Below are 72,089 nucleotides of genomic sequence, written 5' to 3'. Positions count from 1 at the left end.
TTCTTATTGTCCTACAGCCTGGATTTGCTGCAGAATTATTTCTCTATCTGGATCCAATTCACAGTGGGCAGATCTTCATGTCACTAAGTGAATGGGCTGGAGAAGTGCAGAATATGTTGTCTCCTGAACTAAGAACTTCTTACCAAGCATCAGATTTCTTTCTTGGTGGCAGAAGTGTTGCAATGCAAAAATGTGTCCTTTATTAGGAGATGATGTTCCATCATACTTCAGCCCACTGGACCCAAGCATACTTAACTTATATGATAGGTCTTAAATCTTGGTAGGATTTACTTCTCACCTTCTCAGATGTCTTCACCGTGGCTTCCTGTACACTGGTCATGTCTTGCTCATCTGGGGCAATTCACATGATGACAGCAATAGAGTGGATCCATGTGTTGTTCTGCAGAATATCCAGATGGTTCAGGTGCCTTTGAACTATGATATGATAGAGGAAGGGAAAGTAGTATAGCCTATAGCCCATGTCAATTCAGAGCCAGTGTTCAGCAGTCCTTGAAAAGTTTTTCCCCAATGCAATTACATGACTAAAAGGTGATGGATCCCTTGAGGGTGTGACTGGGAGAATCACTCCATAGTACCTTTGCTGTCACGTTGCAGGGTCCTTTCTCATAGACTTTCAGTCTATCCTTCAATAAGTGGGTGAGCTCTGAGTGTGAAAACTTATATAGAACCATATATGAAATGATGATTTTTGGTTTGATTGTATACATTACATGTAAATGGAGTGTCTTCTGGATCTGCTCTTGGAACAGGGTCAGCTGGTAAGTTTTCTAGCCATGCATAAGATATACACTCTGGCATGCCCATTTTTGACCTATTTCTCTACTATATGGCACTTATACCTAGTGTGAGCAGTTGCTTTTACTCAATTTCAAAGAGTCATCCTAGCAGCCTATTAGTAACATGTATGGCTGAACCATACTGACTTCATTTTGTCAGCTCCATCTAAGGCCCATAGTCCTACCCACTCCCGTCTCTGCATGACTGAGCTTTATCTTACTAACAAAGAATGCATCCAAGTCAGATAAGTTCCCTATCAACTTTAACCCTTGCCTTCATTGGATATGAAACATGGAAGAGTACCTTTTGTTGATGCAGGTGGTTAATAGTCATGAGACCCTGAGGGAGGAAAAAGTCCCAATTCCATTCTGTGTGGACATGTTTCTCACTTGGTAGTCAGATTCTATTTTTAACTTTGGCCCCTTTAAATTTCCCTTGTACCCCTTTCAGTGATGCAAGTGCAGCTGTGAATGCTTCTGGATCATCCACCTGCCCAATCCTTCCTGCCTGTATGTAAGTTACTCACAATAAACTTCATAATTGCATTTGATAGAGTTGCCCACTTCATTTCTTGGTCTTGAGGTTCTTTGTCAGTTTGGAGGATATTATACAATTTCTCTGCCACCCAACATAATATCATCAGGGTCCTTGCCAAGGTGTTATTGTATTGCAGGACTACCCCAATGTCTAACTCTCTCTTATCTAACTCAATATCCTGCATCCCTTTGAAAATACCTCAGGATTTCTTCCCATGTCCTCTTCCCCAGATCTTGCTGACACATATTAGAAACTCTGCAGCCCCTTCCATGTATAATCCTTCCATTCCCTTAGAAAGCTCAGCATCAATAATAGTGGTGAGCATGGACAACCTTGTCTTGTTCTTGATCTTAATGGAAATGGTTTCACTTTTTCATCATTGAGAAAGATGTTGGCTGCGTGTTTTTCATATATGGACTATATATTATGTTGAGGTAAGTTCCCTCCATGCCTATTTTATGGAGAGTTTTTATCATAAATGGGTGTTGAATTTTGTCAAAAGCTGTTTCTGCATCTATTGAGATTATCGTATGGTGTTTTTCCTTCAATTTGTTAATATGGTGTATCACATTGATTGATTTGCATATATTGAAGAATCCTTGCATTCCTGGGATAAACCCCACTTGATCATGGTGTATGATCCGTTTAATGTGCTGCTGGTTTCTGTTTGCTAGTATTTTGTTGAGGATTTTTGCATCTATGCTTATCAGTGATATTGGCCTGTAGTTTTCTTTTTTTGTGACATCTTTGTCTGGTTTTGGTATCAGGGTGATGGTGACCTTGTGGAATGAGTTTGGAAGTGTTCTTCTTTCTCCTATATTTTGGAAGAGTTTGAGAATGATAGGTGTTAGCTCTTCTCTAAATATTTGATAGACTTCGCCTGTGAAGCCATCTGGTCCTGGGCTTTTGTTTGTTGGAAGTTTTTAAATCACAGTTTCAAATGCAGTGCTTGCGATTGGGCTGTTCATATTTTCTATTTCTTCCTGATTCAGTCTCATTAGGTTGTACTTTTCTAAGAATTTGTCCATTTCTTCCAGGTTGTCTATTTTTTTTGTCATATAGTTGCTTGTAGTATTTCCTCATGATTCTTTGTATTTATGCAGGGTAAGTTCTTACTTCTCCTTTTTAATTTCTAATTCTGTTGATTGAGTCTTCTCCCTTTTCTTCTTGATGAGTCTGGCTAACCGTTTATCTTTTTTTTTTTTAATCTTCTCAAAGAACAAGCTTTTATTTTTATTCATCTTTGTTATTGTTTCCTTCATTTCTTTTTCATTTATTTCTGAACTTTCTTTCTTTCCTTCTTCTGACTTTGGGGATATTTTGTTCTTCTTTCTCTAATTGCTTAAGTTATAAGTTTAGGTTGCTTGAGATATTTCTTGTTTCTTGAGGTAGGATAATATTGCTATAAACTTCCCTCTTATAACTGCTTTTGCTGCAGTCCATAGGTTTGGGGTCATCATGTTTTCATTGTCATTCATTTCTAGGTAGTTTTTTATTTCCTCTTTGATTTCTTCAGTGATCTCCTGGTTATTTAGTAGTTTATTGTTTAGCCTCTATTGTTTTTATTTTTTTGCAGTTTTTTTTTTTTTTACTCTAATTGATATCTAGTCTCATAACATTGTGGTCAGAAAAGATACATGATACGATTTCAATTTTCTTAAATTTACAAGGGCTTGATTTGTGATCCATGATACGATCTATCCTGGAGAATGTTCCATAAGCACTTGAGAATAAACTGTATTCTGTTGTTTTTGGATGGAATGTCCTCAATTAAGTCCATATTATTTAATGTGTCATTTAAAGCTTGTGTTTCCTTATTTACTTTCTTTTTGGTTGATCTGTCCGTTAGTGAAAGTGGGGTGTTACTGTCCCCTACTATGACTGTGTTACTGTTGATTTCCCCTTTTATGGCTGTTAGCATTTGCCTATTGAGGTGTTCCTATGTTGGGTGCATAAATATTTACAATTGTTATATGTTCTTCTTGGATTGATCCCTTGATTATTATGTAGTGTCCTTCTTTGTCTCTTGTTATAGTCTTTATTTTAAAGTCTGTTTTGTCTGGTATGAGAATTGCTACTCAAGCTTTATTTTGGTTTCCATTTGCATGGAATATCTTCTTCCTTCCCTTCACTTTCAGTCTGTATGTGTCCCTAGGTCTGAAGTAGACCTCTTGTAGACAGCATATATATGGGTCTTGCTTTTGTATGCATTCAGCCAGTGTACGTCTTTTGGTTGGAGCATTTAATCCATTTACATTTAAGGTAATTATCAATATGTATGTTCCTATTACCATTTTCTTAATTGTTTTGGGTTTCTTATTGTAGGTCTTTTCCTTCTCTTGTGTTTCCTGCGTAGAGGAGTTCCTTTAGCATTTGTTGTAAAGCTGGTTTGATGGTGTTGAATTCTCTTAGCTTTTGCTTGTCTGTAAAGGTTTTAATTTCTCTATTGAATCTGAATGAGATCCTTGCTGGGTAGAGCAATCTTGGCTGTAGGTTTTTCCCTTTCATCACTTTAAATATGTCCTGCCACTCCCTTCTGGTTTGCAAAGTTTCTGTTGAAAGGTCAGCTGTTAACCTTATGGGGATTCCCTTGTATAATATTTGTTGCTTTTCCCTTGCTGCTTTTAATATTTTTCTTCATATTTAATTTTTGATAGTTTGATAAATATGTGTCTTGGTGTATTTATCCTTGGATTTATCCTGTATGGGACTCTCTGCCCTTCCTGGATTTGACTGACTATTTCCTTTCCCATATTAAGGAATTTTGAACTATAATCTCTTCAAATATTTTCTCCATTCCTTTCTTTTACTCTTCTTCTTCTGGGACCTCTATAATTCAAATGTTGGTGCATTTAATGTTGTCCCAGAGGTCTCTGAGACTGTCCTCATTTCTTTTCATTCTTTTTTTTTTTTAATTCTGCTTTATGGTAGTTATTTCCACTATTTTATCTCCCCAGTCACTTATCCGTTCTTCTGCCTCAGTTATTCTGCTATTGATTCCTTCTAGAGAATTTTTAATTTCATTTATTGAGTTGTTTATCATTGTTTGCTCTTTAGTTCTTCTAGGTCCTTGTTAAATGTTTCTTGTATTTTGTCCATTCTATTTCTGAGATTTTGGGTCATCTTTACTATCATTACTCTGTATTCTTTTCCAGGTAGACTGCCTATCTCCTCTTCTTTTGTTTGGTCCAGTAGCTTTTTACCTTGCTCCTGCATCTGCTGTATATTTCTCTGTCTTCTCATTTTGCTTAACTTACTCTGTTTGGGGTCTCCATTTTGTAGGCTGCAGGTTCATGGTTCCAGTTGTTTTTGGTGTATGCCCCCAGTGGGTAATGTTGGCTCAGTGGTTTGTTTAGGCTTCCTGTTGGAGGAGACTGGTGTTTGTATTCTGGTGGATGAAGTTGGGTCTTGTTTTTCTGGTGAGCAGGACTGTGTCTGGTGGTGTGTTTTGCAGTGTCTGTGAACTTATTATGATTTTAGGCAGCCTCTCTGCTAATGAATGAGGTTGTGTTCCTGTCTTGCTAGTTGTTTGACATGGGGTGTCCAGCACTGAAACTTGCTAGTCGTTGAGTTGAACTGGGTCTTACCTTTGAGATGGAGATCTCTCACCAATTGTTATTATGTGGGGCTGGGAGGTCTCTGGAAGTCCAATATCCTGAACTCGGCTCTCTCATATCAGAGGCTTAGGTCTGACACTCAGCCTGAGGACCAAGACCCTGTCAGCCACATGCCATCTCCTCGTAAACTAGAAGGGAAGATCCTTGAGGACACAGAATATCCTTGTTTTTCTAGTGCCTATTACAGTGCCTGGTCCATTGAAGAAATTCAATGTGTAATCAGGAAGAACAAATCTGACTCCTTACCGGATCAGTTTATTTTACTTTAACCTTTGTATTCAATTGTTTTTGTTTTGTCCTAGCTCAAACAGGCCTGAAACTGAGTAGGACCCTCTGGGGCCCTCCCAAGTACAAATCCTTCCTGTGTCCCTTATTTCCATAAATATATTCTTGACTCAGAATTGTAAGCTAGAAAATTCCATAGTTTATTGAAAAAGGTGTCAGTATATTTGAATAGACATATTAGAATAAAACTATGAATCATAGTGTGAATTAGAATAAAATTGAATAATTTCAAGTAATAAAATATTTATTTCAAGCTCTCTTTAAAAAATCAAATATTTCATAATAAAAATAACTTGGAAGCTGCTTTACAGATGTAGTTAAGTGAGTTTTAGCCAAATTTGCAGTGGGACATAAGAAGGAAAAGATATCAACAAATACCATACGTAAAAAAGCATACATTCCTCTTGGGGAGGTCAGGATTTCAATGTGGATTTTGGGAGACAAGTTAGAAGAAGTATGTTAACTACTGAAGCAGAAAGACTCAAATTTACTGCCCAACATGAAAGAGAAGGTAAATTGTGACTGTTAACTTGAACCTAACTCAGGATATCCATCTTCTAAAAATTTTTCATTTGCAACTCTGTAGACAGTTGGTTCTTTATTTATTAAACATTAGTTTACTAAATTAGAATTCCAAATGTAAAATGTAGCCATGAAACAGGAACTTTCATTCATTGCTGGTAGGAATTCAAAATGGTACAGCCACTTAGGAAGACAGTTGGTTACTTTCTTACAAAGCTAAACATATTTTTACCATACTCTCCAGCAATCTCACTCCCAGGTATTTATCCAAATAAGTTGAAAACTTATGTCTACACAAAAACCTGCACATGAATGTTTATAGCAGCTTTATTCATAATTGCCCAAAACTGAAATCAACCAAGACGTCCTTTGGTAGGTGAATGGATAAGCAAACTGTGGTAAATGCTTACAGTGGAACATTATTCAGCTATAAAAAGAAATGGGGTATCAACACATGAAAAGACATGGAAGAACCTTAAATACATATTGCCAAATGAAAGAAGTCAATCTGTAAAGGTGATGTACTGTATGATGTACTGTATCATTCTAAGTATATGACATTCTGGAATAGGCAAAAACTATATATTTGGTAAAAATATCAGTGGTTTCCAGAGGAAGAAAAGAAGAGATAAATAGGGGAGCATGAGATTTTTAAGGCAATGAAACTATTCTGTATGATACTGTAATAATGGATACATGTCATTTTATGTTTGACAAAACCCATGGAATGCACAGCACAAAGAGTGGACCCTAAACTTTGGACTTTAGTTAATAATAAAATATCAATATTGACTTATCCATTGTAACAATTGTAGCATTAGTGCTACACTAATGGAGGATGTTAGTAATAGAAAAAAGTGTGTGTGGTAAAGAGAGGGTTTATGGGAAGTCTCTTTACTATCTGCCCATTTTATTTCCTGTAAACCTACAACCACTCTAAAGAATAAAGTCTGTTAAAAAAATATATAGTAGCTGTGAACATATTCCATGACTGTTTGTTATTTTCCTTGATCAAAGAATCAGGGATAACCTTTCACATCTTTTAGAGATATTATCTTGTTCAAACATTATTGCTGTTTATTAAATTCAAGGTGTGATCATTTCTTGCTTTCACATTTATAAGTATAAATGAAAAAAGTATAGTAAGGTGTACAATTAGAAAATAATCTATTATTTGTCTCCAGCCAAAAGCTGTTAGCCACTCTCTGTAAAGATAAAGGAGGTTTCTAGAGCTGTTCTTGAGTAACTCTTCCACTTAGCAGATAAAATATGCATAATGGTCAGTCAGGAAGTTCAGCACAGTTGGGTTATGAAGAGCTTTGGGGAGGGCATGGATCAGTTTACATATGGGGGCAGTGAGTGTAGTAGACATCAAGATTCCCAACGCTTTTTCTCAGAGATTCACAACTGTTAAAATCAAAGTGAAGAGAATGTGATCGCTTTCCCTAAGGCAAGTGAAAAGAAGTGCAAAGAGGCCTCTGAAAGAACATCCACATCATGATCCAAAAGTATGGCGGTCTGGAATGAATCCTGGCATTCAACAAGAAAGGAGGAAGGGAGGCAGTGATCCTAATTCTTGATGTGCTTGATGCTGGAACTGGTCCTTTTAGAACCTTGGAATTGGTTCTATGTGAGACTTGAAAAACCTAATTAGTAAAGCTGTCATATCTGGTGCTCAAGTCAACTATGGTATTGATTCCCATTAACTAAAAATTGCATGGGGATTGTTCTCACTTGATTGACTCCAGCAGCCAGAAGAGAGTGTAGCTAAACAGTGGTCTTTCTATAGAGTAGCCGATTCCCTGCCACCAACACATGCTGTCGTGATCTGGTACTAATTGTGGTTGACTGAGATATAGGCATTGACCTTGAGGGCATCCACCAATTTAGCATGAAGTTCATTTTTCGTTGGGACACGAAACTGAAAAATTAATGCCTGTGGAAAAGTACTGCAAACATGGCAATATTTTTCATAGATATCATGGCATTGTCCAGAAAATGAAATTCATCTAAAACTTCAAATCGAGGTTCATTGAGAGCTACTACTTAGCAAATAATATCCGTCAGCTGTCATGGGAGTAGGACCACACGGACTGGACTCCACCTCTCTCCAGATGCTAAGAAGACAGAGATCTGAGCATTTAAGAGGAGGAAATTTGGGGCCTTGAAAGTGTCCTAAATGGACTGTTGAGTCCTGCAGCTGGTGAAAACTCAAGGATTGATCTGGATTGGACTGGAGCACGTTATTTATCCCCAAAAATACACTAAAAAAAAAGATGACCCATTCATGTGCATGAACGGAAATAGGTTCAGGGTGAAAAAGATGACCCATTCATGTGCATGAACAGAAATAGGTTCAGGGTGTATTTTTGGCACAAATTTAAGACAAAAATCCATGTATCAAACAGCTTTTCTATTTATGGTCACTAAATATGCAGAATACTAAATCAAGGACACTGTTTTAAGAAGGTTTTAGTTTAAAATTTCCTATTGTCTATTATTGCTTCTTTCTGTCAATCCATATAAAAGAAAAATATATCCTGATAGATCAAATAAGTTAAATATCTCTCCAAAATATAGACCCAGGTTAAAATAAAATAGGTCTGTAAGGAAGAAAAAAGATCAAAACCTCCTGTGTGACCTAAAGGCACCAAGGTAGAAATTAGGATGTGGAGATACATGCCTGTGAATGAAGCCTAGTACAGACACCTGTGCTGAGAAGTGCTCAGAAGAAATAAAGTTGATTAATGCAAATGTTCAATATGTCACTCTCATTCTAAGGACAGTTAATTACATTTATCCACAATTATTCACAGGACTCCCAAAAATTTTAAATCCTCAACCTATCAGGCTCTCGTTAGCATGCTATTTAGAATAATCTAAATAGACACAGGATGGTACTGTAAAGGGTGAAAAATAAACATAAAACATATAACATAAAACATAACACATAAACATAAACATATAAAACTAATTTCTCACTTGTGACCACTCACTTTCTCACCTCTGACCTGAGGCTGTCAGCAACGTCACACTATGTACTAATGCTGCAGGTCTTCTTGGACTTTAAACCAGGACAGTGATAGATTGGGGTGTTTGGGAAAACAGGGATACTTACAAATCTATTTGAGTCCTGCAGATAGGATAAAACAGATCTGTGCTTGGCTAACTGGGAATCCTTAAGCATGGTTTTAATTCTCTCTGGGTTTCAGGTTCCTTATGTATTAAATGAAAGGATTGGGTTGGATAATGATTTGTAAGATAACTTCTGGTTTTAGCGTTCTATGATATTTTGAATATAATCCAGGCCTTTGATTCTGCCAGGAGCCAATTTGTTTTTTAAAACTTTGAGATGCATTCCTCTCTTTCCCACTCTGCTCCCACATCATTTTGTTTTCTTTGCGGGCTGAGCTTCTGAGGAGATACAGCATATGTACAATTTGCTTTTGGAGACAATTACTCACATTTTCCAATAGAAATCTCATATTTCAATATTTTAAGAGTATTGAGTAGCAACATTCCAGGTACTAATGGAAATCTGACAGACTGTGGATACAGAAATTAAAAGGATTGCAAAGAAAAAGTTATTTAACCTATCCATAAGAAAAAAACAATTTTGTTATGTATTTAGATTCAAAGATGTCATATACTACCACAAAATGTGAATCAGTGAGTCATGATTATTATTTAATGAACATAAATAAAGCACAAATTATGTTGAAGTCCAGTGCTTACTCAAATATAAAGGACAAAAAGCTATAACTAAAAAAAAAATTCAGATTGTGAAATTATTAACTACACATGAATTATCTTTGGGATATTCAGTCCCAAATTATGTTTATCTAATTTTGAACAATTGATTTTTAAAGAATTAGAGTAGGGTATTCCTTCTGATAGATTCAGTGATTAACAGAACTAAAACTCCTCTGAGGTAGATTCAGGCAATGCAAAAGATTATTCTAATCCTCAATAAGAAATTGCTATTGCTTTTGGCCTAGTTTCCATAGAGAACATGATGCAATTTTCATTAAACTCCTTCCTCAAAATACCCAGATCATCTTTTCTTCTTCCAGTTTTAGGTATGTGTGTTTTACCTTGGTTTGTAAAGATTTCAAACCTTGGGCCAAGTTCTGTGGCTCATGATTTAGAGATGAAGTTAATTAAAGTTTCATATTGCTGTTTATAAAACAATTTATAAAAAGCCATGAACTTATTAAACAGTATACCTATGTACTGGATTGAATAGTATCCCTTCAAAATTCACATGACCCAGAAACTCAGAACATGACCTTATGTATTTGGAAATAACCTCTTTGCAGGTGTAATAAATTAAGATGAAGTCATACTAGGTTAGAAGGCACCCTAAAACTAATACGACTGCTGTTCTTATAAGAAGATGAGACTTTGGACTCAGAAAGAGACATAGAAGGAAGACAACAGTGTGAAGACGCAGGCAGTGATGCAGCTGTAAGCCACGGAATACCAAGGATTGCTGGCAACCACCAGAAGCTAGGAAAAGGCAAGAAAAGATTCTCCCCTAGAGCCTTCAGGAAGAGCATGCACCTGCCAACACCTTGATTTTGAATCTGTAACCTTCAGAATTGTAAGTGGAAAATTTTCTGTTGTTTTAACCACCACAGTTTTTGGTACTTTCTAAAAGTAGCCCCAGGAAACCAATACCCCTCCCCAACCAGTAAATTAGTAAATTTCCAAATATCCAATTAAGAAGAATTTTCTTTATTTAAAAAATGTGAACTATTCACAAAGAGAGCATATATAAAACAAAGCAAATACAAAACATATATGAAGAAAAACTGTTATGGACAAGAAATATAAAGAATACGAGAGAAATCACCTCCAAGATTTAAAAGAAAATAGAATATTGCCTGCATGTGGAAATTTCTCAAAAGTTTCTCCTCAGCCACACCTCTTTCCCTCCAGATATAACCACTTTCCTGAGTTTGATATCAATAATTTCTGTGGTATTCTTTGGTTGAGTACCTTAGTATGTGTTGCTATGCAGTATGCCTTTGTTTTGACTTCTTTTTGATATCATATAATTGAAATTCTGATATATATGCACATATATAAATATGATTTTTTTGCATAGTTATAATATTAGTTTACATGAATGCACCCTAATTTTCTTATCTACTGTATTGTTGATGAACACTTGGTTTGTTTCCAGATTGAAGCTACTTTGAGTAATACTTATGTTGAACATTCTTGTAATTATATCCTCATATATGTAGTAGCAATATATTACTCTATACTATTATACCTAAAGTTGAACTGCTCAGAGGGTGTTTGAAACTTTAAATTATTTATCAATACTCTTGTACCAATTTCATTCCTATAGCAGTAGATGAGTTTGCATTGCTGCACAACCTTTCGGACACTTCATATTCCAAGTTAATTAATCCTAGAGGGAATGTAATGATATTTTCTATGATTTAATGATAATGGTTTTCATTTTTATTACTCCAATTGTTAATGATAGCAAGCATATATATAATTTTATTGGCCTTTAATATTTTTTTCCTTTATGATATGCCTTTGCAAGATTTTTGCTCATGTTTTTCTATTGCACTTTCTGTGTTGCCCTTAATAACACTGGAGTTGTCTCCATGGTCTAAGTGTCCATTCTTTGTTGGCTATATGTACAGTAACTATCCTCTCCCACCATATGAATATCACCTCATATATATTGTGATACCAAGCATCAGGGCATGAGCCCAAGGAGGTAAATGGCAGCTGAAACACACCTTGTGTCTCATTCACAGAATCATGTTTTTATGTGGCTATAGCATCCAGGGAAGCTGTTTTTTCTAATATAGAGTCCCGTTACCTTACGGCTTGTCCTTTCTCCCTTAGGTATTTTAAGAACAAAAGTTCTTAATACTAACATAGTAAATTTTAACAGCATTTTTCTCTATGTTTAGAACTGTTTATAGATAGTTGAAGATGTTCTTTCATAACTTAAGCACTCACATGACTTGTAGATTATCTAATTTTTTTAAATTTTACTTTTAGGTCTTTAATAATCTGAAACTTTATTTTAATTGGATACTCAATTTTCCCAGAGCCATTTAACAGAAAAAAGTTAAAAACCAAAACTTTAGTTTCTTTATTACTCATGATGACATATTTGCTGTAGTCAAATATATGATACTTTCTATTCCCATCCATTGGTCTGTTTGCTTCTGTACCAATTCCAAACCAGCTTTATTACTATTGCTTTACAATATGTTTTGATCTTTCACAAAAAGTTCTCCCAAAAGTGTTATGATCACATTTGAACCTATGTGTATATATATATATATATATATATATATATATATATATATGATTGATACGTTATACAAACACACATGGACACACATTCACAAACCAAATTGAATTTTGATTGGTATGGTATTAAATCCAAACATCAATTTGGAGAAAATTGAGATAATTCAAATTCCACTTTTTCCACTCTATGAACTTAGTATATTTTTTCACTTATGTGATTGATTTTATGACCCTCTTCTTCAGAACCATGAGCTTGGAGAAATAGGAGGAGACGAGGGTTTACTTCTGGTTCGTGCTTACTCTGAAGAGATCTATGATTTTAAAATAAGTGTGGGGAGGATTTCTTACAAGGTTCCCCACCTTGATAGTCCTGGGCCTAGATTAGCCTCTAGCTCTTAATTAGCTAAAACCAATTACAACGTATCAGACAACGGTTTAAGACAAAAGCAGTTGTGGTGCTCTGGTATTCTTTTCACCTCTCTGAGTTCATAACTTTCTACTAAAATTATCATGGCTGCTCCCCACTCTTTTCAAACTCTTCAATTCAATTAAGGAAATTAAATAAAATATATTGAGCATTTATAAAAGAGAATTGATTCTAAAAAATTAGCTCACTATTACAGGAAATAGAAGTCAAGTATGCATTTTATAAAGGCCTATAGAAAGCATTTATTTCAAAATGATAGGGCTTCCCTGGTGGTGCAGTGGTTGAGAGTCCGCCTGCCGATGCAGGGGACGCGGGCTCGTGCCCCGGTCCAGGATGATCCCACATGCCACGGAGCAGCTGGGCCCGTGAGCCATGGCCGCTGAGCCTGCACGTCCGGAGCCTGTGTTCCACAACAGTAGAGGCCACAACAATGAGAGGCCCACATACCGCAAAAAAAAAAAAAAAAAAGATAGCCTATGGAGGGCATGTGACATAACTGGAGGATTCATAAGTTTAAATTAACTATATTAATATTTTAATATTATTTTTATTTTGTATTATATATCAATAAATTAATAAGTTAATGATAGAAAGCACAAGCTTCAAAAAGAAAAAGTTAATCTCTCAAAACATGGTTCAAATGTTTTGCTTTGGGCTCCTTAATTTCTTTGAAGATACTTCAAGGGTTGCTATGTGGGAATAGAGGAAGGGCAAATGAGTTTGACCAAAGGCATTCAAATTTCCCTTTAACAAGTATAATTCTCTGTTGTTTTTTCATATTAAATTGGGATTCCTCACACACATTTATTTGAAAGAACAATTTCCATAGATAAGAAATATTTGCAAACCACTGGCTTCCAAAAAGAGATGAGATTCTCAAATATGCTGACCAAACAGTGTCTCGGCTATATTGTAAGATCCGAGCACTGTACTTCATGAACTGTATTCAGTGGAAAATTATTTTAGTTAATTCTATAGAAATCTAAACCACATTATATAAGATACTGTTATTCAACAAGTATTCACTGGGTTTTGGCTAACCCACTGGGCATTGCTGATGGAAGAGTGAGGAAAAAGAGACATGTTTCCTTGGGTGATGAAACTGACATTTCAATATGTGAGATAGAAAAATATATACAATAAAATCATGGTAAATATAGTGCCTGTATAATAATTATATTATTCAAACTGATGAGTTAACAAAATTTCCCCAAAAGGGAGATGAAATTTCTAAACTATAAATGCAGTATAACTGTATCTGGATGTACAGAAAACTGATCAGCTAATTTTTACTTTAATTTAACAAGTACATAAAATTTACTTAGGAAGTTATACTTAGATTTGCAATTGAATCAGAAGTTAATATTGGTGACTGGTAACGGAAGGGATTTTTCCTCTCTACATCCTGTCTTTACCTTTATATTCATGCATCTTTTAAACGCCTTTTCCTTCTTATTTTTCTACTCCTATTACCTTTGGATTGTTTATATTTTTCTCTCTATAATGACATTAAATGTTAGGGAAAAAAAGGAAAAGAAGAAAAGAAGAATAGATGAGAGGGTAGGGGTCAAGGACTTATCAAAATAAGCCACTCTTTCTTTTCATTTTTCAATTTGCATAGCACAAGGACATCCTTTGTGAAATATAACACTTCTATTTCCTTCAGTTTATTAGATCTTGCCTCTGGACAGCAATAAAAGTAGATGACACTGGAGAAACCCTAAAAGACTTCTCCAAGGCAAAGTCAATAAACTCATTCCCAAGCTGGGAATAGCATGTCAGGACAAGCTGGCAGTGGCATCTGTTGCTGTATTGATTGTCAGGGTTTGTTCAAAAGCTCCAGCCAGTTAAATGGGTGTCTCCTTTCTCCTCACCTATCTATGCATGTTCCCCTAAGGCTACAGTCCAGCCGAGGACACAGGAGATCCGAAATTAAAGTAGCACCATTCTTCAATGCCCGGACATTATAAGCAAGCTTTCTTGCTATCATAACTGCTGGAATAACCAAACAGCAGTCAGTTCAATGAGGCTTCTGTCCAGAAGGAAAAAAATATATCAGATAGTAATACACTAAAGGGAGCAGTCTGTTTCCTTTAAATTAATTTAAATTTGAGGGAGTGTTTGCTTTTTTATTTCAATTTTTATGATGAATAAATGAGTAGAAATAGATTAGTTTTCCCTTTTTACTTCTCTTACTCTTTTACCTATAATTTTATGTCAGAGATTAAAAGTATTTTATGAAATTGTAAAAACTTTGTGTGTGTATAAAATACCACAAACCCTTTACAGGATTACCAAATATATTGTGACTAAGAAAGTCATGATTAGATGTAGTAATATTGCTTCCATAAATAAATATTTAAAACATAATATGTACATACACAAATATAACACATATAATGTGACCTGTGGTATTTTCCCACATCAGTTGCATTTTTCTATTTATAAAAACATACTTTTATATAGCACCTGAGATATTTTATCACTCAAAGTTTTAATTCTGTTACTTAAATACACCTATCTTTAGGCTAAAATTTTTTGGAAAAATAATGGTATTGTATGTCCTATGTAAGTTTACATTTTAAATAGTATTTTAACAGTCTTACAATATGCTTTTTAAAAAGATTTGACCACAAATTGTGCTATTGAACAACTTATATTTTTAAAATATATTTATTTCTTTTTTAGTTATTATAAGATAAACAAGTAGTTCTTAAAGACATCAATATAAAAGTACTCTGTAATAGACCATTTAATCCTATGAGATTATCTTTTGTTCACTGTTATAATAAGTATGTTACTGATGAAAACTTTTATCATTGTATATATCCATACACACACATACACATATGTATACATACATGTATCCATTTGCAGATGGAAACTAAGGCTCAGGAAAAATATTCAGGAAATATTTGGAAAACCAAATCTCCAGACATCCAACCTGGCATGTTATTGCACTGTGCAGGATGGACTGATCCAGAAGGTTCTGAGGAGTATATTTGACAATTGAAATGGCTCCTTCACTCCCTTTTCAGTTGGAATTAATTCGGTGAACTTTCCTTGGTCAGTTCTTTCAGATTTATAACATTCTTCTGGTACCTAAATTTTGTAAATTACTTCACTTCAACTTATACTTTTTGAGCATGTAATATGCTCAAATTGATGTGTTTGGAACTATGAAATAGAAGAATATCCTTGAAAAACTCTTTTCCTGAACCATGGACTCTACCGAGAGAGAAATAAATACATAAACTGGTAATAACAAAGGGCCATATGTCAAACATAAATCAGAGGTGATTTATTTTTCCTAATTGTTATAAATTCAGTGTCTGATTATAAGGAATGAGGAAGATATTACATGGCAAGAATATACCTAAAAACTAGTCAAAAGTGTACTAGTCATTTATTATATAAAATTATACTAAATAACATTCAGATAATAACACAAGGGATTTAGTTGGAAAAAAATGCTTTTTTCATCATTATGTCTAAACATGTCTAGAAATATGTCTCACTTTTGATATGTGTGGTGTGGCTAGGTAGAGAAAGCTTTAACTAAAACTTGGTCCATTTCATAGAAACCCCCTTTATAACCTCTCTCAGGAAAAAAATTAATTGACAGTAATGAGATCCAATAATTACCCCACTGGAAGCCAATAAAATGGGCAAGTCCCTACATACAATTTAGCAGAAATATTGAAAAAATCTAAGCAGCTATTTTTTGACCAGAGAAGACTCAACAGAAATTCTATGATAATTGCATAAAATCTATTTTTTGAGAGAGGGGTACAGAGATTTTAGTGCCACATGCTTGAGGGCAATAGTAAATGGGTACAATTTGTTACTCCCAAGTTATCTCCAAGAGAAGAAAAATAATTAATTAATTAATTAATTAATTAATTATATAATAAGTATGCAGGAGCTTCAGGCATAAAAAAGGAGGGGTTGGGAAACAGCTGAACCATCGTAAAGCAATCATTCACATTCATGACCTTGAATGTTGAAGGAATTCTAATTTTGGTAGTCCTAATGTGTTTTGAAAATTAATTCTTTCAATTTTATTAAAAGCAATATATCATTCAGAAGCTATAAACACTTGCCTCCTGATATCAGTGTTAATTTATTTTCTTAATGATACTTAATAGTCTGATATCTCATCCAGCTAAATGAGCTCTATAAACTGTAATGGTTTAAAAAAAAGGGATTATGCTATTTAAAGAAACGCTAAATATCCAGAGGAAAAGCCACAATCCCAGAAATCTTCTGTAATTTTAATATGAGTATAATATTGTCATACACATTTATAGTAGACAGATAGATTTCTAGGGGGAAACTGCATTCTTAAATTTATTTTTAGGCCTGACAGAATGCACCTGCTCTCCTGCAAGGGAAAACAATGCAGTCCTGTGTTAATCCTGAAGGTTTTTCTATGTTTCAATTATCTTTTCATTACAAATCACAACATTTCAGGATGCTAAGTAGTAAATAGCTTTGCAATAAAAAAGTATATGTAGGGGAAAACTGATTTCAATTGCCTTTGAGTAGGGACGTCTGGTTATTAAATTTTAAGCTTTCTAGAAGGCTTACAGTCTGCTTATTAAAATTCTGGCAAAAAATAACTTAAATAGTTGGACTAGCTTTGTTCTCTTTTGAAACCATTTATTAAGGGACTAACTATCAGTCTAGGAAAAGTTTTAGGAAGCTAAGAGATGGATGGTGGTTCTAATATATAGTGTTGGAGACATAATCATGCCTAAGAGGTGATTTTAAATTTTTACTAAAGCAAAACAGTTTATTTAAATATTTATATTTCTATATCAAGGTCACTAAAACAAGGAGGAAGCCCAAAATAATTACAATAACATGTAAGCTAAAAAATATTTATAAAACTGCATATGGAGAGAGGGAATCTGATCTCTATAGTAGCTCATGTGTGGTGTAACTGGCATTGGTATTTCTTTTTTTTTCTTTCAGAAGAAGAAAACTTTTGGTTCTCATGTTAACTATTCATAAAACTTTTAAGACCTAATTTTAACTTTTCTCATAATAAAGTGTCCAGGTTTGAGGCCAAATATTTATAAAATAGATATAATATGTCTAGTCCCTAAAAGAAAAAAAGCAATGCTTAGTATTGTTTTATAATTATTTGTATACAATGATTTATGAATATACATGTTATTGAGCTTATTACTAGTATGTTCTTTAAATAAAATTTAAAAAAGAATGAAAAATTAAAGGTTTAAATATATTAAGATTTTAAATATATTCCAATATATGTTACTAAAATTGATTGAATAAAGAAATAAAATGTTATTAGACCAATAAATCATAGAGATTTTTTTCAATGTGCCTGGCAAAGACAGTTTTAAGAGTCAGTCATATCAAACCTTCGTGGAAGGAAATATTTCATTTCTGTTGATAGAATTCCAATTCATAAGAATAAAATGCTTGAAAACTATTTTACAGAGCTTTAATATTACAGTTTATATAACTAATATCAAAATCCAATGAAAGCCCCAAATACAAACTTAAACCTTACTTATGACTAGAGATGAAAAAATCATAAATAAAAGATATTCTAAAAGTATACTGAAAGATAAATACTCCATAATCCAAAAGGATACATTCCAGAAATGCAAAAATGAAGTGGTATTATAAAATCTAACCATATAATCCATCATTTCTCTAGATTTTAAATTTTAATAGTATTTAAAAATATAATAAAAGGCATCTAAAACTTGAACATACATTTTTAATTAAAATTTTTAGAATACTATATGTAGAAAGATGCTTCATTTTTATTATAAAAGCTGAGGATATTCATAAAGATGAAACTCCAATTAATTACAAGCATTTTTAGCAATGGAACCACCACCACCACTACCAAAAAAAAAAAAAAAAACTTAGAACGATATCCAATTTTACAAAAATGAAACAAACAGTGCTTTTTGGAGTAATAGGAGAAAGAACACATGGAGAATCACTACTACCACCTTATCCCACTTCCCACCAAGCTATCCCTGCTCATAAGATGACCCTGAGTGGTCAACAGGTAATTCCATTCCCCACCCCTGGATGATTCAGAAATGTGGTCCCAAGTCATAAGCTCATCCAAAGAGGGTGATTCAGGAAGAAGACTATCACTCCTCTGTCACACTGTCATTTTCACCAGGGTTACATGAATTTAGCTTATTGAAAACATCTGAGTAAAGTCTCCAGAAACTAAAGACCAAACCCTAGGAAGGAGCAACTTCTTTATTCTCCTTCAGGATGTTACTTTCTGTGCCTTGCTGCCCTGAAGCCTTGTAGCCACTCTCTGAAGATAACTCGACTCATAAAACTCAGAGCTGCAGCATTAGGACAAAGCTGAAGCCACTCTGCTCCCAGTCATGCAGTTATTTCAGCCAAGAAGACAGTTTTCGCTGGGTTTTTTTCCTTATAATCTATAGCAGGAGTCAGCAAACTTCAGAAAAGGGCCTGAGAGTAAAAACTTTAGGATCTGTGGACAATATGATGCCTGTAACTCAATTCTGCTGTTTTATTGCAAAGGCAACCTGAGACAATAATAAAGAGGCATGGTTGTGCTCCAGTACATCTTTATTTACCAAAATATGTCATAAAGATAGTCACTTATGTTTTCTTCTCTAACTTTTGTAGTTTTAAGATTTATATGAAGATCTTCGAGCCACTTTGAATTAATATTGGTATATGAAACAAAAATGGGTATGTTCCAGCACTGTTTATTCCCTGAAAAACCTATCCTTTCTCTGCTGAATTGCCTGTGCATCTTTGTCAAAAATCCATTCACCATACATGTATAGGTCTATCTCTGGACTCTATTCTTTTCCATTGATCTATTTGTCTATCAAAACCACACTGCTCATTACTCTAACTTAAAAATAAATCTTGAAATCAGGCAGCATAAGTCTTCCAACTTTGCTTTCTCTTTCAATGGTGTTTATTCATTTTGATATGAATTTTAGGATCAGCTAGTTAATTTCTACAAAAAAGACTGAGGATTTGGATTGGAATTGTGTTGAATTTAGAGGTCATTTGGGGGAAAATTGACATATTTTCACTATTGAGTTTTCTGTTTCAAGATCATGGTAACCATTTATTTGGGTCTTTAAATTCTCTCAGTGGTTTTGCAGTTTTCAGTATACGAGTCGGCACAGCTTTTATTAGAGGCATCCTTATGTACATAATATTTTGAAACTAGTATAAATGGTATTGTTATTTAAATTTCTGTGTGTGTGTTTGTGTGTGTGTGTGTGTGTGTGTGTGAATAAGGTTGTTCAATACTGCCAGGAATATTTACTGTTTGTCCAGCTGAAATCTGACAAGATATTCTAAAGTATTTTTTAAAGTTAGCTCTATGGTCAAAAGTTAGCCAAATTGGAAGCTGCTATTGAACTGACAGTGACTGTTTTTAGGTCTTCTTCCTCAAGCTAACATGAAACTATGTATCCAGAGGGAAAGAAAACCATTCTGAAGCCTTCCAGGATTTATTAAAACATTCCAGGGAAACACTATTCTAAATCTAGACCATAGGAATCTTTTGATTTCCATCTTAGTTGAAGATTTTTTTCCTTGATATAAAGAGGCAAATCAAAGGTAATGTAGTCAAATGGCAGGGTCTTGATATCACTCAGGTTGCAACCCAGTTCTTTGAGGAAGTAAAAACAAAAGCACTTGTCTTACAAATCCAGTCTTTACAATAACAGATATATGGCTCTAGAAACATTTTAAGCCCACATATCCCAAAACACCCCCTAGTCATGTCAAAAGTTTCCTGGATATTGTAAAAGGTCTGGATTTAGGAAACAAAAGCCTTTCTTGGAGAAGCATATCCTTTCTCAGCGCTTGTGAGATGCAACCATTCTATCAGTTCTTGATCTCCTCCAGGAACACAGAGTCATCTCTTGAAATGCAAATTTCATAGAGAGACTCCATATCAGAAAAAAAAAAAAAGCAGCTAATTTGGAAATTAGGTGAATACAAAATTTTAAAAGTCTTTCTTACAAATGTCAGTCAAAGCTTTAGCCATCTGCGTAGATAACCTTAACTTATTATATTTGGCAGAAACAGAATTTGGATCCAGTTGATCTTTTATAAACTAGTGGTTTATAAAATTAGAACACTATATCTGCATTATATCATACCTCTCTCATGGTTAAAATTTTTAAATGAAAGCTATAATATATCTGCATCTATCTACTGACTAAAAAAAATATATTCACAACCTAAATTTGAGAGTTATGTTTTATTCCGTGGGTAGTTTTAGGACTTCAAGCCCGGGAGGCAGAATCTCAAGTAACCCTGAGAGAACTGCTTCGTGGAGGTTAGGGGGGAGCCGGGATATACAGGAGTTTTGCAACAAAGGGCAGCTAGTCTGAACATCAAAAGATTATTGTTAATTAAAGAAAACCAAATATGTCAAGTTAAGGAATTTAGCGCTTTTGTATGTATGGGAAGATGCAAGAGTCTGGGCTCACTGAAATCATTCCTTTGACATGCACCTCAGTTATCTGAGGCCAGTATCCTCATGTTTTCATATCCTGAGTTTGCTCAGGGCTCACTGTGGGGAGTGGCTGCAGATTGCTACTAAATGGCAGGTATTATTTTCCTTCCTGAGTTCTCTCAGGGCTCACCAGCTCACTGTCTGGTGGTGGCTGCAATCACTAATGACTGTAACATCTTTTGTTTACTGATGACTGTGACATCCTTTGTTTACTGATATGATAGGCAATATTCCATTTATTGTATCTATATGTTTATGTATATCCATATATGTATGCTATAGATGTCTGAAATTTCGTATATTATTAGCTAGAAAATTTGAGTCACAGAAATATATATTTGTGTACAAAGAGAGAGCCTTACCGCATATATATTGCAAAAATGTGCCTATGAAAGTATTGTATATGTGTCTCTCTGTATGTATATGTGTGTTAATACCCTCTCTATCTCTCTATCTATCTATCTATCTATCTATTTATCTATCTATCTATCTGGGAGTGCACAGAAAAATGTCTGCAAAGACACACTGTAAATTGCTAACAGTGTTTACTTGAAGAGGCTGGGCATAGGGAAAAAACTAAGATTTTACTACATGTAATTTGTTACATCTCATCTTTGACTTTATATAATGAGCTTGTAGTACTCACACAATTCAACACAGACTTTTAAAAAATAAAGGCAACAAAATAGATAAAATATAAACAAAGATTGTAAAAGTGGCTCTTTCAGGAAGGTTTTATTATAGTGCTTCTCATATTCTTCCATGTGCTTGTCTGAATTTCCTTTTCATTATTATAAACATGAATTATGTAAAGAAAAATGTTTTATTTGTAAAAATGTGCCCATGAGGAAGTGTTAATACATTGAAAATACTATGAAATCTAAGCAATTTCCTCACAACAATCAGCATGAGCTGACTGAAGAATGAGAAATTTAATTCTAGATTATTCAAATAAATGGCCAGAATCTATTTTCAAAACCAGAAATACTTTCTCTGGAATTCAAAGTCACAAAAATGTCATCTTAGATTCTTACCAGGATTTAATTTTAATAAAACCATTAGTTAACATTTGTTCTTAGCACTGATGCTTTTATGAAGTTTTTAAAATCATGGTATCAAAAATAACTAAGCAGAATTATCATTTACTACTCATATACTTCGAGTAAGGTTGCTCATGTCTTCTAAATGTATAATTTAATTATCATAATATATATGATATTTATTGTCATTTACCCCCTGTAAAATGGCAAGTCAATACAAAAATAAAGGTTCTACTTTTCATTTTAAGGTTCTTCTTTAAATTTTTATATTTAAATTTCAATGCATACATGCACACAGTTTTGCACACTCACACACATACACACATTCATTTTTTTTTAACATCTGTATTGGAGTATAATTGCTTTACAATGGTGTGTTAGTTTCTGCTGTATAACAAAGTGAATCAGATATACATATACATATATCCCCATATCTCTTCCCTCTTGCCTCTCCCCCCCACCCTCCTATCCTACCCCTCTAGGTGGACACAAAGCACTGAGCTGATCTCCCTGTGCTATGCAGCTACTTCCCTCTAGCTATCTATTTTACATTTGGTAGTGTATATATGTCCATACCACTCTCTCACCTTGTCCCAGCTTACCCTTCCCCATCCCTTTGCCCTCAACACCATTCTCTACATCTGCGTCTTTATTCCTGTCCTGCCCCTATGTTCTTCGGAACTTTTTTTTTTTTTAGATTCCATATATATGTGTTAGCACATGGTATTTGTTTTTCTCTTTCTGACTTACTTCACTCTGTATGACAGTCTCTATGTCCAGCCAGCTCACTACAAATAACTCAATTTCATTTCTTTTTATGGCTAATAGTCCATTGCATATATGTGCCACATCTTCTTTATCCATGCATCAGTCGATGGATACTTAGGTTGCTTCCATGTCCTGGCTATTGTAAATAGAGCTTCAATGAACACTGTGGTACATGACTCTTTTTGAATTATGTTTTTTTCAGGGTATATGCCCAGTACTGGGATTGCTGGGTCATATGATAGTTCTATGTTTAGTTTTTTAACGAACCTCCATGCTGTTCTCCATAATGGCTGTAACAATTTACATTCCCACCAACAGAGCAAGAGGGTTCCCATTTCTCCACACACTTTCCAGCATTTATTGTTTGTAGATTTTTTGATGATGGCCTTTCTGACTGCTGTGAGGTGATACATAATTGTAGTTTTGCTTTGCATTTCTCTAATGATTAGTTATATTGAGCATCCTTTCATGTGTTTGTTGGGAATCTGTGTATCTTCTTTGGAGAAATATCTGTTTAGGTCTTCTGCCCATTTTTGGATTGGGTTGTTTGTTTTTTTGATATTGAGCTGCATGAGTTCCTTGTATATTTCAGAGATTCATCCTTTGTCAGTTGCTTCATTTGCAAATATTTTCTCCCATTCTGAGGGTTGTCTTTTCATCTTGTTTATGGTTTCCCTTGCTGTGCAAAGGCTTTTAAGTTTCATTAGGTCCCATTTGTTTATTTTTGTTTTTATTTCCATTTCTCTAGGAGGTGGGTCAAAAAGGATCTTGCTGTGATTTATGTCATAGAGAGTTCTGCCTATGTTTTCCTCTAAGAGGTTTATAGTGTCTGGCCTTACATTTAGGTCTTTAATCCACTTTGAGTTTATTTTTGTATATGGTGTTGAGGGTGTTCTAATTTCATTCTTTTACATGTAGGTGTCCAGTTTTCCAAGAACCACTTATTGAAGGTGGTGTCTTTTCTCCATTGTATACTCTTGCCTTCTTTACCAAAGATAAGGTAACCATAGGTGCATGGGTTTATCTCTGGGCTTTCTATCCTGTTCCATTGATCTATATTTCTGTTTATGTTCCAGTACCATACTGTTTTGATTACTGTAGCTCTGTAGTATAGTCTGACATCCAGGATCCTGATTCCTCCAGCTCCATTTTTCTTTCTCACGATTGCTTTGGCTATTCGGGGTCTTTTGTGTTTCCATACAAATTGTGAAATTTTTTGTTTTCGTTCTGTGAAAAATGCCAGTGGTAGTTTGATAGGGATTGCATTGAATCTGTAGATTGCTTTGGATAATATAGTCATTTTCACAATATTGATTCTTCCAATCCAAGAGCATGGGATATCTCTCTGTTTGTATCATCTTTAATTTCTTTCATCAGTGTCTTATAGTTTTCTGCATACAGGTTTTTGGTCTCTTTAGGTAGGTTTATTCGTAGGTATTTTATTCTTTTTGTTGCAATGGGAAATAGGACCATTTCCTTAATTTCTCTTTCAGATTTTATGTCATTAGTGTATAGGAATGCAAGAGATACTGTGCATTAAGTTTGTATCCTGCTACTCTATCAAATTCATTGATTAGCTCTAGTAGTTTTCTGGTAACAACTTTAGGATTCCCTATGTAGTATCATGTCATCTGCAAACAGTGACAGCTTTATTTCTTATTTTCCAATTTGTTTTCCTTTCATTTCCATTTCTTCTCTGATTGCTGTGCCTAAAACTTCCAAAACTATGTTGAATAATAATGGTGAGAGTGGGCAACCTTGTCTTGTTTAAAACTCATTTAGAACAATCAAAATTGTCCTCAGGCAGTAATAATGCAAACTGACATGTTATCTATTTTTGCATAACTTGTCAGTGCTCTAAAACCCTTAGCAATCTCACTCTTTTAGTGCTATATCTTTAAACTACACATTTCTCAAACCTGATGTTTAATAGTATTGCTTTCTAATGTTTCAAATGACATAGGACCAACTCAAGGAAGGTATTGTTTCTGAATCATTCTGTATCCTGTTCTTGGCATCCCAGGCTAACATCTTCTCTTCTATACTATGCACCCTTGATGTTGGTTCTTGTGCATTTAATTTTTAAATTAAAAATATTGGAGGTGAAGAATAATGTGAAAGGCAAGTTAAAACTGTGAATCTCTTTAATAAAAAAGCTCAGGGGTATCTGGGCTAGTTGCTGATGTGTTAGCTCTTATTTATGAAGTCCTCAGGAATTATGGCTCCTTCCAGCCACCACATCACCGTTTCCAAGATTGGCTCATTTTCTGAGGATATAATTTGGCTGCTTCTACAATCCAAACAGCCAAATTTGAGAAAAGAATGATGAAAGAATGGGACAAAACGTTTCCTAAACTGCCATGTGACATTTCCTCTCCCCACCCACTAGCCATAATTCAGTCACATGACCACATATAGATACAAGAAAGATTGAGAGATATAACTTTAAGTTTTGTTGTTTATCTGCTTAGCTAAAAATTCTATTAAAATGAAATGAGGGGAGAATTAGTGTTAAGGGAAATTATCAACCCGCCTCACTGACCCACTTTTATTTCCAGGACTTAAAATGTTATGTCAACCTAATTATTTAGTGATTCAACCTGACCTATTTCATGGTATCTCATTTATTTCAGTTTGATGGGGACTGACATGTGTGGCTGTGTCTGTACCAGACCTTTTAAGGATTTATTATTACATTATTATTGTTGTATTTGTTGTTAAGCTTCTTGAATCTTATCCCCATTCCATTGAATCAGAATTTCTTTGGATGGGGCCTCATTTTGTGTTTTTAATTGTAACAAAAATGATTCTTAGGGGGCTTGCCTGGCACTTGTGCATATAATAAACACTGATCTAGACTCCACATAGTTAGGCCTGGCTTGATGAAAAAAATATTATCACAAAGATATCACAACTGTAAAGAAAATAAAATCTCACATTACCATCTTTGCATCAGTAAATGACTACTTTGTGCCAAAATGTATTTCCTAAGCTCCCTTGTTTTATTCTATCTCTATGGGCTTCTCACTCTCCTACTTTCAAATCAAAACCTGAACACAAGGAATTTTATGTCCATGTGAATTACTTCTCCAAGGACATCACTTTCTAAGATTTCTCTTTCGTTAGCAAGTGATCCAGGGTTGGCCTCACTCCAAGTTATTGCAGGTACTTGTTCAAACACAGAGAAGCACTGACATCTGAGCTATCCTGTGGACCCTAAAATCCTATCAGAAAGGATGATTGCAATTATGTCAAGATGGAGAACATGTTGATGACTCTCTCCTCAAAGTCCACTATATCATGGATGTAGATGTTTTAGTTTGGGAGCTCCCAACACAAGGAAATATCATTAGATGAAAGTTAACTGTTTATTTTAAAGTGAGACTGAGTCCTGCTGAGTAGACCTAATTCATCTCCTCCCAAAATTCAGGCAAAAAGGAATGGTTTCTGGAAGATGGACTAGATTTTCACTAAGATATTCACCATGAATAATTCAATCTGAAGACAAATAAATGTACATGAAGGGCAGATACCCTCTGCTATGCTACTACCATGAGTCAAAATAAGGAATTTAGTATACTTTTATGTGGTCTTTTATATTGAGCTGGATTACATTGTTCTTCTCACGTCCAAGTGAGAAACAGCTGTAGTTTATGCAAAATTGGTATTAAATTTTACCAACCTACTGCTCCTACTGAGTTATACTAACTCCTTGATTGAGAAGGCTTTAGGAATAAAGAAAAAGTTTGAAAATACATGCCTTAAATAAGTCAAGGAAGACATTTTCTTCATTTTATTTATACCCCATGCTGGAGTTTACTTAAAATCTTTTGTGATCTTCCTGTTATTTTATAATTTTCAGAAAAAAATCAGCAGGGAAACATCTTCAGACTTTATTTTTTTTTATTTGAACTTTTACAAGGTTTTCTTCAGAGAATTGCTTCAGGGCCCAAATACTTATCTAAGTAACAAACTATTAAAAATGCATATTTTTAAATAATGATTTTTAATAGAAATAATAAGGAAGAGATCACTTTTATTTAAATTGATAACCAAATTCTTCATTGATATTCTATCCTCTACCCAATACAATACATTTTTTCTTCTATATCTAATTTTTCCATGTCCCACTTTCAGATTTTCCTTCTTCCATACCACACCCATCTCTGATTTTGAAAAAAAAATGAACTGTTTAAAACAAAGAAGTTTTAATAATGTAGCAATAGATTGTAGGTAAGGCATAAAACTTGAATATTTAGAAAATGGATTGTGCAATCCAGAAGGACACAGATAGTTGGGAATAAAATATAAGGTCTGAGATCCAGTTCATTTGAGAAAAACAGTATACTATGTTCTATTATTGGAGACCATCAGTGAGCATCGGATAGTGAGGAGAGGTGATATATATTTCCTAGTAATTCAGAATCCAGACTTCCACTTTGGTCTGCTTTGGTCCACACAACTTCTTTAGCAGTTACTGTCCATGTAAATCCAGGCAAATTGTTTGACCTAAGTCTAAATATCTTTAGCCCTCAAATGGGGATAATAATAATAATACTTACCACAGAAGACTGTTGCAAAGATCATACACAGATTTTTATCATGGTGACCTGACCCAGAGCAAGCTCTCAGTAATGTTAGTTATTATTTATTATATTGAAAACACTGAGAAGTCTCCCAGTTTTTTAAAAAAGTCTTTGTTTAACCTAATATTTTCCAAATTTACAAATAACAATGTCTCTCCTTTTTTCATAGTGCCTTTACTATTAACTTTGGAGTATATAGATTAATTTAACTCCTGAATATTTGGGGAAGTCATTTACTATAATTTGACAAATATATTTCTCTAAAAGAAAATAATTTCAATCCCTTGACTCTTAGCAGTTCCAGAGGATTTATATATTTTTCTCCTCTAAATACCATGTATCAGAGGTATGTTGTTGTCAGAAGGAAAAATCCCATTTATATCTTCTAATCTATATTTGACATTTGAGCATCCACACTATCTAGACAGCAGTATATGCAAACTTGATTGAATCCCACATATTTTTCTCTTTCTTTTTTTAAACCAGATGTCACATAGTTGAGTTATGAGTTTTTACTAATAAAGCCTGAGTCTTCAGAAATACATATTTTCTTATCTGAGAAAAACAATCTAGTCCTTAGTTAATCCCAGTATACTTCCTATAAATTTAACTTAAAACATGTAAGGTCATTTCTCATTGCCACAAAATTTATACATGCAAATTCTTGACAAGAGCAGAATTAGATATTTCTCTGTTACAGCAACCAAGTGGATCAGCATACTGCATCTGTTCTAATATATATGAATTTACCTTATTCTACTTAATATACTCTCAGAGCATAAAAGTTATTTCTCAGAAATGTTGAAGAAGGAAGAAAATAGCTTTGTAACCATAGAGGTCAAAATTGGCAGAATGATAGAATGGTACGTGCAATATTTTATTCCTTTCCAACAAAATTAGCATTAGAATATTTGCATACTTTCTAGTATTTATTATGCAAAGCTGTATGTATGAAGATACAAATATGGATATGTATATACATATATATAATACACATACAGATGTGTGAATACACAGATTTATGCATGTATATACATGCAAATACATGTAAGTTTATATATGATATATATAAATATATGTCTATATGTATATAATTATATTTTCTTTCCACAAGTTTGTGTCCCTTATTAAAGCACTGTCACAACCATTTTCTCACTGTTTTGAAATTTACAAAACCAACATTTTAAAGATACAGCATATTTCCTCATATAATTTATATACACACTATCTCTAGGGATCTAGATTATATTTAGTGTATAACATATATATATATATATATATATATATATATATATATATAGCACAATGATGAACATCTCAGGGTAAAAATGTTTATTGTAGTTTGTATTCTCAGTAAGTTTCCTAAAACTGAAATTATCATCCAAAATTACTTATCAAAAGGAAGTAAAATTTCATAATGCATTTGATGAGTAATTACTTTCAAGCAATGATAAAATTATACCTTGATTATCATGGAGAAAGTAACTTTTGTCATCTTTATAAATAATGAGTAAAATACCTATTATTAATCATTTAAGAGTTTAAAGAAAAAAACTGTCATCCCTTTGATTTTCATTTTCTGCTGCCACTACCGTTGAATACTTTTGCAAGTATATTGGTAGTGTTTCTTTTACAAATTTTTGTTTATGCCCTTTGTCTTTTTTGGAAAGTGGAGGAAATTTTTAGCTTTTCTTTCTCATTTCTATGAGCTCTTATTCACATAAAAATTTGGAGTCATGGTAATTGCATATATTTACCCATCTATTATATCGCCTTGTTTAAACAAGACGCGATGGTGTGGCAATTCTATCGTTCCTTTGTTTTACCTTTAATAGAATTTTACTGTCTTTTACTATGTCTTCTTTTATTTCAGTCTTGCCATCTACCTCATATAACATCCCTTATATGTTCTTACTTAACAGTATAAATGAATCCTGATGATCAATAGCTCAAAGTTGCCCCAGAATAGAGGATAATGCAAATCCCAGTTTAGACAAGCCTAAATTTCGCACTAAGATACCCCAAACACCTAAATAAAAGATTACTCTTTGTATTCTGATTTCAGCAATTGGTTTCTAAATGAGAGTCCAAAACCTCTTGTCTGGGCACAAAATGTAAATTGCAGAGAAATTAATCTCAGATTTAGAAATAAGTTATGGATTCAGTATCTGTTATAAAATATCTTAAGTCCAGACCTCTATCCCCAGTCTCCTTTATCTGAGTCACATGTGATTCATGCTGACTAAAGGACAGGTCTTAGGATGACCAGCAAAAACATTGTATCTTGAACAACCAATTTCCCATTATCATATCTGAATACTGAGAGCAAACCAAACCAGTTAACCTAATAGAAATGACCTCAGCGTTTCATGTCTTTATTTTTTTTAAATACTTGTATAGAATGAAGCTTATTTATTTAACTTTCCAACTGATTTTTAAAGCCTTTATTGTATTTCATTCCATTTGGTTAGTGCCCCTGTGGATGTACTCTCTATCCATTTTTACCCTACATTCTGTTCCAAGAAGTTGTACTTTGGAATTGCATCCCCTGGGCCACAACACTCCCAGGTTCCATTTGAGTTTGGCCAATGGGAGGCACCAGCAGCAAATCAGAAGCAGGTGGAGAGAGAAATTGGGGTACTTCTCTGATGGGTTCCTTCCACAGTGGGCCATGATTTGCCAGAGACTGTGCCCATTTACTGCTGGCTACAGCTGCTTTTCTACAACTTCAGTCCTGAACAAGGTGAGAACCACTTCTTCCCTTAGCTTCTTCCCCTAGCTTCTTTAGGCTTCTTTAGTGATAGTACATTAGTAGATAGTAGATAGAAGATTTCCTGCTGCTGCTGGACCTGGAATGCTGACTTATGATGTTTCCCATTAATCATTCAAACAACCTTTGATGATTCTCATTAATCCTGTTCAATCCATTGCAAATATCCTTCATTAAATTCTCTTCAATAACACTTTAGAGGTGCCACCTGTTTTTTCTCTAGCTTCTGATACAATACAGTGTATTCTGATATAAAACAGCCTATTTTGATATAATACAGAATTATATCAGAACACACTGATACATCTAATGTTAGATGTATCTAATTTTAGTTTTAAGTGCTTGAATTTATTGTCAAGGATGAAAAAGTGTATTTATTGAATACCCCTAAAAAAAGTAAATCTAGAAAGGTTTTATGTTCATCTAACCTTCTTCCCATCATTTTTTTTATTATTGATGTCATCTGGCATTACCTATTATTATGTTATAATATATAATATTATGTATGGTTATTATATATCACATATTCTTATTAACTTCAAAGTTATTTTACTAAGTAATTTGGGAATTGTGTATAATATTTCAACTCAATTGACATTTGTAAATGATAGTTGCTATTATTTAGATCAAACAAGATATTTATTGTGACTTCCTTGAAGCATTATTTCCTCATTCTTGAATTTCTGCTTTCGTTTGCACACTTGATAGATTTCAGTCATATTTTTGAGGGGTAGGATATATGAATGGTATGTGGTATAAACCTTTATAAACCAGAAAAAAAAAAACCCAAAAACATTTGTTTGCTTCCTTATGTGATCTTCATAGCTTTCTATACAATACTTGCATCAAAGATTTTTCTTCTCAAATTGCTCTAGACATTGTGCCCTAGGTCTAATGTGTTAGTGTCATGACAGAAAAAAATATGAGGTCATTTTTATTTGTTTTCATAGGAATGATATTCTACTTGAATTATTTTAAATTTGAAAATATGATATGCAAAAATTTTTATCAGAATATGTTTAACAAAAATCAGCTTTTGCTTCTTTTGACTAGTACCATATGGTAGGCCATTTGATACTGACCATTTTAATCTATAATTAAAATTTTATCTCAAAAATTTTATGATTAAATATATTTTTTAAATTATTGCTTCTATTCTCTTATACATGTTCTCACTCTTTCTCAAAACTTATCTTCTGATTTCCTGTGTTCTATCTTACTTCTGTAACATCACTCAATCTACTGTACTCTTTAACAATACAAATGTAATATACAATACTACCTTATTATGGTTTACTTATGCTACTACGTTATTTCATATTGTATTTTCATCTCAGTCTGAAAATCTGTCTTATGATATAAAATTATAATTTAATCTTTTTTAATGGAGTCAACTTTTCCAGTTTTTGAAATCTCAAAACTCAGTGATTTCTAAAGTATACTTCCCAAAATAACCTTTTTCAAAAGTGTTCTGTGTTTATATTTACTATCACTCATGCTTTGTAATATTATTTGGTCCTATATGGCCTGTTTCCATTTACTTAATTGGAAGTTAAGTACAATTAACTTAATTGTTATTCTCTTCTACAATCTCTAGTTTCTGAAGGTGGATACTTTTCACAGCTAGAGTTCTATCTAGTCATGTGTGGTCTTTCTGATGTAAAACAATAGATTCAATGGAAGACGCTTTTATCTAATATTGGAAGACTATTTTTACATGTCAAAAGTTACTTACCCCAGGAAAAATTATGTTTGGGTCAGAATGAAAGTCTCCAGAAGAGTCAAGGGTCACCAACCACAATGGCCTTATTTGACTGGCTGACATGGCAATAAATAATTAAATAAATAAAAGAAGCCTTATGCTTTCACTTTCCTCCTTTTTGATGTCTGGCATTAACTGTATTCTCAAATTCCTAAACTCTGTCTATATTTGTCTCTAGAGTATGTTTCTCTTTAGATTTTTTCCAGATTTATTGAGTTATAACTGACATTTAACATTGTGCAAGTTTAGGATGATGATTCAATGTGATGAATTGATACTGTGTGTATTGCAAAATGATCACCAGAGTGGGGTTAGCTAACACCACCATAACCTCACATAATTACGATTTCTTTATTATTATTTTTTTTTGGTGAGAAAATTCATGATCTACTCTCTTAGCAACTTTCAAGTGTATAGGATAGTATTGTTAACTATAGTCACTCTGCTGTACATTCCATCCCCAGAACATACTCATCCCATAACTTGTAGACTGTGCCCTTTACAGACATGTCTTCATTTTCCTGACTCACAACCCCTGCTAACCACCATTCTACTCCCTGTTTCTATGAATTTGGCTTTTTTAGATTCTACATATAAATGATATCACACAGTATTTCTCTTTTAGATTATGTTTTAAAAAATATGTTTCAAAAATTGTTCAGAGACAAGGAAGAAGATGTTGCTCATGGTGTCTGATGAGTAGTGGTGAGTACTTCCTTGAGTCATATTATTCCACAGTAATGTTGAAGGATAAAAGAAATATAGAAAATTGTTTATTAGACAGGTGTCCACAGTAATCAAATTTTCAGCAAATAATTTACATTTGTGTAGCTGAATAACACAGAGATTCATCTATTTAAAGGGAAAAGTTGTACAGAAAAATAATGAGTTAATGTTGGAAAGGTATAGGGCCAACATATGTCAAGTTATGAGTCCAGTTTAGGGAGGCTGGACTTTATTTTTCCAGGAGAAAATATTTTTGTTTTTTTCTTCCCTTGGAATTATCAAGATGTAATTATCAAGATGCAGGGGGTTGGAAAAGAAGCAAACGGATGCATGGAGAAAAGTTAGAAGAATGGACAATATGGGGCTGCATAGAAAGGAAGTGACATTGGTTGAAACTGGGAAAATATAATCTGTAAATTGATGAGAAATTACAATATCATACCATTCTGATAGAAGGTTTATGCTCTTCTCTGACTTTTTTCAAATAATTTGAAAGTTTACATTTCTCTTGTGGCATTTAGTTTAAGTATTAATTGATCTATTTGGGTGCAAATGATCACTTTATGAGAAAATAAGCTCCCCATGAAGCAAGACTATATCTGAATCATCTTTATATCTTATAAATGTAACAATATGACATAAAACTCTCTAAAAATGTGATAGATTTATACAATTTTAGAAATGGAATTAGGAGTTTCTAATCCCTTTCTACTAAGATTAAAAAATTGAGACTCAGAGACTGTTAATGTCTTATTCAAGGTCACAGAACAAAAATAGTTACTGAGATGGAGTTTGATATCAAGTTTTCTAATTCCTAGGAGAAATCAATTTTCATCATAACATGCTGGATTATTAACTGAGAGAATAATAAAGAAACTGACAAATAAAATCAAAAAATGTTGAGTAAAATTATAAATTATAAAACATTTTCTAAAGTCTTGATGTTTGACTAAAACAAATAAGCTTACAAACTAATTGTAACATTAAAATAACTTCAAATATTACAGCTATGGGAGATCCCAATTCATGTTAATGCAAATTCATTTATAGGTAAAAACTTACTTATGGTGAAGAATAATTCCACAATTAAAGATGGGAAAATGTCCAAGTTGAAAATCCAGTAGGCAGAATTATCTAGGAAAAAATACCACTGCTGTTTTCACATTTATCCATTTAATTTTTAAAAAATGTCACATAATATAGACCATTATAGGGGAAAATAGAAATATTAGAAATATATATATTAGTTGCCTTCCTGGGATATTACTCATTAAAAAAAAAAAAGGTTTTCTTAAGACTTATCCATTCAATAAACATTATTCTATAACATGATTTGAATATCAAGTTATATTTCATCATTTTAAAATCTCCTTCAAACTTAGTAATTAATGTCAATAGTGTTTAATATTTGGTTTAATGTTCATTTTTAAAGCCACATTTTTATAGTAAATGTGTAAATGCTATAAATCAACAAATGCATTTGTGAGGTCACAATTATTATATCTGACTTATTTATGAGGAATGCTAGTGAGGGATGGTGCCAGGAATCTAAATACTATATTTTAAAGTTCAAGAACATTAACAGTTCCTGTAACACCCTAAAGAATATAAATACTTTAAACTGGTCAAGTTAGGTGGAAATATTAATCCCATGGAGCTACAGACAGAAAGATTTGAATATGTGTACCATAGATAACTTTCTTATTAGATATACTCATAAAGTGGATATTATACCACATTGTAATTTTATATTTCAATTACACATGGCTACATTTTAATCACAAAGCAATTTTGAAGACTATATATTTTAAAACAATTTTGAATAGATAATAAGAATTATAACTTATATAATTATAAGTTATAATAAGGACATAGTCAAATCAACCTGCTATTTCTCAAACGGGAAGATAGGAGGATGCCAACTGCTGTCCCAAACTCATTCTCCTTAAGGAATTACTTGTCTCCCTTTTCACTCTTTCTTCTCCTGAAAGCCAGAACGTGGAAAAGAGAAAAGACCCTAGGGCATGACAGAGCAGCAAGAGAGGAGGAGCCTGGATTACTGAATGATCATGTAGAATACAGCTGCCTACCCACCCTGGACAACTGATCTGCTTTGAACTATTACATAAGAGAAAACTAACCTTCTACCTTATTTGAGATTCTACATGGTAGTCTTCCTGGTACTGTAGCTTAGTCTCTACACTAAGTAATACAAACAACACATAAAATTGAAAATGTCGGGAAGTTTGGCAAACAGAGTATGGGATAACTGACATCATAAAAGACTTAAAATATATCTACTACCTTGTGAGCAGGTAATAGATCATAAATATCTAGACTATGTTTATTAAAAACTAATCATATGTTTCAAGTCAATTAGCAAACATTTGGTCCTGCCCAGAACATCCTTAAGACATTTGGTCCACACCAAAACGTCCTTGAGATTTGGACCTGTCCAAAATCACTTGGCATAGACCTAATATACTCACAAACATTTTAGATACGACCAAATCTCAAAGGCCTTTTGGCATGGACCAAAGTCTTATGGACCAAATGTCTTAATGGATGTTTTGGAGAGGACCAAAGTGTCCTGTAATGTTCACATCAAGTCATCCATTTTAAGACTTCTTCACAAGTAAGAATACTCAAGTTGAATATACTTAAACTGAGCAAAACAAAAATTTTATTCTCATGGTGATGAATTTCACTTCTGCAAAATTTAAAGCAGACCCAATGTGAGCACCATTAAAAGCTACATAATAGCAAGGTAAGTGATTAAGTGAAATTCATTATTTCTTCCCTGAGCTACAGTAGCAAGTGATGGGAGAGAAAAGGTCAAACTTTCATAATGAGTATAGTCAGAGCAAACTTTTCAGATAAAATTTTGAATCATTTGCAAGTCCCTAGTTTTATATTAATGTGACAGGCAAAAATATGCACCATAAAAGTGTAATAATGTATTCATTAGTCTTTTTTATTAGTTTAAACATATATTTTGAGAAACTAGACATAGTCTTATTGCCTATAAGTTAAGATGCACTCTGTTTAAAAGCCGTTCTTTTGCAGAAACTTTATTATAATAAAATTAGAAAAGCATGAAAACAATTCAACATGTGCTCCCACAAGGCTAACAGGTTCTAACTAATCCACTTAGTTAGACAATTAGTTCCAGTTTGTAAAAAACATAGTGGTTAATCAATTTTTTTTGCCAATGTGTCATTTTAGACGTGCAAAGATGCATTAATAGTGTCATAAAACATGCAAAACTAACATCTCCATGGGATGCTTTATGATCTTCTAATTTGCATAAGGTATAAACAGAATGTGTGAGAGAAGAATAGATATAATAAATGTTAGCTCTGGAGGACTGAGGTTACCTAAAGTACAGCAAATAAAAAATAGGTTGCTTCATATCCAAGTTTCAACTCTTCTCACTTGGGTTATTAATTATATTGTAAGCCATTAAAAAAATAAAATGAGGATGTTAAGGAATGCATGCTCATAAAGTAGAAAGCTAAGAGAGGTATGGTAACACGTGTTTTCTGTTTATTATATGAATATTTTTTGAGTCTTTATTATGTGAATATTACATAAGACAATGGATATATGTAGTATGCATAAAATTGGACGTAAATTGCTTAAGTAGTGATATACTTGAGCTGGGGCAGCCCAGAGGATCATTACAAGGTGTCATTGTCCCAGTGTTTCTGCTCAGTAAAAGCTCTGGTTTCACCTTTGACAGGGGTTATCATCTTACCCTTGCTACCAAAAAATTAGCACAACAAAACATTTCCATTCAACAGCCTGGCAGTCACCTAAAATGTGTGTAAGGGAGAGACAGAAAGCTGTCAGTCCAAAAAAAAAAAAAAAACAGAGAGAGATAAACTACTTCCAAGTTTTAAGTCTTTAGAAGTAGTCTATTGAGACACTTTGGAGAATTTACTTGGGAATTTTTGTTTGAAGACTCAGTATTTATAGTAGACATTGAACAACTGCAAAAAAGATATAAAAATTGCTCTGAGTGCCTTAATAAGAGTGTCTGTACGTTCCTCGCCAGTATGTTAGATGTTGAGGAAAAACTTTTATCTAGACTGGGAGCCAGAGCTGGTTGCTTTTATGGTTTGTGCACTCTCTGTTTTGATAAACAAAAGAAATGTGGTTCAAATGAAAGGTAGACCAAAAAGCAAAAACCGGTTTCTAAGCAATGGCACAAAAATCAGAGTTCTTAGCTTTGGAGGATTGAGAGGAGAGAGTTTGAAAGTGTCCCCTGAGGTATTGAAACATAAAAGCAGGCAGAGCTTTATCAGGCATCTAATAAGTCACTGCCGGGGTAGAGATTTCATGGTTCCTAGTCAGTTCAAACAAGAAAGGTACACGATAGCTCTTGCTTCATGGAATAACAATGGAGCAGGATACAAAAAGATTAGCAAAACTTGAACTATCAAAATATAAGAATTAAAGAGGAAGAGGAATCAAATCATACCAAAAATGGTGGAAGTCTGAAATGTCTTTGCTAGTGAACCCTTAAAATGATCTGTAGACAAAAAAGAACATCATGGAAATTTCTACCCACTGAATGAAAGAACCTAGAATCTAGAAAATGCAAGCCAGGTAAGCAGTATCTTCTATGCAGTGGTTCTTAAAGTGTGGTTCCCAGGAGGAACACCAGCATTAGCATCGCTGGGAACTAGTTAGAAATGCAAATCTCAGCCGAACTCAGCACCTGCTGAGTCAGAAACTGGGGGTACGGCCCAGTAATCTGTATTTTAATAAGGCTTACAGGTAATTCTGATGCACACAAAAATTTAAGGCTCATTGCTCTATGGAATACTGTCTTACTCTTTCTGGGTTTCTAGCAAATTAAAATGCACAAATTATTTCCTTTCAGTACTCTGTTAAAGGCTTTTCGTTCTCATTAAAATGCAATGCTTATCTAATAAAATAAGAAAATTCAGATTGAAATGAAATGGATATAATATGAATTCCAGTAACTTCCATAATTTCCCAGAAGCACTGAAATTCTTTAATGAACCTAGGGCCCCCCATCATGAGATTATTGACACTGGCCTCATGGTAATGACTTGGAGAAATACTGGCCAGTTTAGGACTTACTTAACTAACACGAGGGACTTTAACCTACTAAAGCTGATCTAGTACTGTCCCTGCTGAAAAACCAACCTACCATTCACAGAGACAGAGCTGAGTCCCCATTATGATGGGGCCATACTTCAAAGAGAACAATCAGTCAGTTGGTGGCCAGTTGGGAGGTAACACTGTGTAAGGATAGGATGCCATTCTTCAGGATAGAACATGTGCACTCAGAGACCTCTGTATGGCATTATCTCCCCACTAGTAAGAATTCAGGAGTCCACAAACTAATGGGTAAATGTAGGAGTGGCCACTTAGTGTCTGTGCGCACTTAGCATTGCCGGGGGAATCTGTGTTTCCCATTCATGCAATGCTTGAATCCTGTTACTGAATGGGACAGAGAGACACAGCAAAAGTCCCATTTATTAAAACCTATAGCTCCCACATGGACATTTTAAGCTCCTTATGTTCAGGGAAGAGCAGGCAAGAATGGAGTTGCTATCTTGCCAGCGCTAAGAGATCCTGAACATTGGGAGGAGAATGTAAATGATGGAGGCAGAGAGGAAAACGTTTAGAACCAGGTGACTTTCTTGCCGCTGCTCTGAACACCATCGTCTAATTGTGACTGTAAATGACAGGTACAATAACCACAGCCTCAGGAGGATATGGTGATCAGGGTTGAGACTCCTTATGGATGAGGTTGTAGGTGAGACCATGAAGACAGAAAACATTAAGGAAGTGTGAAAAGACATGAGACATAAGACAAAGAGGTTTAAGGAAATAACAGCGAAGGCACACATAGTAAAATTGGAAAGAAATCTAGGACAATATTTCATATATAATGAAAGCTTATAGCAAATTGATAAATTCCTAAATAAGTCAAAAGTGATTCAAGAAGAAACAGAAAATAAGAATACATCTAAAAACGTTAAAGAAATAGAAATATTAAACAATTAAAAAACTGTAAGATTTAATTCAACAGATATGTTCTATGAAAACTTCAGAGAAATATTAGCATTTAATTTATATGCACACTATTTTCAGATATAGAAAAAGAAATTGTCTCTATTTCTTTAATTCATTTAATGAAGCATTCAAACCAAAGATGGTATGAGAAAATTTCAGCCAATTTCACTTATGAGCAAAGATGTTATCCGTTAATAAAATAAGAGTAAACTAAATTCAGCAATGTATTTTTAATAGGGTTTTTAAATGTTTGTTTAATAGCAGGAATGAAAGGATATTTTACTATAGTAAAACATTAATATAATATATAATATTAATCAATTAAAAGAGAAATACAAAAATAAATCAGATATGATAATAAAGAATATGATAAAATCAAATACACATACATAATTTTAAACTTTGAGAAAAATAGGAACATGAGGAAATTTTTTAATTTGAAAAAGGGTATATATCAAACACATACGTCAAAAAATCTGTGAAACTTAAGAATAAACAAAACAAGAATGGGGAGGTGGGTGCAGATGGCTGAAGAGTAAGACGCGGAGATCACCTTCCTCCCCACAGATACATCAGAAATTCATCTACACGTGGAACAACTCCTACAGAACACCTACTGAACGCTGACAGAAGACCTCAGACCCCCCAAAAGGGAAGAAACTCCCCACATACCTGGGTAGGGCAAAAGAATAAACAGAGACAAAAGGATAGGGACGGGACCTGCACCAGTGGGAGGGAGCCTTGAAGGCGGAAAGCTTTCCACACACTAGAAGCCCCTTCGTGGGCGGAGACTGCAGGTGGTGGAGGGGGAAAGCTTTGGAGTAGCGGAGGAGAGCACAGCCACAGGGGTGTGGAGGGCAAAGCGGAGAGATTCCCGCACAGAGGATCGGTGCCCTCAGGCACACACCAGCCCGAGAGGCTTGTCTGCTCGGCCGCAGGGGCGGGCGGGGCTGGGAGCTGAGGCTCGGGTATCAGGTTTCATTGGGAGCGCGAGGAGAGGACTGGGGCTGGTGGAAGGAAGAGAGCCTGAAGGGGTTAGTGCACCACGGCTAGCCCGGAGGGAGTCCGAGAAAAAATCTGGAGCTGCCGAAGAGGCAAGAGACTTTTTCTTCCCTCTTTGTTTCCTGGTGCTCGAGGAGAGGGGATTAAGAGCGCTGCTTAAAGAAGCTCCAGAGAAGGGTGCGAGCCGGGGCTAAAGGCGCGGATCCCGGGGACGGGCGGGGGACGCTGGGGCTGCTGCTGCCACCGCCACGAGGCCTGTGTGTGAGCGCGGGTCACTGTCCACCCCGCCTTCCAGGGAGCCTGTGCAGCCCGCCACTGCCGGGGTCCCAGGAGGCAGGGACGGCTTTCCCGGGAAAGCACACGGAGCGCCTCGGGCTAGTGCAACGTCACGCCGGCCTCTGCCACTGCAGGCTCGCCCCGCACTCCGTGCCCCTCCCTCCTCCCCCCGGCCTGAGTGAGCCAGAGCCCCGGACTCAGCAGCTCCTTTAAACCCATCCTGTCTGAGCGAAGAACAGACGCCCTCTGGTGACCCACACGCAGAGGCGGGGCCAAATCCAAAGCTGAGACCCGGGAGCTGTGAGAATAAAGAAGAGAAAGGGAAATCTCTCCCAGCAGCCTCAGGAGCAGCTGATTAAAGCTCCACAAACAACTTGATGTACCCTGCATCTGTGGAATACATGAATAGACAACGAATCATCCCAAATTGAGGAGGTGGACTTTGAGGACGAGATTTAAGATTTTATCCCCTTTTCCACTTTTTACAACGAATTATCCCAAATTGGGGAGGTGGACTTTGCGAGCAAGATTTAAGACTTTTTCCCTTTTCCTCTTTTTACAACGAATTATCCCAAATTGAGCAGGTGGACTTTGAAAGCAAGATTTATGATTTTTTCCGCCGTTCTCTTTTTGTGAATGTGTATGTGTACGCTTCTGTGTGAGATTTTCTCTGTATAGCTTTGCTTCCACAATTTGTCACAGGGTTCTATCCGTCCGTTTTTTTTAATTAATTACTTTTTAATTTTAATAATGCTACTATATTTTATCATACTTTATTCTATTTTATTTTATCTTCTCTCTTTATTTTTTCCTGCCTTCCCTTCCTCCCTCCCTCCCTCCGCCCCTCCTTTCTTTCCTTCCTTCCTCCCTCCCTCTCTCCCTCCTGTCTGTCTGTCTTTCTTTCTTTCTTTCTTTCTTTCTTTCCTTCCTCCCTGCCATTTTTCTTCCTTTCTCTTTCTTTTCTTACCTTCCTCCATCCCTCCCTACTTTCTTTCTTTCTTTCTGTCTTCCTTCCTTCCCTCCTTTCTTTCCTTCTTTCTTTCTTCCTTTCTCTCTTTCTTTCTTCTACTAATTCTTTCTTTCTACTTTTTCTCCCTTTTATTCTGAGCCGGGTAGATGAAAGGCTCTGGGTGCTGCAGCCAGGAGTCAGTGCTGTGCCTCTGAAGTGAGAGAGCCAACTTCAGGACACGGGTCCACAAGAGACCTCCCAATTCCACATAATATCAAGCGGTGAAAATCTCCCAGAGATCTCTATCTCAACACCAGCACCCAGCTTCAGTCAACGACCAGCAAGTTACAGTGCTGGTCACCCTATGCCAAGCAACTAGAAAGACAAAAACACAACCCCACCCATTAGCAGAGAGGCTGCCTAAAAACATAAAAAGGCCACAGACACCCCAAAACACACCACCAGACGTGGACCTGTCCACCAGAAAGACAAGATCGAGCCTCAACCACCAGAACACAGGCACTAGTCCCCCCCACCAGGAAGCCTACACAACTTACTGAAACAACCTTAGCCACTGGGAACAGACACCAAAAACAATGGGAACTACGAATCTGCAGCCTGCAAAAAGGAGACGCCAAACACAGTAAGATAAGCAAAATGAGAAGACAGAAAAACACACAGCAATTGAAGGAGCAAGATAAAAACCTACCAGACCTAACAAATGAAGAGGTAGTAGGCAGTCTACCTGAAAAAGAATTCAGAATAATGATAGTAAAGATGATCCAAGATTCTATATGCAAGATCCAAAATCTTGGAAATAGAATAGACAAAATGCAAGAAACAGTTAACAAGGACCTAGAAGAACTAAAGATGAATCAAGCATCGATTATAAACACAATAGATGAAATGAAAAATACTCTAGATGGGATCAATAGCAGAATAACTGAGACAGAAGAACGGATAAGTGACGTGGAAGATAAAATAGTGGAAATAACTGCTGCAGAGCAGAATAAAGAAAAAAGAACGAAAAGAACAGAGGACAGTCTCAGAGACCTCTGGGACAGCATTAAATGCACCAACATTCGTATTATAGGGGTTCCAGAAGAAGAAGAGGAAAAGAAAGGGACTGAGAAAATATTTGAAGAGATTATAGTTGAAAACTTCCCTAATATGGGAAAGGAAACAGTTAATCAAGTCCAGGAGGCACAGAGAGTTCCATACAGAATAAATCCAAGGAGAAATACGCCAAGACACATATTAATCAAACTGTCAAAAATTAAACACAAAGAAATCATATTAAAAGCAGCAAGGGAAAAGCAACAAATAACACACAAGGGAATCCCCATCAGGAAAACAACTGATCTCTCAGCAGAAACTCTACATGCTAGAAGGGAGTGACAGGACATATTTAAAGTGATGAAGGAGAAAAACCTGCAACCAAGATTACTCTAACCAGCAAGGATCTCATTCCGATTTGATGGAGAAATTAAAACATTTACAGGCAAGCAAAAGCTGAGAGAGTTCAGCACCACCAAACCAGCTTTACAACAAATGCTAAAGGAACTTCTCTAGTCAAGAAACACAACAGAAGGAAAATACCTACAATAACAAACCAAAAACAATTAAGGAAATGGGAATAGGAACATACATATAAATAATTACCTTAAATATAAATGGACTAAATGCTCCCACCAAAGGACACAGATTGGCTGAATGGATACAAACACAAGACCCACATATATGCTATCTACAAGAGACCCACTTCAGACCTAGAGACACATACAGATTGAAAGTAAGGGGATGGAAAAAGATATTCCATGAAAATGGAAATCAAAAGAAAGCTGGAGTAGCAATTCTTATATCAGACAAAATAGACTTTAAAATAAAGACTATTAGAAGAGACAAAGAAGGACACTATATAATGATCAAGAGATCGATCCAAGAAGATATAACAATTGTAAATATTTATGCACTCAACATAGGAACACCTCAATACAAAAGGCAAACACTAACAGCCATAAAAGGGGAAATCAACAGTAACACACTCTTAGTAGGGGACTTTAACACCCCACTTTCACCAATGGACAGATCATCCAAAATGAAAATAAATAAAGAAACACAAGCTTTAAATGATACATTAAACAAGATGGACTTAATTGATATTTATAGGACATTCCATCCAAAAACAACAGAATACACATTTTTCTCAAGTGATCATGGAACATTCTCCTGGATAGATCATATCTTGGGTCACAAATCAAGCCTTGGTAAATTTAAGAAAATTGAAATTGTATCAAGTATCTTTTCTGACAACAATGCTATGAGACTATACATCAATTACAGGAAAAGATCTGTAAAAAATACAAACACATGGAGGCTAAACAGTACACTACTTAATAACGAAGTGATCAGTGAAGAAATGAAATAGGAAATAAAAAAATACCTAGAAACAAATGGCAATGGAGACACGATGACCCAAAACCTATGGGACGCAGCAAAAGCAGTTCTAAGGGGGAAGTTTATAGCAATACAATCCCACCTTAAGAAACAGGAAACATCTCGAGTAAACAACCTGATCCTACACCTAAAGCAATTAGAGAAAGAAGAACAAAAACACCCCAAAGTTAGCAGAAGGAAAGAAATCATAAAGATCAGATCGGAAATAAATGAAAAAGAAATGAAGGAAACAATAGCAAAGATCAATAAAACTAAAAGCTGGTTCTTTAAGAAGATACACAAAATTGATAAACCATTAGCCAGACTCATCAAGAAAAAAAGGAAGACTCAAATCAATAGAATTAAAAATGAAAAAGGAGAAGTAACAACTGACACTGTAGAAATACAAAATTGCATGAGAGATTACTACAAGCAACTCTATGTCAATAAAATGGGCAACCTGGAAGAAATGGACAAATTCTTAGAAATGCACAACCTGCCAAGACTGACTCAGGAAGAAATAGAAAATATGAATAGACCAATCACAAGCACTGAAATTGAAACTGTGATTAAAAATCTTCCAACAAACAAAAGCCCAGGACCACATGGCTTCACAGGCGAATTTTATCAAACATTTAGAGAAGAGCTAACACCTATCCTTCTCAAACTCTTCCAAAATATAGCAGAGGGAGGAGCACTTCCAAACACATTCTACGAGGCCACCATCACCGTGATACCAAAACCAGGCAAGGATGTCACAAAGAAAGAAAACTACAGGCCAATATCACTGATGAATATAGATTCAAAAATCCTCAACAAAATACAACCAAACAGAATCCAACGGAACATTAAAAGGGTCACACACCATGATCAACTGGGGTTTATCTCAGGAGTGCAAGAATTCTTCAATATATGCAAATCAATCAATGTGATACACCATATTAAAAAATTGAAGGAGGAAAACCATATGATCATCTCAATAGATGCAGAGAAAGCTTTCGACAAAATTCAATACCCACTTATGATAAAAACCCTGCAGAATGTAGGCATAGATGGAACTTTCCTCAACATAATAAAGCCCATATATGACAAACCCACAGCCAACATTGTACTCAATGGTGAAAAACTGAAACCATTTCCACTAAGGTGAGGAACAAGACAAGGCTGCCCACTCTCACCACTCTTATTCAACCTAGTTTTGAAAGTTTTAGCCATAGCAATCAGAGAAGAAAAGGAAATAAAAGGAATCCAAATTGGAAAAGAAGAAGTAAACCTGTCACTGTTTGCAGATGACATGATACTATACATAGAGAATCCTAAAGATGCTACCAGAAAACTACTAGAGCTAATCAATGAATTTGGTAAAGTAGCAGGATACAAAATTAATGCACAGAAATCTCTGGCATTCCTGTACACTAATGATGAAAAATCTGAAAGTGAAATCAAGAAAACACTCCCATTTATCATTGCAACAAAAAGAATATAATATCTAAGAATAAACCTACCTAAGGAGACAAAAGACCTGTATGCAGAAAATTATAAGACACTGATGAAAGAAAGTAAAGAAGATACAAATAGATGGAGAGATATACCATGTTCCTGGATTGGAAGAATCAATATTGTGAAAATGACTCTACTACCCAAAGCAATCTACAGATTCAATGCAATCCCTATCAAACTACCACTGATATTTTTCACAGAACTAGAACAAAAAATTTCAAAATTTGTTTGGAAAAACAAAAGACCCCGAATAGCCAAAGCAATCTTGAGAACGAAAAACGGAGCTGGAGGAATCAGGCTCCCTGACTTCAGACTATACTACAAAGCTACAGTAATCAAGACAGTGTGGTACTGGCACAAAAACAGAAAGATAGATCAAGGAACAGGATAGAAAGCCCAGAGATAAACCCACACACATATGGTCAACTTATTTTTGATAAAGGAGGCAGGAATGTACAGTGGAGAAAGGACAGCCTCTTCAATAAGTGGTGCTGGGAAAACTGGACAGGGACATGTAAAAGTATGAGATTAGATCATTCCCTAACACCATACACAAAAATAAGCTCAAAATGGATTAAAGACCTAAATATAAGTCCAGAAACTATCAAACTCTTAGAGGAAAACATAAGCAGAACACTCTATGACGTAAATCACAGCAAGATCCTTTTGGACCCACCTCCTAGAGAAATGGAAATAAAAACAAAGATAAACAAATGGGACCTAATGAAACTTCAAAGCTTTTGCACAGCAATGGAAACCATAAACAAGACCAAAAGACAATCCTCACCATGGGAGAAAATATTTGCAAATGAAGTGACTGACAAAGGATTAATCTCCAAAATTTATAAGCAGCTCATGCAGCTCAATAGCAAAAAAACAAACAACCCAATCCAAAAATGGGCAGAAGACTTAAATAGGCATTTCTCCAAAGAAGATATACAGACTGCCAACAAACACCTGAAAGAATGCTCAACATCATTAATCATTAGAGCAATGCAAATCAAAACTACAATGAGATATCATCTCACACCAGTCAGAATGGCCTTCATCAAGAAATCTAGAAACAATAAATGCTGGAGAGGGTGTGGAGAAAAGGGAACCCTCTTGCACTGCTGGTGGGAATGTTAATTGGTACAGCCTCTATGGAGAACAGTATGGAGCTTCCTTAAAAAACTACAAATAGAACTACCATATGACCCAGCAATCCCACTACTAGGCATATACCCTGAGAAAACCATAATTCAAAAAGAGACATGTACCAAAATGTTCATTGCAGCTCTATTCACAATAGCCCATAGATGGAAACAACCTAAGTGTCCATCATTGGATGAATGGATAAAGAAGATGTGGCACATATATACAATGGAATATTACTCAGCCATAAAACGAAATGAAATTGAGCTATTTTTAATGAGGTGGATGGACCTAGAGTCTGTCATACAGAGTGAAGTAAGTCAGAAAGAGAAAAACAAATACTGTATGCTAACACATATATATGGAATTTAAGAAAAAAAATGTCATGAAGAACCTAGTGATAAAACAGGAATAAAGACACAGACCTACTTGAGAATGGACTTGAGGATATGGGGAGAGGGAAGGGTAAGCTGTGACAAAGCGAGAGAGAGGCATGGACATATATACAGTACCAAACGTAAGATAGATAGCTAGTGGGAAGCAGCTGCATAGCACAGGGAGATCAGCTCGGTGCTTGGTGACCACCTAGAGGGGTGAGATAGGGAGGGTGGGAGGGAGGGAGACGCAAGAGGGAAGGGATGTGGGAACAGATTTATATGTATGACTGATTCACTTTGTTATAAAGCAGAAACTAATTTTTAAAATAAATAAATAATTAATAAACAAAACAATAATGACTATCGTCATCATTACTCTTCATAACCTTATGAAAGTTTGAGGCAGTGCAATAAGACAAGATAAATAGATAAAAGCATAAAGGTTTGAAACAAAGAACCAAAATTATGAATACCCGTAATTATTATTTTTGTCAACACAGAAACTAAAAAGCCTCCATAAACTATTAAATGTGAATAAATTTAGAAAGTTTACCTGATATAGATCAATATACAAAGTCAGTAACATTTCTATACTCAGGCAATAACATATTGATAATGTAATTGAAAAGGTAATATCAATTAGAGTAAAAACAAAAGCCACAATCTTCTTGAATTTAGTCTAAGAACAACAATAACAACAACAAAAAAAACCTTTAGAGAAAAAAAAAGTTATTGTCTTAGTCCGTTTGGGCAGTTTTAACAAAATACCATTGACTGGGTGGCTTATAAACAACAGTTTATTTTTCACAGTTCTGGAGGCTGGAACTCTGAGATCAGGGTGCCAGTGTGATTGAGTGAGATCCCACTTCCATGCTGCAGACTTGTCCTTGTATTCTTACATGGCAGATGGAGCTAGGGAGCTTTATGGAACCTGTTATAAGAGCACTAATCCCATTCATGAGGACTCCCTCAGGTTTATTCGCCCCAAAGGCCCTACCTCCTAAAACTATCACATTTAGTAGGTTAAGATTTTAACCTATTTTGGAAGGACACAAACACTGAGATCATAGCAGCTGTCAAAAATCATAAAGTATCATATGATATCACTTATATGTGAAATCTAAAAAATGATACAAATGAACTTATTTACAAAACAGAAATAGACTCACAGATGTAGAAAACAAACTTATGGTTACCAAAGGAGAATGGGGTGGGAGCAGGACAAATTAAGAGTTTGGGATTAATAGATACACACTATACTGTATATAAAATAGATAAACAACAAAGGCCTACTATATAACACAAGGAACTATATTAAATATCTTGTAAAAATCTATAATGGAAAAGAACCTGAAAAATAATATGCATTTTATATGTATATATATATATGAATTATTTGTTGTACATCTGAAACTAACACAACATTGTAAATCAACTATACTTCAATTAAAAAAATAGAAAGTAAAAAAACATGAAAGAAAACCCACATGGAGAACAATTTTTTTTTTAGGCTTATGAAGATGATAGTTCTTTTTTTTTTTTTTTTTTTTTTTTTTTTTGCGGTACACGGGCCTCTCACTGCTGTGGCCTCCCCCGCCGCAGAGCACAGGCTCCGGACGCGCAGGCCCAGCGGCCATGGCTCACGGGCCCAGCAGCTCCGCGGCATGTGGGATCCTCCCAGACCGGGGCACGAACCCGTATCCCCTGCATCGGCAGGCGGACTCTCAACCACTGCGCCACCAGGGAGGCCCAAGATGATAGTTCTTGGTCATATGAACTGCAAATGCAGTACAGTATTTAAAATTCCTAAAGATTCTTTACAAAATTTAGCCAAATGATCCTAAAATATACAAGTATGAGAAAATGTGGAAAGAATAACCAAGGAAAACTTAAGATTAATAAGTAAGGATTTTCCTTACTAGTTAATAAGATTTATTATATTCAAGAATTATATATTATTATGAGAGTAATCATAAAGCACAGAGTCAAGAATCAGAAATTATGCAAATTTTGTATATGATGATTTGACATCATTACCAAAATAGACATTGGTACTATTAGTGCTGTGGCAAATTTTTTAAAGATAAAATTATACCTACCTCTAATGCCATATGCATTAATATCAATTTCAAATCATTCAAAGACACAGAAAAAAAAGGGTAAAGAGGACGCTGAAAAACTTTTAGAAGATAATATAGATCAATGTCCTTATAATATTAGGAAAAATGATTGCTAAGTTTGACCACATTAAAATTTGAAATTTTTTACTATTTTAAGACATCATAGGACTTCCCTGCTGGCACAGTGGTTAAGAATCTGCCTACCAGTTGACACAGGTTTGATCCCTGGTCGGGGAAGATCCCACATGCCATGGAGCAACTAAGCCCGTACGCCACAACTACTGAGCCCACGTGCTGCAACTAACAAAGCCCACACACCTAGAGCCCGTGCTCTGCAGCAAGAGAAGCCACCGCAATGAGAAGACTGTGCACTGTAAGGAAGAGTAGCCCCGGCTTCCCGCAACCAGAGAAAGCCCATGCGCAGCAACGAAGACCCAACACAGCCAAAAAAAAAAAAAGACATCATAAACTTATTTAAAAGTTAAGGTATAAATTTAACATATTCCAATGCACATACTTATAAATATTATCAGTCACAATATATAATAAACCACAACAAATTAATAGGAAAAGATAAATGATCCAATAAGGAATTGGAAAAAGTATATGAATAGGCAATTCAAATCATGAGAAACCAATATGGGTGATTAACATAGAAAATATGCTAATTTTCAATAGTAATCAGCAAAAGGCAAATTAAAAGAACTGTGGTAGGTAGAATAATGACCCCCTAAGATACAAAGTCCCTGATCCCTAGAAACACTTGGCATTACATGGCAAAAAGGACTTAAGCAGATGTGATTAAGGGTATAGGCCTCACCATAGGGACAGTAGTCTGGATTATCTAGGTGGGCTCAACCTGATCAAATGAGCCCTCGAAGCAGAGAACTTCTCCAGCTGGAATGAGAGAAATAAAGCTTAAGAAGTCTGAGAAATTCCAAGTGTGATGGGACTGGGCCCACTGTTGATGGAAGGGAACCACATGCGGAGAATAAGAAGAAAGGCAGGCAGCATCTCAGAGCAAAACCTGGTCCTTGGCCCACAGTCAGTAAGGAGAAAGGGACCTGAATTCGGCCAACAACCTGATTGAGTTTGGAAGTGGAATCATCCAAAGAATCTAGAACAAAACACAGACCTGTAAACACCTCAATTTTTCCCTTGTGAGATTCTAAACACAGAACCAGCTGAGACACAGTACACCTAGACTTCTGATCTACAGAACAGTGACATAATAAATGGTTGTTATTTTAAGCCACTAGATTTGTGGTAATTTGTTATGGTCACAGTAAAGATCTAATACAGTACCAATGAAGTATTTCCTACCATCGGCATGGCCAAGATTATACCAAGTCTTGATGAAGATGTGAGAAACAGGAATATATACACAGCTAGTGTGTTGGTAGGAGGGTAAGTTGATATGATGATCTCATAGAAAGCAATTAGTCTCTATCTGGTTAGATTGAACATGTGCCTATCTTTGGACCCACAGATTCTACTTCTAGGTGTCTGTCCTAGAGATGAGTGCTCATGGAGACATGTATTAGAATGTTTTTTTATTTTGTAATAATTTTAGTCATTAAAAAATGGACAAAAACCTAATGATCACTCAGTAAAATGTAATGAAAGAGTAAATGGTTTATTCACTTAATGGAATGCTAGACAACAGTTGTGACTGTTTCACATCTCATATAATAATAATAGTTATAAGAATATAAAAATATTTAACAGGCTTCTTACTCCATAGAAGGCAGTATTGTAGATACCTAACATATATTAACTCTTTGAATCTTCACAGCTATTTGATGTAGGAGCAATAGTTATCCTAATTAAAGTTGAGAATATCAGACTAATGGAGATCATCAACAAAGAGGACTCCAGGCTTGACCATTTATATTATAGTTCATGTGAATGATGTCCCATAGATTTGAGCAGTATGTAAGATGTGGCATGCTATGTGGAGGTCTTGAAGGTAAATACGGTTTATCAATATTAGAACTTGAACTGCATCCCAAGCAGTGTGACTCCAGGATTCATGCTCTTAACTACCACACTACAACTGTTTTCGGTATCCAGTTATTAAGCCCCTACTATTATATTCCAGGCACTGTGTGAATACCTAACAACATCACAGATAGTGGATCAATAAGGACTTCGTCATGTTGAAATATGCAGTCTAGGGATGGGGGTGGGAATAAATATGCTGTTACAGCATAATGTGATGAAGTTCAGAAAGGGATGCACTGGATATAATGGCAACGCATGGTAGGGGACCCCACTTTAGGCTCAGGTAGAGGGGCTGAAGAAGGGCTAAAACAAAAGACATTGAAAACAGTTCCAATAAAAAGGTAGGTTCCCAGTAGATGAAGAAATGCACAGGAAGTGCCCATTCTCAGAGAGAGAAAGAGAGAGAGAACCATGAAGATGTTCCTTATAGAATGCTTTATGTACATCCAATGCCTTCATTAAAATAAAAAGGCCCATCAGATCCTTGCCTACAGATGTCACAATAAATGGCACAGAATGTTAAAAGGAGATACGTGACATTCAAACATTCAGTCTCAAAGTTGGTCATTACTGAGGCTCTTTTTTTTTATTATTAGAAGTGTTTTAAACCAAACCTCATTGCTTTATCCACCACTGGAGTTGAAATAATGTGTGAGTGTGGAGGCGAGGGGTGGTAATTTCACAAAGAAACAAAGGTCTTTGTCTCCTGATTCACAGGAAAGAGAGCCTATGCAGAGAAAAGTGTGTCATGTGTGATAAGTATGCTGAGTGGTCATCTAAGACCACTCCTACATGTATGCCTCAGCAAAATTACAAAGGAATATAAGTAATCATCAATATCACTCATGAAAAATTATGGTCTCAAATATTAAACCTATGTATGCCAAAAGACTACTGAATATGATTTTGGCCTTTTAGAAGAAAACTGTGTTGTTCTAAAAATAATAGTAAATAAAAGATCTGAAATTGTTTCACAAGAAAAGCAAGAGAAAAGTAGAAGCAAATTTTCACATTTTCTAATTCTGGGAAATTAATTTTTTTATCACCTAAGATAGGTGTTAACATTTAGCAACATTCCAAAAATAATTATGCAAAATTATATCACGGCATATATTTGTTTCAGGGGGAATTTTGTTTGTTTGTTTTAATAATGGATGTTGGAAAAAGACAATCTAGAGCTTTAGGGCTGTGATTTTCTTCCATTGCCTAGCAACATGTACAAATATAGATCTGCAGAAGCAAAATTAGTAACCTTTCTTTTGTGCTTGCCTCTAACATGTATAAAGAATCTTTGATTATTTTAGTATTACTCATAAATTTGGAGAGCACTCTGGACACAGACGTTGTATTGTCTTGTTTTTCAGTGTATATTTTACATGAGCCAATAGCCTATTGTATCTCAGGGAAAAAATAGAAAAACAAAAACAACAATAACAACAAAGTAGTTACATATTAAAACTTAGCATCCTTAATTATTATTTTAGTAATATTTCTGATTTTAAGAATGCGGTTATTTGGGCTTCCCTGGTGGCGCAGTTGTTGAGAGTCTGCCTGCTGATGCAGGGGACATGGGTTCGTGCCCTGGTCCGGGAAGATCCCACATGCCGCAGAGCGCCTGGGCCCGTGAGCCATAGCCGTTGAGCCTGCGCGTCCGGAGCCTGTGCTCCGCAACGGGAGAGGCCACAACAGTGAGAGGCCCACGTACCACAAAACAAAACAAAAAAAGAATGTGGTTATTATACTATGCAATGTTAGAGGCTCATCTACCATATGCATTCTTAAGAAAAAAAATGTTAGTAATATTCTATTATGCTATGAGACTGTGTTAGTAAAGAGCTTTCCCAGAAGAATGAAGTATCACAGAGAAGTCTTGGTTACAAGATGGATAATTTGAAAATTAGTTCTCCACCTGAGAAAGTCAGCTGCTATTTTATACACAGGTTGTAGTAAAGAGGATTAACCCCTATGGGAACCATTTAGCACTATCTGGCAAAGTTAGACACATACAACCTACAACTTAGCAAATGCAGCCCTCAGTACATAACCCAGAGGCACACTCATGGAAGTGTACAAGGAAATATATAGCAAGAGTTTTGTAGCTGCTGTATTAGTGTTCTATTTTTGTGTAACAAGTTACCACAAACTTAGTGGCTTAAGTTAGTACGAATTGATTATCTTGCAGTGTCCATGAGTCAGGAGCTAGGTCCTTTGCTTAGGGTCTCCCAAGGCTCAAATCTATGTCAACCAGGGCTGGGATTTCATCTGAGGCTGGAGATCCTCTTCCAAGCTTATTTAGCTTGTTGGCAGGAAGTAGTTCCTTGTGACTGTAAGCCTGGACCTCAGTTCCTAGAGGTTGCCCCTCTCCATAGGCAGTTCACACCATGGGCACTTGCTTATTTAAGGCCAGGACAAGTATATTTTTCATGATTTGAATCTCTTCCTTTAGGTAAAGTCTGGCCCCTCTTAAGGGCTCACAGATTAGGTCAAGCCCACCTAGAATGATCTCCCGTTTGATTAACTCAAAGTCAATTGATTTTCAACCTTAAGTTCATTTCCAAACCTCTTCAGCTTTGGCTTAGAATGTTACCTAATTATCGGAGTGAAATCTATCATATGCAGAGTCTTGCCCACAATCGCTAGTAGGGAATCATACACAGTGTATACACCAGAGGTTAGACATCTTGGGGACCATCTCAGACTTCTGCCTACCACAGAGCTTTATTTAAAATAGAAAAAATATATGAGATCAACATGAGAGTTAATTATAAATTATGTTAGTATCAAACAATGGAATAGTATTCATTAGTGAAAATGAATAAAATAAAGCTATTTTTGTCAACATGGATGGATCCCATAAAAAAAATGATTGAAAAAAGAAAGATGCAGAGGGAAAAAAAGGGGAAAAACACATGGCAATAAACTATATAAAGTTTAAATTCAGTAAAACTATGTAGTATATTGTTGGGAATATACACAGGGGCATGATAATCTCCAAATTCAGTTTAATAGTCACCTCTGGCAGGAAGGATGGGGTTAAGATCTAAAAGGGTACATAGAGGTCTCAATCCATAATTATCGCATTTTTCTGTTTTAAAAATAGGTGGTGGGTACATTGAGGTTTATTATAGTATTTTTATTCATATTTACTTGGTAAATATAATTTTCAATAAATATTAAAAATATAGAATTAGCCAAGGAAACCTTTCATGATCTACATCCATAACACTCAGGCAGAATCAGTGGCTTCTCTCTGGGTGATCTTGAAACAATGGTGTTTAATTCTTGTTGTCTATTGAATCCTTTCTCTAAACAAACTGAAAATAGAATTTGAAAGTATAAACTGTTAAAAAGCACAATCTGCTCTGACTGAAGCAGTGGAAGGAAGATGTGGGAGAGAGGACAGAGAGGGTGAAGACCTCAGACTTCCATTCTTTTGCCCCTTCCACAAAGAGCATCTGAGTGTGTGATTCACAATCCACAGAATACAAACCACTCCTCCATAACTTTATATATCACTTTACATATGTCTCCATTATAACATTAACCATCCTAAGAATTAGTTCCCATATGTCTGTCTGCCCTGCTGGACTTTAAACATTGTTCCGCCTCTACAACTAGTTTTTTTCTTTCTTTCTTTCTTTTTTAGCCATACTTGGTATCAATGAATGTTTCTTAAATGTGTTACTGATAGCTTCTGGATGAAATTCAGATTCAAGGAACAAAAAATACCTTGAATAGTTCCATAGGAAAAGAAGTAATACCTTTTATTAATTTAACATTCTTAGCGCTTTTTAGCCATGGTTGGGTGGGGTGGAGGGTGTGATGCAAGAACTCCAAATCATGTTTGAAGGGAGGACTTTAGAAAGTCTTGCCCATTCGAATCGTTATTTAAGTGAACATATGTCCTACAAAACTCCATCTCATAACACTTATAACCCATTTTTAGTGTCGTAGTTTCTCATCTGAATCCTTCCTCTCTTCAATTCAGCTCCTTCATTTTAATGGTATTGGGTCACCGTCTCTGTTCCTCCCAGGATTTGATGCCATCTACTTCATCACCCTTCTCCCTTTTCAATTTTTAACTATATTGATTTTAAACATCTTCTTATATTTAACTACCATCTAAAAACTGAAGAAATGAAAGTCGTATATTCAGATAAGAGACCCTTAAGTTAAATGGCTTGAAGAACACACTCTACCATTATGATGACTTCAGCATGGTAGACCCAAGAGCAACCTCTGGGGAAATATCAAAATTTAGGGAGTGAAATTTTAAAATATTAGAAAAACAGCACATATCTTAAAATTCACACAGAAAAGTACACTTTCACATGAATCAATAAGAAAGGGTATGTGTATCTTGTCAACATTATGGGATACTAATAGAAATCAGTAAAGATGAGGACTGGGAAAAGATATTCCTTACTTCAAAATGCTGACTTAGTTGTTCCTTCATCCCTGCTCACATTGCAATTTGTTCATCCCTTTATCATAGCATTTACAATGTTGTACATTAAATATTAGGTTTTCTCCTGAGCTCATGTCTCTCCAGACACTCTATACTAGCATTGTTCTTCCAGCTTGTGACTTAGTTCTGGATCATGAAATGAGAGTAACAGTTAGATCAAATGTCTCTTGTCCATGGACTGTGCCTTGATGTGGTTCTGTAAAGCTCTCTTCACCCATGTGACCAAGACCAAGGGACATATCCCAAAGGATGCTCAGACTCTGATTAAATCTCCCACCTGCCCTGACTGTTCCTGGAATATCTGAGGTTAGAACAGCATCATCTCTGCTGTCAGCAAAACAGATTCTAAAGTCCTTTCCTTTCCTTTCTTTCTCCTCTTTCCTTTATGAGCTTTGCTAAGTTTACTGTAAGTCAGGGCATAAATATCAGAAATAGTATTTGGAAGCTAAAATTGCAGAAACAGTTTCGAAGGTAATCAGAAAATATTAATAATATAGAGTCAAGCACTGTGCCGAAACTTTACATTCGGCATTCTGTGTAACACTTGAAACAACACTATCAAGTTGATACTCTTGTCCTGATTTTTATGGGAAATAAAAACAGACTCCAACAACTTATGTCCTTGATGTTACAGAAAATAAAAAATCCTGGAGACACTATTTGAAAGAAGAAACTATGACTTTAAAATTCCAAAATGCATGTACTTTTCCACTCTATGACTTGTCATATTCTCCTAACAATAGATGTTTACAGAGAAATATACTTGTCTACTCTTACCTTTCTCCCAGTTGCCCTTATTAGGTGGTCTCACAAGAGATCTCTTGAATTCTCAAAACTCGAATCAGTTGTTTCACAACCTCTGTGCGGGCAGCTCAATCATGATATTGACAAATTACTCTTGAGTTATATTCGGTTTATCAAAGCTGAATGACAGAATGAGGTCCATGGTATCTTTCAAATTTTGACATCAATTTACTCTTTAGGTATGGGTTCCTGAGTAACATTTTGACCCTTTGGGGGGCAAAATCACTTATACTCCCAATCCAATGATATTAGGTCTTTGCTGTTTTGGTTCCCTCTAATTATTCTTTGTTGGTTCCTTTACCCATTCTGAAAGTTTGAAAATTCTGACACCTGAAAAGCCCATCTTTACTTTTGGTTCATTTCATGAAGGCAGTAAAGATACACAGACAGGAACCTCTGAAGTCAGGATCTTTGTTCAACTGGATCTACCAGTTACTTTCTGTGTGACTTTGAGCAAGTTATTTAACATCTATGTGACTCAACTTCCTCATCTGTAAAATGGGGTTATGGAAACATACCTACCTCTTCATATTAGTAAGAATGAAACTGATTAATCATTTACAGTACTTAGAAGAGTGCCTGACACATAGTCAACACCAACACTTGTTACTGCATTAGCTCTCTTTAACAGAAGACTCCATGCTCCTCTTTTTTTCCAAAAACATGTTTCTGTTGGACATCACATTCTCAGCTCATTTTTATGTTTCAATCATTTTCCTACTATGATTGGCAGATTTTTGTCATTCCTCATTTCTCTGTGATATGCCCTTCATTTTTATATCCTTCCAGAAAGAAGAGTCAATTACAATTTCAAACCACCAAATACACAGAAGAAATGAGAACTATAATTTCCACCTCAAGAAGAGCAGTATCATTCTCTAATACATGTCTTTTAGCAGATCTCAAATAATCAACTTTGCTTGCTTTGCCTGGGTTCTTACTTTCTGTCTAAACTAGTATTGCTAGAAAGGGAAGGCAGACAATTAAAAAGTAAGTGTTTATCTCACCTTGTAGCCTCCTTATGACCTCAAGAGTTTCACATCACTACCTGAACCCAGCTGTCTTTATATTCTCATGGCAAAAGGTTTTACCTGGTCTGCAACAGTGCTTGAAAGTGAGTTTCAAATTAATCTCAAGTATAAAGTTTAAGTATTTGTTTGGTTGTCATCTCCTTGGTTTCTTTGGACTCACAAAAGAACTATAATACCATATATTAATGTTACCATACTCTGAGGTATGCAGAGATCATTTTTAAAATACTTATGCATTCACAGAATTTTAAACACCCAGAAGCTAACTCAATCTGTTATGACCTGTAATTATCAAAAAGACAGTTATACCAAACATATTTATCCCACACACAAAAAAGAGAGTGTAAACACTATGAATTTATAGTAATTGACATCTTAGGGAAATCAAAACTGTCAAGAAGCTCAACTTATGATTTAACATGCAATATATAATTAGAACTACTGGGTTTGTTTTTCTTTTCTTAAAATGAAGATACCCCTATAACTCAGAATCAAAACATGTTGCTATTTTTGAATGTCAGTAAATCATATATGTGGTTATTCTGGGTTTATTCATAATACACAGTTGGTTAAATATCACATATTATCGATGGAAAATAAACATTGGGATTTCTCATCACTTAGTTTCTTCAGAGTTTACTCTACCTTCATATATTATAGTGTTAATAGTAGCACATTTATATACTATAATCATTACAAGAAAAGTCATCAAAAATAACTTTTATTTATTTATTTTTTTTGCGGTACTACACGGGCCTCTAACTGTTGTGGCCTCTCCCATTGCGGAGCACAGGCTCCGGACGTGCAGGCTCAGTGGCCATGGCTCACGGGCCCAACTGCTCCGCGACATGTGGGATCCTCCCGAACCGGGGCACGAACCAGTGTCCCCTGCATCGGCAGGTGGACTCTCAACCACTGCGCCACCAGTGAAGCCCAACATGTTTTATTGTCTTGGTACATTCAGGCTGCTATAACAAAAGTACCACAGACTGGCTTACAAACAACAGGTATTTATTTCCCACAGTTCTAGAGGCTGGGAAGACCAAGATCAAGGCACTGGCAGGTTCAGTGTCCGGTGAGGGCTCATTCACTTGTTCATAGATGACTGTCTTCTCATTGTGTCTCCACATGGTGGAAGCGACAGGGGAGCTCCCTGGGGCCTCATTTACAAGGGCACTAATCCCATTGATGAGTGCTAATTACCTCCCAAAAAACCCAGCTCCAAATTCTATCACATTGGGGATTAGGATTTCAATATATGAAGTTAGGAGGTATACAAACATTCTGTCCATATCATATATCAACAACAACAGCAAAGTGTCTAAAACACATACATTATTTAAATTTTAGTAAATATATGTGTTTAAATTAACCAATATGAGCATAGTAGTTTCTCAATTTTGAATGTCAAAAATTTTCTTGTAAATTTGAAATCAGTCTAAGAAAACACAAACTAACTATAAATGTTACATAGATATGTGGTTTTAGATTACTTATTACTAATGAGTTTGACTGGTAATTGTCAACTTATAGCCATTCTCCATAATAGTGGGCTCCAATTTTACCTAAAAATATGACTTCCTAAAATGAAAAATGTATATCTACCCTCCCATATACCTGGATAAAACCAAATGACTAAGTTCTGGCCATTGAGAGTAGTATAAATGATGTGCCAAGCTTATAAAAAAAGTTCGTAAAAGACTGTATGTGCCTTCTTCTTTTTGTCTTTCCCAATGCCCAGAATGTAGATGGCATGGCTGGAGCACAAGAAATCATCTGAGACTATGAGGTAAACTTGGGAAAGAAAATAGTATATAGCAAAGCAACAAGAAAGAAACCAGCATCCCTGATTTGGAGTGCCACACTAGCTAACTCTGGACTTATTTATATTTCCATTATCAATAGGATATGTAAACTACTTCTGGCATATTCATAGAATGAAATCCTAAATAACAATAAAAATGAATGAACTACAACTATATGTAAACGTGAACTTTATTCACTAATATAAAGTTGAACAAAATAAACAAAAATACAGTATAATATGAGTTAATTTTATATATAATTTCTAGAACATATAAAATAAAAAAGAAATTGGTTTACTAATATATAGAATAAACATAAAAAAACAGAGTAAGATGGTAATTACAAAAAAAATTTTGGAAAGAGGAAGGATTTTCATTTCTAAGTAAAATAGAGTAAGTAACAAAAAGCCTGGTGCAATTGTTAAAAAGAAATAGATAAATTTTATAAAATCATATTTTACAGATCTCAGAGACTGTGGAGGCAAGAAGAATGAAATTAAAATTCCAGACACAGAAAAGCCCTTCATAAGTAAGCAGATGTTCACAGGACATTTTCATGCTTGCAGCCTTAATCACTTTGGTACACAGATGAGGATCAAGCTTAACCCTGGCAGACAGCCTCTAACAGGACAAAAGAGAACCAACTATTCGTTGTCTCTTGGGTCTAATATGACACAATGGAAGCTAAAAGAACTCTAAACAAATAGCCAGTTTTCCCTATAGGGCATGTGGTATTGCTCAGGAAAATGGGAGACTAGGGAAGAGGTGAACAGTTTTTAAAAGACAGAAATATCCCACATTCCCACAGTGTGTAGGAGACAGTTTGCACAGAGGGTAGAAGGTCATCATAAATATATAACCAATATTTTTTAATATGTAAGCTATCATTTGAAGATGGATAGGAAGGAAGACTAAAGAACTAAGCTGATAACCCACAAAGGGCAGAACCAACTCTTCTACGGACATTCAGGACTGAGAAGAAAGAGACCAGCTAAACTTTCAGTCAAAATCTGGATGGCTACAGCTGAGAAGGGAATGAGAGAAAAGAGAAGAGTTGTCTTACTGAAAGGGTAACAAAACAAAAACCTAGCCCAATCTGTGATGCCCTCCATGGTTCTTTTAAATATTATCTAGCAAACAATCAAAATGTTCTAGCCTTATAAAGTGCAAGAAAATGTGGCCAATAATTTTGTTTCTAAAAAAGAATAATATAAACAGATTTGTAGATGACCCAGATAGTGGATAATGAAAAGTTTAATATAATTATTATTGGTATATGCAAGACAATGAGAAAAAGACAAAATTGATGAAAAGATGGCAATTTTAAACAGACATCCATATGAAAGGATCAAATGGACATTCTAAATATTTGAGGCAAACACAAGATCCTCTGTATACTCCAATTAAAAGATAAAAATCATTAATATGAATGCAAAAAATAAAACCCAATTATATGCTTTAAATATACACTTTAAATGCAAGGACACAGATAATTTAAAAATAAAATTATGGAAAATGTTGTACCATGTAATTATATTAAAAAATAACAACAGGGCTTCCCTGGTGGCGCAGTGGTTGAGAGTCCGCCTGCCGATGCTGGGGACACAGGTTCCTGCCCCGGTCCGGGAAGATCTCCGGCTGGGCCCATGACCCATGGCTGCTGAGCCTGTTCATCCAGAGCCTGTGCTCCACAACGGGAGAGGTCACAACAGTGAAAGGCCCGCATACCGAAAAATAAAAAAATTAAAAATATAACAACAACAAAAAGGACTGACTTGGTTATATTCATATCAGACAAAATAAATTTAAAGCCATGGGGTATTACAAAAAATAAAGATGAATAAGTTCAGTCCTCCAGGAGGGCATAACAACCTAAATGTTTATGCACCTAATAATATAACTTCCAAATTCATGAAGCAGAAACTGGCAAATCTTAAAAGGGAAATATACAAAGTCAAAAAATTGGAGCTTCTAACACTCCTTCTTTAACATGAAACACATTACATTGATTTAATAAACACATATCAAATCCTGCATCTAACATGTGAGAACACACATTTTTTTCAAATGAAGAAAGAGCATTTACTAAAATAGAACACATTTTGAATAACCTCCAGATATTTAGAAATTAAGCAAAGCCCTTCTAAAAATCCATATGTCACAGAAGGTATCACAAAGAAAATTAAAAACTAGATTGAACTTAATGATATTGAAATATATCATATCCAAAGTTGGAGAATGTAGTTAAGTACTAATGGAAATATGTTTTAAGCTTTAAACGTATATATTACAAAAGAAGAAAAGTTGAATGATACATACTTTATTTTAAGAAACCACAAAAATCCAGAAAATTATCTGTAAAGACCTTAGAAAGATGGAAGTTATCAAGCAGAAATCAATAAAATATAAAGTAGACATATTGTAAAGAAAATCAACAAAGCCAAATACTGGTTCTGATAAGCCACTAGCAAGACTAGTCACAGAGGAAAAAAAGAAAGAAAACACAGAATAACAGCATTAGGAATGAAAAATGGGATAACACTAGGGATCCTTTGTTAAAAAGGTAAGAGGTTAGTATGTTCGAAAATTTATTTTAAAAAATATAGAATAGTGTGCTCATAAATTTGACAACTTAGATAATAAATATAATTTTTTTGAAAAACATGATTTAACAAGCTGAATGCAGGAAGAAATACACATACACACAGACATACTATTTTTTGCTCAAACATTTGAAAATAAGATGTAGACATCATGAAACTTCACCTCTAAATATTAGCATACACCTCCTAAATTGGAAATAACCACCATAATATCATCACATTCAACAATGTTGTTGAGTGAATGTTGTTGAATATTTTAGGTAGTGTTATGTTTAAAACAGCACACAATCAAACATTTTCGTTTGTCACAAAATTCCTCCTGTTCAGCTTTTTCTCTCACCAAGATCCAAACAAGGATTGCAAATTACATTTAGTTTTTATCCTGAATCTCCTTGGATGTAGAAGAGATTGCCTCAGTCTGTTTTCATTTTACATGACTTTTATTTTCAAGTGCTCAGGCAATCTTTCTTGTAGAATAAAACATTCTGGAATCTTTCCACATAAATTGACTCAGGTAAATGTTTTGGGCATGTTATTACATGGGTGACAGTACGCTACATCGTACTTCACATTGCCTCACTCTATGAGGCATACATGTCAGCAGGTCATATATTGTGATGCTAAGTTTGGCTAAATTTAACCTGCCAGATTTCTCTTTTGCAGACGTCCCTTTCACTTTGAAATCATTAAATATTCTGTGAGGTGATATTTGCAGGCTTTGTGAATATCCTGTTCTTTATCAACTTTTCACCCAATGGTTTTAGCATCCACTGATCAACCTTGACTGAGTCAATTAATAAATACAAAGGTGTTTGCAAGATGGTAATTTTTAAAAAAATATATTATTTCTTCTACACACGTTAGCTAGCTTTCATTTCTCAGGAAACTCTCTTTTTGATTAACATGCAGGACGTATGGATTATTTGTTATTTGATGTGTTATAATTCATTCCCACCATTTTTCTTTTTTATACTCAGATGCTCAGTGTGGAAGTATATTCACATCAAATCTGTTGTTGTTTTTGACAGGTACCCATCATTCTTTGAATATCTCTTATTTTCTGGTATGGTAAGATATCCTGGGCTTACCTCATCATTTATATGTTTTGTATTTGGAATCAGGTATTTCTCTAAAGTGACTGGTTCCAGTTAGTGGGACCAGGTTTTTAGAAAACATGATCTCCTCTAGGTAAGCTTATGTGGTTATCACTTATAGCTTTTTTTCAGTAAACCGAGATGAGAAATATACTGTTCTAAAACTCATGTATTCACATCGATATCTCCAACTGACATCCAGCACAACAGCGTTCTTCAACCTCACCCACTCTCTATTAATACATCCTTCTCCCACAGTAAAAATCTGATTTCAAACATCAAAATATGTATTCATTCTCCCCATCTACATTATACACAAACTTCTTCTGTAGTTTCTACGTGAATACCACCAACACCTCAAACCTGTTTATAGTGGAAGAACTCTTTGCATTTGTCCTTAGATTATATTCTAATAAAGGAGTAAAATTAGACTTACATGATCAAATGTAATATAAAAATTTAATTTTCTGTATGTTTCTATTGCCTATTTGATATAATGCTAGGATGGATATATTGAATGAGAGAGAAATAATCTTTTGTGTTTAGGTCACTATTGTTTAGAGGTTTTCTCTTAGAGATAAACTTAAGCCTAAACAGTTCACACTAGTTATACTTACCAAATAATTACACAATTTATACAATTTATAGTGTAATATATGTTACTATAAATCTGTGTAACTAATTTTTAATATAAACAAAAAAGTGACATTTTAATTTTGTTTTCCTGGAAATTAGCTAATAGAGTATTGTCTTTGAATATCCTCTTTATTTCATAGAGTCTTCAGAGGAAATATGTGTGCTTTAAACAATATCTGTTTCCCATTTATTTTGATTCACCTATAAGAGAATTAAAGCCAAATACCATTTTTAACAACCTATAGAGATAACTTTCTTAAAATGAAGAAGTAATAAATAGAATCAGAGAAACCAGGGACCTAACATGAGAAAAAAAATGAAGAGAATTTCCAGAATGACATCCTGTAGCAGACCTTGAAAGCAGTCAGTGCTAGCCTAGAATCAAAACATGAAGATAAAGGATATATGGGGACATACTGTGAGGCAATAAAAAGGATCAGGTATGCTGTCAGACAAGTTATTGGAAAAAAATTTTTTGGAGAATCAGATTATAAGGGGTGATAGAAAGTATAGAAAGACTTATCCAAAGATTCAAGGAAACTGAAAAGTTTCATAATGTAAAGGAGAGAATATATACAATCATACTACTTTTACCTAATCATAGTAATGAAAAAATTTGAACAATATTTTAACATTACATGGGCATACAAATGTATTGGGAAAAAGTAGTTTAATTGCTTAAAACCCTTATCAAACATTAGAAAAAGTCAATAATGTTCATAATTTATAAAGCTTTATATTGTACTGTACCTGTAATATTTTGAAAAAATGAAGTTAAATATGGGGAAAAATTCCTAAATGTGTTTGAAGATTTTTCCATGAGAATCAGGATGTAGACTGCTCTATATGACCACTTTAAAAACCATGCCTCCATTTTGATAAAATTTAAACTAATTTTTTTTTTTTTTTTTTTTTGCAGTACGCGGGCCTCTCACTGTCGTGGCCTCTCCCGTTGTGGAGTGCAGGCTCCGGATGTGCAGGCTCAGCGGCCATGGCTCATGGGCCCAGCCGCTCCACGGCATGTGGGATCTTCCTGGACCAGGGCACGAACCAGTGTCCCCTGCATCGGCAGGCGGACTCTTAACCACTGCGCCACCAGGGAAGCCCTAAACTAATTTTTTTTAATGAGATTCTTTATCTCTCTTCTGGATGCTATTTCTTGTCTTTTTTTGCTTTGCTGTAGTTGTAATTCAATGGCATGGTCACTGTGCTATTTATGGTTATTTCAAGCATCATTCACATGAACGTTTTTCTCAGGTGCCACACACATGAACTATTTTTGACATACTTCTTACATGATATGTAACCCACTTGTTTTATACTTTGAGCTAAAGGCTATGATTGGTTTCTGGAGATGTTATTGCCATTTTGAACCCAACAGTGCAAGGAGAGGAAGAGTGAGTATCTAAGCTGGGTAGCTGTAAGCATTTATGGGGTGTTGGGTCCACATTCACTTCTGAAATTTTGTAAGATGTTCTCATCCCTCCTACTCAGGGTCCTTATGTTTCTCCCATATTGGAATGTATTTGAACTTCAAATTGTTCCCACAAATCTGTAGAAAGTGCTGGAAAATTATGTTCCCTTTAGCAGTTCTTTCTTCTGTTGGAGGATTTTGATGCTGGTTATAAACTTGTACTCTAAAAATTTCACTAGGCTACTCCCCTGGCTGCCTCTTTCAACCTTCATCTTGCTTTGTTCAAATTATAAGTTTTGAGAAACAACAGTAGGGATTTTGTTAATTCACTGACTTTATCTACTTTCATGTCTAGAAGGTAGAGGTGGAATGAGAAGTTGTACCATGTCATTCTTTAATCTTCTGGGTTTTTTTTTCCCTTTGGTTGATACTTTTAGAGTGTATGGCCTGATGACTGAGGATGTATCCTTTCTCTTATTTTTATTGCTGCTTTTGCTTTTTCTTTTCCTTTTTATTTCTAGATTTAACTATTCATTGTTGTTTTTCTTCTATTAAATCCAGAAATAAATTCATCATCACTCTTCAAACTTTCTGTAGAAATCAAACATATTTTTAAGAATCTAAACTACTGAAAAATTATTTAAGTATCTAGAAGTCAACTCAGATGATGATTGGTTATTGTATATTTGTTAAAACTGGAAGGAATTTTCTCTCTAGCTAAGGTGTGAGTTAGGGTTGGTTCAGTTCGGTTTTAGTTGGGGGTGATTGTTTGGTTTATTCAAATTTAGATACACTTGATAATTAATAAACACACTGGAACAGTACATGAGAATGAGTATTGGCCAGGGCACAACAAGGTATATAATCAATCGAGGTATAGTGGAATATATGGAGGGGGTTTGCAGTTAACTCTATGTGTGCCTAAGTAATTGCTGGTCATCCCAAAGGAAGCATGATTTCCAGTAACATTCTTACTGCTCATTGTGACAAATTACCCATAATCATGACCTGAAAGTGCAGGGCCAGAAGTCATAATGCATTGTGACATAATGCATTGTGACATATCTAATTCAGTGTTTTTAGTTTTGTAGTTTCTTTTTCAGTAAGTGGACCTCAAAATTCTCTCACCTTTAGATTTTGCAAAATAAGGAACTGTCCTTAAGTGTGGCCTAATTGTTTTGGGTTCAGTCTTAATTCTAAATCCAATTCTGCAATATATTGCCCATAGAAATGTGAGCAAAATATTTAACTCACCTAAGATCCAATTTTCTCATCTACAAAATGAAGATCAAATTAACTACCATATGGGTTAAGGATACTTTTAATGTTTAGATCAATTCCTTGCAATATCAAGCAACTTAAAATTACAGTTATTTTAACTATTACTAAGCAAATAAAGACAATGCTAGTACATATGATGACTGATCCTAAGCTTGTCTACATTCACTAGCACTTCCTACCTGCATTTGAAAAGTCTGTATTAGGAATGCGAAGAAAGGGGAGATGTTAACAGACCAGTCAAATCCTTCAGCTCTTATCATTCTTCCTTGCTGCTGTTTAGTTTCTCCTGCTATGCGATGATTTCTTCAAAACTTTGAAACTAGCTATCCACATCCCTGTGCACTAAAGTTCAATCACTTCTCTTCAGAGCTAGACTAAGAAAAGTGAGCAATAGGGTCAGGAAAATACTTTAGAGCCCCACATAATATAGAACAAGGATAAAACTTGTTGCCCTGGATATGTTAATAATGTCATCTATCCCAAATAGTCTTCTCAGGCTATTTGTTCTACTTTAGTTAGTGAGTCTAGAAAGAAAGTGCTTTTTATTAATAAAATTGGCATACAGAGAAATACATTTGCTCATTCGTTTTCCCTAGCTGAGACAACATCAAAGCTTGGAAAAGTAGTCTCTTATAATCCTCTGTATTTCTGTGGTGTCAGCTGTAATTTCTCCGTTTTCATTTCTAATTTTATTGGTTTGCGTCCTCTCCCATTTTTTCTTGATGAGTCTGGCTAAGGGTTTATCAATTTTGTTTATCTTCTCAAAGAACCAGTTTTTAGTTGTATTTGTTATTGTTTTCTTCATTTCTATTCCATTTATTTCTGCTCTGAGTTTTATGATTTCTTTCCTTCTACTGACTTTGGCTTTTCTTTGTTCTTCTTTCTCTAGTTGTTTTAAGTGTAGGGTTAGATTGTTTATTTGAGATTTTTCTTGTTCCTTGAAGTGAGATTAAATTGTTATAAACTTCCCTTTTAGAACTGCTTTTGCTGCATCCCATAGGTTTTGGGAACAGCTATATGTCAATAAAATGGACAACCATGAAGAAATGGACAAATTCTTGGAAAGGTACAATTTTCCAAGACTGAACCAGGAAAAAATAGAAAATATAAACAGTCCTATCACAAGTAATGAAATTGAAACCATAATTAAAAATCTTCAAACAAACAAAAGTCCAGGACCAGATGGCTTCACAGGCGAATTCTATCAAACATTTAGAGAAGAGTTAACACCGATCCTTCTCAAACTCTTCCAAAACATTGCACAGGGAAAAACACTCCCAAATTCATTCTACAAAGCCACCATCACCCTGATACCAAAACCAGGAAAAGATATCACAGAAAAAGAAAATTACAGACCAGTATCATTGATGAACATAGATGCAAAAATCCTGAACAAAATACTAGAAAACAGAATCCAACAACATATTAAAAGGATCATAAACAATGATCAAGTGAGATTTATCCCAAGGATGCAAGGATTATTCAATATATGCAAATCAATCAATGTGATACATCACATTAACAAATTAAGTAATAAAATCATATGATCATCTCAATAGATGCAGAAAAAGCTTTTGACAAAATTCAACACCCATTTATGATAAAAACTCTCCAGAAAATGGGCATAGAGAGAACCTACATCAACATAATAAAGGCCATATATGACAAACCCATAGCAAGAATCATACTCAATGGTGAAAAACTGCAAGCATTTCCACTAAGATCAGGAACAAGACAAGGATATCCACTCTCACCACTCTTATCCAACATTGTTTTGGAAGTCCTACCTATGGCAATCAGAGAGGAAAAAGAAATAAAAGGAATCCAAATCAGAAAAGAAGAAGTAAAATTGTCACTGTTTGCAGATGACATGATACTATACACAGAAAATCCTAAAGATGCCAGCAGAAAACTACTAGAACTAATCACCAAAGTTGGTAAGGTTGCAGGATACAAAACTAATGCACAAAAATCTCTGGCATTCCTATACACCAACAACAAAAAATAAGAAAGAGAAATTAAGGAAACACTCCCAATTACCACTGCAACAAAAAGAATACCTAGGAATAAACCTGCCTAAGGAGGTGAAAACTTGTACTCAGAAAACTATAAAACATTGATGAAAGAAATCAAAGATGACATAAACAGATGGAGAAATATACCATGTTCCTGGATGGGAAGAATCAATGTTGTGAAAATGACAATACTACCCAAAGCAATCTACAGATTCAATGCAATCCCTATCAAACTACCAATGGCATTCTTCAGAGAATTACAAGAAAAAAATTACAATTTGTATGGAAACACAAAAGACCCCAAATAGCCAAAGAAATCTTGAGAAAGAAAAACAGCATTGGAGGAATCAGGCTCCCTGATTTCAAACTATACCACAAAGCTACATTAAGCAAGACAGTATGGTACTGGCACAAAAACAGAAATATAGATCAATGGTACGGGATAGAATGCTCAGAGATAAACCCATGCACACTTGGTCACTTAATTTATGACAAAGGTGACAAGAACATACAATGGAGAAAAGACAGTCTCTTCAATAAGTGGTGCTGGGAAAACAGGACAGCTACATGTGAAAGAATGAAATTAGAACACTCCCTAACACCATACTCAAAAACAAACTCCAAGTGGATTAAATACATGGAATAAGTTTTTTAGATATATCTTCCATTAAATTATATAAAATGAAATTTTAACTCTCCCACACTGTTGTGTCAAATATTTGGTTCAGATGTGCTTTTCTGCTTCCATTTTACAAAGTATTTCAGACTATTTTGACTCTAAAACAAAATTATGCAAATCACATTTAATCACTCTATAAAACACTTCTGAATGAAGTGTTTCCAGTTATTCACAATTAGTTTGATAGCTAAGGTTATTAAACCAGCTTTCATGCTTATTTGGTCTTGTTATTTTATTCATTCATCTGCAATTTTTGACATTTTCATAGTAATTGTAGGGGGAGGAATATTACTTATAATATATTGATACCCATAGATAAAATAATTTCTTACTGCTGTCCATATTTGTCTCAAAATCATACATACAAATAAAACCTCTCTGGATAATTTTAATCAGTGTCTTTTGAGACACAGACAAATACCTAATTCAGAGAGGTTTTCATAAAAAAAAAGGAAGAATAATTAGTCCTTTATTTTGTTAATCTTATGGCATTTTATGAGTTTAGCTATAAATCAGAGCACCTGGATCCCTATAATTGTCCTGTGACAGATGTAAGTTGAGATTTCCCACAATCTTTATAGAGAAAATGAAAATAAATAATTTTTTACTCTTGGTAGGTAATGTTTATGAGTATTCTGATGTTATTTCATCATTTTTCTCCATCACCATCCTCCTACATCAACACACACACATGCATGCACACATGTGCACACACACACCCTCTGGGACTAAAAAACTCCCTTTCCCTGTTTTCAAAATTTAAATTTTCCAGTCACATGTGTACTTTCTGTAAGTAACTTTTCTTTCTTTATAAATCATTTATGCCTTGGTTCTGGGGAATTAACTTGCTTAGGTCATATATTTTATTTAAATACATTTCACCAGAATTTCTTAGAAGAGAAAGCCTCAATAAATATTTAAATCATTCTGGGAGTGTCTCAGCCCTCAAAACATTTTAAATATGTGCCAACTATATCTTCTCTCTAAAACCACACAGCTAAGAATGCTGGGAGAGTTGTCCCTCTGAAGTCTCAACAGAAACCTAAGGTAGAGAAGAGCTTTACCCAGAGGAATTTGTTAGTGTTTTCTTTTGACAAATGAGTAAACTCAGAAATATTCAAGAGACTACAAAGTTTTTAAGAGAATTGTATTGGTTTGGATTGAATAAAGTATAAACATCCCAGATGAAAATAGGTCTTGGAACCCCAAACTTCTGCGCACAGAAAGCAGTCTAAGAAACCTACTGCTATAGACTAAATGTTTATGTCCCCCCAGAATTCATAAGTTGAAACCTAATTCTCAACATGATGGTATTTGAAGGTGAAACTTTTGGGAGATGATTAGGTTATGAAGGCAAAGCTCTCATGAATGGGATTAGTGCCCTTATAAAAGAGACCCCAGGAAGTTCCCGTGCCACTTCCACCATGTGAGGACACAGCAAGAAGATACCCATCTATGAATCAGGAAACAGGCCTTCACTAGACATTAAAGCTGACAACACCTTGCTCTTGGAATTCCCAGTCTCCAGGACAGTGAAAAATAAATTTCTATTGTTGATAAGCCATCTAGTCCATGGCATTGTTTTATATAGCAGCTCTAATGTACTAAGATGCTGATGAAATAAAATTCATATTTTAAGGCAAGAAAAATTTAAGCAGACATCCCCATGGCAGAAATACCTGCTCAACCATAAGGATTAATTTTTCTTCTTGCACCAGCCATGTTACTCCTTAGAAGATAACATTCCTTTCTAAATGCTGTAAGGGGTCACAATGACCTGCCACTCACCTTGTACATGCAGATATCTTTGGTGAACTTTATGTACAATGCCAATATATCATTTCCCTTAAAGATAGCAATTGGTACAGAACAGACTGGGTCAGATGACTCATGAATGTACTGGGCTGCACCTAATAAAAGTTTTTAGCTTAAATACTTACTTATGTGGTTATTAAAGTCACTAGATATGTTAATTGTAATCTACCTATTTTACAAGTCATTGTTTCTTGCATTACCAATGTATTACTGAGCCTCCAATAAAAATAATGATGACTAGGTGACTTGAAACAATTGATCAAATGTATAACTCTATAAGATCAGTGATTGCAATAATTAAACTCTACATGTGGGAAGAAGCAACAACAGAGAGTGATTTCCTATACATACCACATGTAAGACATGTGGTCCAGAAGATTTTGGCTACTTTTAACTGGGTCTAATCCAGTAATAGCACGTTGAGTGGCCTATCAGGGAAATCCTCACCTGACTTGTGAATGAGCATTTCTAGGGCCATGGGACAAATGCTTCCCAAATCTTGGTCAAAATTAAGAACAAAAGGGAGGGTATTGTAAAATAAAGAATATTACCCACCATCCAGTTCTACAAGAATCATGTCACTGGCCAATGGAGTTGCTGACCTACAGTACACCCTGAAAGAAATTTGGGGCAACAATCAGAATGAGGCACTTTGTGCTCCCGGAAAACTGGCAGAACCTCAGATAGTAAATATTTTCAGGAGAAAATTTTATGAACCCATTTTCTCTCATCTTCCCATACTTAGAAAAGCACCCAAACGATTATGATACCTGTTCCTCAGAAATAGCAATGGCCTTCTACTGAGATTTGTGATTGATTGAATGTACCCCCTTCCCCCAAATCACATATATACTGACCTTTCCCTTTACCTCTTCAGAAGAGTCCTCAGAGCTTTCTTAAACACTTCCTCCTGGGTCATAATCCTTAGGTTGGGTAGAATAAAATTCTGTATTTCTTTCTTAGATTGACTATTAATATTTTATCTATTAATACCTACACATGTGTAAATGCAGGATGTCATTTATGGAAAAAAAAAAACCCTAAGGGTTAAGAAGGTGGAACCCTAGAGAATGGAGCCAAGAGATATAGAGATCGATTACCAGAGAGTAGTAGGACTGAGTCTTAATCAAGGAAGTACCAAGAAATGCCCAACAGGTTTCAAAATTGCTATAGAATAGCAACTCCTGTGTGCCTCTTGTGTTTCCCTCTTCTGAATGAGACTATTTATAATAAATGATCCTACTCTTTTCTATAAGGGTAGGACACTAAGTTGGGTGCATGACACACAGGGAGGCAAATAATTTATCTTCTTAATTTACAAGTCTTTTTATCTTAAGGGAATATACTTGAGAAACTATAAGGAACACACTTCCACACATGGGTTAGTTTAGATGGTGAGACCTGAGAGTTGGAGCTGCTGCTGTAATAAGATGGCTTTGGGAGCCTTGGATGAGGGTGAGAGTATTATGCAGTCAAATGTTCTACCACTGAGCTATACATCCTCTATGGGTGAGAATATTTTGAACATGGGAAGAACATAAATCACTGGAGCCCAGAGGGAAATCTGTAATATTCTTTCTCTGAGAATAGACCAATAAACAACAATCCGAGTCTACTGATATTTACAAATGTGAGTGGTCTCCTCCTACACAGAATCATGGCTGGCTGCCCAATGTAAGTAACACAATAAACATGGACATTATTAAGAGTACTGAAAAACATGCATAGGTAATTACAGTTATGTGTGATCAAGGCATAAAGGCTTCCATATTGGTTACTCTTGTTTCAGTCACTCTGGAAAAATCTGGCCTCTGTGTCCTGGTGAGGCTTGCATGGAGAAGCCATTTATAAACCATATAAATTAGACTCTCCAGCATTAGTCAAACCCTTAAATAATACCAAACTCATAAGAAACTCCAAACTAGAACTTCCCCCACTG

The sequence above is a fragment of the Mesoplodon bidens genome (assembly GCF_964165515.1).
Source record: "Mesoplodon bidens genome assembly, chromosome: 4".
In the NCBI taxonomy this organism is placed as follows: Eukaryota; Metazoa; Chordata; class Mammalia; order Artiodactyla; family Ziphiidae; genus Mesoplodon; species Mesoplodon bidens.
Note: the sequence above shows the minus strand (reverse complement) of the source record.